The sequence below is a fragment of the Triticum aestivum genome, chromosome 3B, assembly GCF_018294505.1.
Source record: "Triticum aestivum cultivar Chinese Spring chromosome 3B, IWGSC CS RefSeq v2.1, whole genome shotgun sequence".
NCBI classification, from domain to species: domain Eukaryota; kingdom Viridiplantae; phylum Streptophyta; class Magnoliopsida; order Poales; family Poaceae; genus Triticum; species Triticum aestivum.
Genome location: NC_057801.1, coordinates 791149113 through 791221201, shown reverse-complemented (window position 1 = coordinate 791221201; position 72089 = coordinate 791149113). Strand labels below are relative to the sequence as shown.

The window sequence follows — 72089 nt, the reverse complement described above, 5'->3', positions numbered from 1 at the left end:
GCTCTGCTCGCGGGCGAGGGGTAGATATAGGCAACTAATTGGTCCCGGTTCGTGCCACGGACCGAGACTAAAGGGCAGCCTTTGGTCCCGGTTCACACCACCAACCGGGACCAATGGTGGTGGCCCAGGAGCGAGGCGCATTGGTCCCGGTTCGTCCCACCAACCGGAACCAATAGGTCCAGCCGAACCTGGACCAATGGCCCACGTGGCCCGGCCGTCCCCCGGGGCTCATGAACTGGGTCCGATGCCCCCATTGGTCCCGGTTCTGGATTGAACCGGGACTAATGGGCTGACCCGGCCTGGACCATTGCCCCCTTTTCTACTAGTGTATAGGCTCTAGGCACTTGTAGGAGTAGTTGCTATCAATCTTGTTTAGTTTTATTTACTTTTGTTTTGAAGTTACTAAAAATTTCAGAAATATTGTAGAAAAAGAAATATGTTCAGGAAAATGTACCAAGGTGGTTCTTCAAGGAAGAAAGGACCCCGGCTCGCAATACGTGAGCTCGATGAAAAATTTCCAAGGGAAGCTTATGTACGGCCTTGTGAATGTCCATCGGAGCCATTTATGGTTGCAGCGGATATCAAGGATGAATTTGATGCATATGTGCGTAATGTCGACCTTGAGGCGTTCATGCAAGATAAGTGCCCGCAGTACCAGTACTTAACTGATTCATTTGTGAGAAGGTTTACATTTACATCTTCACGCAATTCTCATAGTGTCATGTTTGATATTTATGACAAATCATATACCATGGACCTGGAAGATTTTACTACTGCTTGCAACTCCCCAGTGGGGAAGTGTTAATGATCCCCACAAATCTGAATTTAGAGATTTCCTTGCTAGTATTACTGTGGGAGAATCTAGGGATATTGCACAAGCTACCATGGGGAGCATTCATTTTCCTACTATACATTATTGTGCTCTCTTCATTGGTAGATGCATTAACGGTAAAGATGAAGCATGTCATATGTGTGTGCCTGATCTTTGTGTCCTCAAGAGTGCTGTGTCAGGTTATAAAGATTATAACTTGGGGGCAATAGTTGTACGTAGGTTGTATAATAATAGTAGAGCTGCAAATTTATTTGGAGGAATTTATGCAACCCGTGTGGCAAATTATCTTGGTATAGCCCCACGAGAGGGGGATATAATGTTGCCTCCTGCTTATTTAGATTATGACACTATGGTCCAACACCATTTTCTTAAGGGGAATGAACAATTCCTTCAGTATCGACTAATCTTTGACAGACGTAGCGCTGTCCATGTTACTCTTCCTGCTCCTTCCCTTTTATGATTACCAGGCAAAAGGAAGATATGTTGTTACCAGGGAGGAAGCAGCTGAACACGAGGAGAGAGCGGAGGCGGCTCGCCAACATGCCGCAAACCAGGAGGCATTTGTTGCTGCATCTCAGTACGACCCCAGTTACAACTACGGATATTAGCCAGGCTACCCTTGGCCATAGACCAAGTTAGGCCAAAAGCCTAAGCTTGGGGGAGTACATAATTCTCACCGACTTTACATTCATGTTCACACACTATTCTAGTCGTCGGTGCTCATACTCTTTCATTGTATTATTCATGCTAGTTTAATTTTATTTTTAGTTTTTCTTCTTGTGTGTTTGATAAACCTTAAAGAAAACCAAAAAATTAGTTAGTTTAATTTCCATGCTTGTAGTAGAATTAAAATGAAAACCCAAAAAAATTTCTCGTTCTTCTTTTTACTTATTGGGAGCTTTCCCGTGTAAATAGTTTTATTTTCTTTTCTTTCCTTTGGGGGTCGAGAGTAGAAGACCATATTGAAAATGTTTAGTGGCTCTCATATGCATGATTGTTTATTTAACTTAGAGCCCATATTATTTTGCCTTCTCTCTTGAAATTAATGCTTGCAGATTCAAGCTTAGTCCAATGCACGTACACTCTTATTATTATACACATTGTTTGGTCGTGCAAGTGAAAGGCAATAATGACGATATATGATGGACTGATTGAGATGAGAAAAGCTGGTACGAACTCAACCTCTCTTGTTTTTGTAAATATGATGAGTTCATCTTTCCTGATTTAGCTTATTATGAAGTAAACATATTTGCAATGACATTTAGAAATTATAGTTGCTTGTGCCATGCTTGATTAGCTATGAGTTATAATGGTTTACCTTGCGTGCCAACATGCTATTAGAATGATTATGATGTGGTATGATGGGATGGTATCCTCCTTTGAATGAATAGAGTGACTCGACTTGGCACATGTTCACACATGTAGTTGAAACAAATAAACATAGCCTTCATGATATTTAATATCATGGTGGATTATATCCTACTCATGCTTGTACTGGGTATGAATTAATTTTAATGCATGTCCATGTCTGTTATCGCTCTCTCAGTTGGTCGCTTCCTAGTCTTTTGCTAGCCTTAACCTGTACTAAGCGGGAATACCGCTTGTGGATCCAAACTTCTTAAACCCCAAAGTTATTTCATATGAGTCCACCATACCTTCCTATATGCGGTATCTACCTGCCGTTCCAAGTAAATTTGTATGTGCCAAACTCCAAACCTTCAAATGAAATTCTGTTTTGTATGCTCGAGCAGCTCATGTTTCAGCTAGGGCTGCCTATATCTTCCATGCTAGGTGGGTTATTCTCAAGAGGAGTGGACTCCGCTCCTCATTCACGAGAAAGGGACGGTAACCGGGATGCCCAATCCCATGATCCAAAAAGATCAAAGCAAACCAATATAATTAAACAACACTCCCCCGGGGCTGTTTTTAGTTGGAGGCACTCATTGTTTCGAGCAAGCCATGGATTAATGCTTGTTGGTGGTGAGGGAGTATAAACTTTTACCATTCTGCGTGGGAACTACCTATAATGCATGTAGTATGGAAGATATCGCCATCTCAGAGTTGTTGCGTTGACAGTGAAAGTATGCCGCTCAAAATGTTATTCAATCTCTATTTTAAAATCGAGCTCTGGCACCTCTACAAATCCCTGCTTCCCTCCGCGAAGGGCCTTTCTATTTACTTTTATGTTGAGTCATCACCTGCTTATTAAAAAGCACCCGCTGGAGAGCACACTGTTATTTGCATGTATTACTATTGATTTATATTGGGTATGACTTGACTAGATCTCTTTTACCATGAATTACAATGTTTAGTCAGTCCTTGATCTTTAAAGGTGCCCTGCATTTATGTTTTGCGGTCTCAGAAAGGGCTAGCGAGATATCATTTTGTTATATCATATTATGATTGTTTTGAGAAAGTGTTGTCATCCGAGTTTTATTATTATGGCTCGCAAGCTGATTATGCCATTGATATGAGTAATTGTGAGACCGAGGTGTTATTGTGAGTATGGTTAGTTCATAATATTTGCTGAAACTTGAATGTTGGCTTTACATGTTTACAACAACAAGAGCAAACAGAGTTTGTAAAAGTTTTTCTTTATCACTTTCAGTTTATCAACTGAATTGCTTGAGGACAAGCGAAGGTTTAAGCTTGGGGGAGTTGATACGACTCCAACGTATCTACTTTTCCAAACACTTTTGCCCTTGTTTTGGACTCTAACTTGCATGATTTGAATGAAACTAACCCAGACTGACGCTGTTTTCAGCAGAATTACTATGATGTTGTTTTATGTGTAGAAAACAAAAGTTCTCGAAATGACCTGAAAATCCTCGGAGATAAGTTTCAGAAAATATAAAAAATGCTGGAAAAGATGAAGACCAGGGGGCCCACACCCTGTCCACGAGGGTGGGGGGGCGCCCACCCCTCCTGGGCGCGCCCGCCTGTCTCGTGGGCCCCCTGCAGCTCCACCGACCTCAACTCCAACTCCATATATTCCGTTTCACAGAGAAAAAAATCAGAGAGAAAGTTTCATCGCGTTTCACGATACGGAGCCGCCGCCAAGCCCTAAAACCTCTCGGGAGGGCTGATCTGGAGTCCGTTCGAGGCTCCGGAGAGGGGGATTCGTCGCCATCGTCATCATTAACCATCCTCCATCACCAATTTCATGATGCTCACCGTCGTGCGTGATTAATTCCATCGTAGGCTTGCTAGACGGTGATGGGTTGGATGAGATCTACCATGTAATCAAGTTAGTTTTGTTAGGGTTTGATCCCTAGTATCCACTATGTTCTGAGATTGATGTTGCGATGACTTTGCTATGCTTAATGCTTGTCACTAGGGCCCGAGTGCCATGATTTCAGATCTGAACCTATTATGTTTTCATGAATATATGTGTGTTCTTGATCCTATCTTGCATGTCTATAGTCACCTATTATATGTTATGATCCGACAACCCCGAAGTGACAATAATCGGGATACTTATCGGTGATGACCGTAGTTTGAGAAGTTCATGTATTCACTATGTGTTAGTGCTTTGGTCCGGTTCTCTATTAAAAGGAGGCCTTAATATCCCTTAGTTTCCACTAGGACCCCGCTGCCACGGGAGGGTAGGACAAAAGATGTCATGCAAGTTCTTTTCCATAAGCACGTATGACTATGTTTGGAATACATGCCTATATTACATTGATGAATTGGAGCTAGTTCTATATCACCCTTTGTTATAGCTATTACAAGAGAAATCGCATCCGACATAATTATCCATCACTGATCCATTGCCTACGTGCTTTTCACATCTTGTGCTTCGCTTATTTACTTTACCGTTGCTACTATTACAATCACTACAAAACCCAAAAATATTACTTTTGCTATGATTACTATCTTTACCTTTACCACTGTTACCATTACTATCATAGTACTTTGCTACTAAATACTTTGCTGCAGATACTAAGTTATCCAGGTGTGGTTGAATTGGCAACTCAACTGCTAATACTTAAGAATATTCTTTGGCTCCCCTTGTGTCGAATCAATAAATTTGGGTTGAATACTTTACCCTCGAAAGGTGTTGCGATCCCCTACACTTGTGGGTTATCACAAACTATGCCATGGAAAACGGACAATTACTCTGAAACTTTCGGTGCCCAGGCACTGGTCCGTTTCCGGGCACTGAAGGTTTCATAGTAATCGTCCGTTTTCCATGATGGATGCCGGTGTTTTTTGTTAGTAGTCTGCATCCGTGTACACCCGACACGGCCGTCCCCCCCCCCCCCCCCCTCCAGGTGCCGGCGATGGCGCCGTCCATGAGGGGGGCCACACCGAAGAGACGCGCGCTGTCTCTTCAGACATACCACCACACCACCCTGTATGTATGAGGCCCCGGCGCGAAGCTCCGGTGTCATTGGTACCCCCCCCCCCCGGCCCCCGTCCGGCCAAACCCTAGAGCGGTTGACCACGTGATCTAGCCCTTTGACCAGTGGACCTCTCCACCCGGTTGTGTTAGGTCATCCTAGAGGGACACCTGGGAGCAACATCCGGTCCAAACCCACAGCTACATCACTTTCGTTTAGACCCGATGCGTCTGTTTACCCCTCTAGGTGCCAGCACCGGCGTCGTTCGTGAGGAGGGCCACACATAAGAGGCGTGTGTCGCCTCTTCAGACATGCCACCACGCTACCCCGCATGCATGAGGGCCCGGTGCGACGCTCCGGTGGCATTGCTACCCCAGGGCCCCCGTCCCGCCCAACACTAGGGCGGTTGACCACAAGATCTAGCCCTTTGACTTTCCACGGACAGGATTTGACCAGTGGACCTCTCCACCCGGTTGCGTTAGGTTCGCCCATAGGCACACCTGAGAGCAACATCCGGGCCAAACCCACAGCTACATCACCTCTGTGTACAGCCAACGCGTCCATTTCCCCCTCCAGGTGCCGGCGGCGGCCATCCGTGTGGAGAGCGACACCGAAGAGATGTGTGCCGCCATTTCAGACATGCCACCACACCACCCCGCATGTGTGAGGGCCTTGTACGATGCTCCGGTGGCACTGCTACCCCCCTCCCCTCCCCCCGGGCCCCCGTCCCGCCTAACGCTAGAGCGGTTGACCACGAGGTCTATCCCTTTGACTTCCCACGGACGGGCTTTGACCGATTGTGTTAGGTCAGCTCAGAGGGACACCTGGGAGCAACATCCGGGCTAAAACCCACAGATACATCACCACCGTGTAGACCCGATGCCTCTGTTTTCCCCTCTAGTTGCCGGCGGCGGCACCGTTCGTGAGGGGGGCCATACCGAAGAGACAATTGCCACCTCTTCAGACATGCCACCACACCACCCCGCATGTATGAGTTCCCGGTGCGACACTCCGGTGGCATTGTTACCCCCCCAGGGCCCCCTCCCGCCTAACGCTGGGGCGTCTGATCACGAGATCTAGCCCTTTGACTTTCCACGAACGGGCTTTGACCAGTGGACCTCTCCACCCGGTTGTGTTAGGTCAGCCCATAGGAACACCTGGGAGCAACATCCTGGCCAAACCCACAGCACCATCCGTGAGGGGGGACACACCCCGGAGACGCGTGCCGCCTCTTCAGACATGCCACCGCACCACCCCGCATATATGAGGGCCCGGTGCGACGCTCCGATGGCATTGCTACCCCCTGGGCCCCCGTCCCGCCCAATACTAGAACAGTTGACCATGAGATCTAGCCCTTTGACTTTCCACGGACGGGCTTTGACCAGTGGACCTCTCCACCCGGTTGTGTTAGCTCAGCCTAGAGGGACACCTCAGAGCAACATCCGGGCCAAACCCATAGCTACATCACCTACGTGTAGACCCGAGATGTTTGTTTCCCCCTCCAGGTGCCGGCAGCTGTGCCGTCCGTGAGGGGGGCCACACCGAAGAGACGCATGCCGCCTCTTCAGACATACCACCACACCACCCCGCACGTATGAGGGCCCGGTGCAATGCCTCGGTGGCATTGCTACCCCCTAGGGCCCCCGTCCGGCCTAACGCTAGGGCGGTTGACCACGAGATCTAGCCCTTTGACTTTCCACGGACGGGCTTTGACTAGTGGACCTCTCCACCCGGTTGTGTTAGGTCAGCCCATAGGAATACCTGGGAGCAACATCTAGGCCAAACACACAGCAACATCCCTCCGTGTAGACCCGACGCGTCCGTTTCCCCCCTCCAGGTGCTGGCAGAGGCGCCGTCCGTGATGGGGTTCACACCCCGGAGACGTGTGCCGCCTCTTCACACATGCCACCACACCATCCCGCATGTATGAGGGCCCAGTGCGACGCTCCGGTGGCATTGCTACCCCCTAGGCCCCCGTCCCGCCTAACCCTGGAGTGGTTGACCACGAGATATAGCCCTTTGACTTCCCACGGACGGGTTTTGACTAGTGGACCTGTCCACCCGGTTGTGTTAGGTCATCCCAGAGGGACACCTGGGAGCAACATCCGGGCCAAACCCACAGCTACATCACCTGTGTGTAGACCCGACGCGTCCGTTTCCCCCTTCAGGTGCCGGCGGCGGCGCCGTCCGTGAGGCGGGCCACACCGAAGAGATATGTGCCGCCTCTTCAGACATGCCACAACACCACCCCGCATGTATGAGGCCCGGTGCGACGCTTCGGTGGCATTGCTACCCCCAAGGGCCCTCGTCCCGCCTAACGCCGGGACGGTTGACCACGAGATATAACCCTTTGACTTTCCACGAACGCGCTTTGACCAATGGACCTCTCCACCCGGTTGTGTTAAGTCAGCCCATAGGAACATCTGGGAGCAACATCCGGGCCAAACCCACAGCAACTTTCACTCCGTATAGACCCGACGCGTCCGTTTTCCCCCTCCAGGTGCCGGCGGCGGCGCTGTCCGTGAGGGGGTCACACCCCGTAGATGCGTGCCGCCTCTTCGGACATGCCACCACACCACCCCGCATGTATGAGGGCCCAGTGCGACCCTCCAGTGGCATTGCTACCCCCAGGGCCCCCGTCCCGCCTAACCCTGGAGCGGTTGACCACGAGATCTAGCCTTTTGACTTCCCATGGAAAGGCTTTGACTAGTGGACCTCTCCACCTGGTTGTGTTAGCTCAGCCCAGAGGGACACCTGTACCCTGTTTTTAGAATATCAGTATGCTACAAATGAGTTCACATTAAAAGTACATAGACACAATAGGTTCGCCTGCTTTTAAACGGAGTCTACTAATAGGAGTATGGATGAAATTTGAAACAATTGTTCACCGAAAATGAAAATGAAATTGCTAGCCCTAAAAAGAAATTGCTCTTGCTGACACCATTACTCCCTGTGTAATGCAGTACACTATATTGTTACATCCCTCTAGCTAAATGTGTATTTTCTGCTAGAGGCCTGGCCCTTTAAATAAATGAAGAAGAGAAATACTTCCTCTGTAAAGAAATATAAGAGCATTTAGATCATTAAAGTAGTGATTTAAATTCTCTTATATTTCTTTACATAGGGAATACTATATTGGGAATACGTGAAAACGTCAGACCTCATGAAGGTGATTGGCACTCTCTTCATCGCGTTCATCAACCGTGTCGCTGATCCGTTGACCATGCCCATGCGACATTAGGGTTTTGAGGGTGGGGTAATTAATGTTGGAGATGTGAGAGATTGACATCTTCATGCTCCAAACCGAGAGGAAAAACCGACATAGCTAATGGACGGACGGTGAAGGCGGTGTATCACAAGAGTGCAACAAGGTGGCATTGCCAGCTATAGGACCTATAAGAAGGTTGATGAGCTGATGCATAAAATGAGGAAGCACACACCAAACCGTATCATGTCATCGTGGTAACGAGGTTGACCTGGTGACAGACATTATTAAACGGGATTGCTAAATTTCATCCGGATGAAAACAATTCGCTTTCGTCCGTTTTTCTCGTTCGTTCGATCCCTCTGTTGCGATTCGTGCAGTACTTTCCTTCCCCAGCGCGCGGGTTGTTTTTGTTGTTATCGGGCCCGTACACTGTTCCGGGAGACCCGTTAAGATCGCGGGTCGCGTCTCCTGGTCGACATGTCTCTTTTACTTTGAATTTTTCTTTTTCTCCCCCTGTAGCTGCCTTTGACTGGATCGTTCCCCATTTCTAGCGGCGAGAGCTCGGAGGCAGAGAGGCATGGCGATTTTGGTTGGAGGCCTCACTCGCTGATCTCTCGAGGCACTTTGGTGGTCAGGCCCGCGGTTCTCCCCCCTCCTCTGATGAGAAAATAGGCAGTTTTCCGATTAAATTAATCCATGAATAAATCATGAGCATGACATGGACAGCATTGATAACATACTGATTATGATCTAACAGAGCATGTACTACGCATATAGTAGAGACATCTACGCATACCGCTAGTACTGCTACAACAGAAAGAAACACGAGAGGGATAAGCGATGTATACCCTCCAATCGGCCACGCGGTGGCGGTGGCGGTGACAGCAGCCGCGGCATCCTCGGCGGCCTTCTTGTCGGCCTCGGCTTTCTCAGCAGCGGCACGGTCGGTGTCGGTCGACATGGTGATGATGAAGGTGATGCGGACGTAGATGAACAGAAGCGAGCAGTCGCGTAGTCGCTACCCAAAAACCTAATCGCCCCTCTCCCCGTACAGGATCCGGAGAGGCGTGGTTTCGGAGGCCTGCTCTCCCGTCAACCGTGTACGCGGTGAACGGGACGGAGTCGCCGGCGGCAGCAGCAGCAGAGGAACGACGTGGGCGTGGAGGCGGAGATGCGTTCTGTTTCGTGACGGCTAGGGTTGGCAGCGCCCCACATATATATGTGCGGCCGCGCGTGGAGAGACGTGGGCTGAACCCACGTCCAAGTCGGTAGCCCACGATCCGACGTCTCAGATCGTGGCCCCACCTGTCAAAGACTCTCCGTTCCTGACCGGCAAAAAGAAGCGCATAGGAGTGAGCTCGGCTCGGCTCAATCCCGCAACCCGCGGCGCGTCGTGGCGAGGCGTGGCGTGGCGAGGCGAGCGGAGGAGGAGGAGTGCGCGAGGGCCTCATCTCTTCTCAAGCTCCAATAGCATGAGGGAGAGAGTCCCTTATAAACCACTCCAACTCTCCTTCCACTTCCAAGGTGGGACTAAACTTCCCACACACCTAGTGCCATATAACCCACATGGGCCCTTAGAGATTTTTCAGAAATTGCAATATGGGCCTAGAGCCCATCTCAGATTTCAGCAATCCCCCACCAGATCTCGAGGGCCCATAGTGTCCTCTGTTCCAAATACTGTTTTGATATACTAGTGTTTCAGTGAAGACCTATTAAGGTTGAGCTTCACCTAGAGCAAGTAGCTACATTCCTTCACAACTGAACAATGGACTATGCCTTGAATTGTCAGTTTGGCGTAAAGAAGTTTCACCACATGTCTTACTAGTACTGGGCTGCCGAAGGCTGACCCCTCGGGTGGAGCATATAAGTCACACTCCTGGCCTATTCATGAGTTTACTAGAGATCACCCCAATCTCATAGACTGTGACTAGCAGTCGGGCTCACATAGGTGTGTTCCTCCAAAGATCGCTCTGTAGGATAGCATCTTGCTTATACATATAAGCCTTGGAACACATTAAGACAATAGTCATCCTTCCGTACAGTTTCCGAGAGTATTGCATCTCCAACGGAGTGGGTTAGTAAAGTTACTCTCCTCAGTTCACCACTGGCTTGTTTCCCCAGGTCCTACTTCACGGGATCTCCGATCACATAGGTTGGGTTACCACCATGGTAACTCATGTGGGTCTCATACCCATCTCCCTCGATGCACTATCTATCACTACACGTGATAGCCCTTTCGTAAAGGGATCTGCCAGATTCTTAGCCGTATGGACATAGTCCAACGCTATCACTCCGGAGTTTCTTAATTTTCTGACAGCCTTTAATCTCATTCTTATGTGTTTGTTGGACTTCATGTTGTCCTTTGAACTCTTCACCTTGGTGATAACAGTCTGATTATCACAGTTCATAAGGATAGCCGGAACCGGTTTATCAACCAGTGGCAAGTCCATCAAAAGATCTCGAAGCCATCCTGCTTCAACACCAGAAGTGTCTAATGCTGTTAATTCTGCTTCCATTGTCGATCTCGTTAAGATCGTTTGCTTGCAAGACTTCCAAGAAACAGCGCCACCTCCAAGAGTAAACATATACCCAGTTGTGGCCTTCATCTCATCAGCATCAGAGATCCAATTCGCATCACTATACCCTTCAAGTACCGACGGGTCTCCGGTATAGTGAAGTCCATAATTCATAGTACCTTTGAGATAGCGCATAACTCTTTCTACAGCATGCCAATGTACATCACCCGGTTTGGAAACAAACCGGCTCAGTTTGCTCACAGCAAACGCGATGTCAGGCCTCGTTGCGCTCGCTAGGTACATCAGTGAACCAATGATTTGAGAGTATCTCAATTGATCTTTAGCCATGCCTTTGGACTTTCGAATCAACACGCTAGGATCATATGGTGTTTGAGATGGTGTGCAGTCCGAATATCCAAAGCGACTCAACACCTTCTCAACATAATGGGATTGCAGAAGTGTGATCCCACCCTCATTATCTCTCAGTAGCTTGATATTCAAGATAACATCAGCCACACCAAGATCCTTCATCTCAAAGTTCTGAGACAGAAAGGACTTAACCTCCTCAATGACTTTGAGGTTGGTTCCGAATATCAGTATGTCATCAACATACAAGCACAGTATAACTCCTTCGCCCCCACCATGGCGATAGTATACACATTTGTCAGCTTCATTAACAACGAAGCCAACAGATGTCAGAGTTGTATTAAACTTATCATGCCATTGCTTAGGTGCTTGCTTTAGGCCATATAGAGATTTCAGCAACCTACACACCTTTCTTTCCTGACCATCTATCACAAAGCCATCTGGCTGTTGCATGTAGATTTCCTCATTTAGCTCTCCATTCAGAAAAGCCGTCTTGACATCCATTTGGTGGACGAGAAGACCATGTGAGGCCGCCAACGAGAGTAATACTCGAATGGTGGTCAGTCTAGCCACAGGTGAATAAGTATCGAAGAAATCTTCCTCTTCTTTCTGGTCATAGCCCTTGGCCACAAGTCTAGCCTTGTACTTTTCAATCGTACCATCGGGCCTAAGCTTTTTCTTGAACACCCACTTACATCCCAGTGGTTTGCAACCATAGGGACGGTCGGTGATCTCCCATGTCCCATTAGCCATGATGGAATCCATCTCGCTACGGACCGCATCCTTCCAGTAGTCAGCTTCTGGAGAGGCATACGCTTCTGAAATAGAAGTTGGAGTATCATCCACGAGGTACACGAAGAAATCATCACCAAAGGTCTTTGCAGTCCTTTGTCTCTTGCCCCTACCAAGGGTTTCCTCGTCATCCTCCTCGGGATTTTCATCATGTGTTTGTTCATAATATTCCATAGGGATGGCAGGTTCAGGAGTCTCCTCAGATTCCTGTCTAGAAGTGCTTTGCATATCTCTCATAGGAAAAATATCCTCAAAGAATGTAGCATCCTTAGACTCCATAATTGTACCGATCTTCTGGTCAAGTACCTCAGATTTCACTACTAGAAATCTATAGCCAACGCTGTTCTTAGCGTAGCCCAAATTAATGCAGTCCACGGTCTTATGTCCAAGCTTACGCTTTTTGGGGATCGGCACGTTGACTTTCGCCAAACAGCCCCAAGTGCGCAAGTACGAGAGTGTCGTCCTTCTCTTTGCCCATTTCTCATAGGGAGTGATCTCACTATCCTTTGTCGGAACTTTATTCAGGACATGACATGCCGTCAATATAGCCTCCACCCACCATGCCTTGGATAAACCCGATGTATCTAACATGGCGTTAACCAAATCAGTTAGAGTACGGTTTTTCCGCTCGGCAACCCCGTTTGACTGGGGTGAATAGGGAGGCGTCCTCTCATGAATAATGCCGTGTTCCGCACAGAAGGAATCAAACTCACTCGAGAAGTACTCTCCACCACGATCTGACCGGACTCGTTTAATTTTCTTTTCAAGTTGATTTTCAACTTCTGCCTTATAGATTTTAAAGTAGTGTAGAGCCTCATCTTTAGTATTTAACAGATACACATAGCAATATCTCGTGGAATCATCTATCAATGTCATGAAGTATCTCTTTCCACCTTTAGTCAACACACCATTCATCTCACAAAGATCAGAATGTATGAGTTCTAATGGTGCCAGGTGTCTCTCCTCCGCGGCCTTATGAGGCTTGCGAGGTTGCTTAGCTTGCACACATGAAAGGCACTTAGAACCTTTGGCTAAAGTGAAACTCGGGATTAAATCCAACTTGGCTAGCCGCGTCATAACACCGAAACTTATGTGACAAAGACGTGAGTGCCAAACCTCAGATTCATTAATACTCGAATGAATATGGTTCACGACTTTATTACAGAAATCTGCGAGGGAAAGGCGGAACATCCCTCCGCTCTCATAACCTTTTCCAACAAATAGTCCATACTTAGTAACAACTAATTTATTAGACTCGAATACCAACTTAAACCCTTCTCTACATAGAAGGGAGCCACTAACGAGGTTCTTCTTGATGGCGGGGACATGCTGCACGTTCTTCAGCTGCACGATCCTTCCCGAAGTAAACTTCAGATCGACCGTGCCAACACCATGAACAGAAGCACTCGCGCCATTCCCCATCAATACGGACCCGTGGCCTGTGACCTGGTAAGAAGAGAACAATGAAATGTCAGCACACACATGAACACCTGCACCTGTATCCACCCACCAATCGGTAGGCTGAAACACTGAAAAAACAGTAAATAAATTACCGTACCCAGATGCACCATTCTCATTGTTGCTCACAATCATGTTGACAGACTTGGAGTCCTGTCCTGACTTCTTAAACTTGTTTGGGCACTTGTTGGCCCAATGTTCAGCCGAACCACAAGTAAAGCAGCCCTCATCCTTCTTGTTCTTCTTGAAGGTCTTCTTACCCTTCTTCTTAAAGTCGGCAGTCTGTTGGACACCGTTCTTTCCCCTGGGCTTGTGGGAATTGGAGTTCTTCTGATGCACCATATTGGCCACAGAAGTTCCTTCGACCCCTTTTCCGTGCGAGTCCTTTGCCCTTGAGTTCTGCTCAACACTCAGATGGCCAATGACATCCTCCACAGAGAATTCACGCCTCTGATGTTTCAGAGTGGTGGCAAAGTTCCTCCAGGAATTGGGGAGCTTAGCGATTATGCAGCCCGCGACAAATTTGCCCGGTAACTCGCACTTAAGAAGCTCAAGCTCCTTAACAATGCATATTATCTCATGAGCCTGCTCCAATACAGGACGGTTTTCAACCATCTTGTAATCGTGGAACTGCTCTATAATATACATCTCGCTCCCTGCATCGGCAGCCCCGAACTTAGATTCGAGCGCCTCCCACAAGTCCTTGGCAGACCGCATATGTAAATATGCATCAACCAGCTTATCTCCAATCACGCTCAGAACTGCCCCGAGGAACACCACGGTGGCCTCCTTAAACGCCTTCTCCTGTTCAGGAGCGATCGTTCCTGTAGGAGTCACACCGGCGACCCAGAACACGTTCATGGCCGTGAGCCATAAGGTGGTTTTAGTCTGCCAACGCTTAAAGTACGTCCCCGTAAACGGGGACGGTTTCAGTGCAGCAGCAAAACCAGAATTCGAAAAACTCCTACAGATATTAGGTTTTTGGATTGATGAGAAAATAGGCAGTTTTCCGATTAAATTAATCCATGAATAAATCATGAGCATGACATGGACAGCATTGATAACATACTGATTATGATCTAACAGAGCATGTACTACGCATATAGTAGAGACATCTACGCATACCGCTAGTACTGCTACAACAGAAAGAAACACGAGAGGGATAAGCGATGTATACCCTCCAATCGGCCACGCGGTGGCGGTGGCGGTGACAACAGCCGCGGCATCCTCGGCGGCCTTCTTGTCGGCCTCGGCTTTCTCAGCAGCGGCACGGTCGGTGTCGGTCGACATGGTGATGATGAAGGTGATGCGGACGTAGATGAACAGAAGCGAGCAGTCGCGTAGTCGCTACCCAAAAACCTAATCGCCCCTCTCCCCGTACAGGATCCGGAGAGGCGTGGTTTCGGAGGCCTGCTCTCCCGTCAACCGTGTACGCGGTGAACGGGACGGAGTCGCCGGCGGCAGCAGCAGCAGAGGAACGACGTGGGCGTGGAGGCGGAGATGCGTTCTGTTTCGTGACGGCTAGGGTTGGCAGCGCCCCACATATATATGTGCGGCCGCGCGTGGAGAGACGTGGGCTGAACCCACGTCCAAGTCGGTAGCCCACGATCCGACGTCTCAGATCGTGGCCCCACCTGTCAAAGACTCTCCGTTCCTGACCGGCAAAAAGAATCGCATAGGAGTGAGCTCGGCTCGGCTCAATCCCGCAACCCGCGGCGAGGCGAGCGGAGGAGGAGGAGTGCGCGAGGGCCTCATCTCTTCTCAAGCTCCAATAGCATGAGGGAGAGAGTCCCTTATAAACCACTCCAACTCTCCTTCCACTTCCAAGGTGGGACTAAACTTCCCACACACCTAGTGCCATATAACCCACATGGGCCCTTAGAGATTTTTCAGAAATTGCAATATGGGCCTAGAGCCCATCTCAGATTTCAGCATCCTCTCCTGGCTGCTTATCTCCAAGCTCGTGCTCTGATTTGATTCACCTCTGTTCTTGTCAGGGAGAGAGGGAGAGGCGAAGTCGACGCCATGGCGATTTGGCTGCGGTTTCTTCTCGGGTCGTTTGATTCGTGACGCTCCTTCTTTCGTGGTGGTCGACAAGCCCTGCGTCTCTCCCCCCGTCCCCTACCTGAGGTTGTTGGTTTGCAAGCACACCCCCCCCCCCCCCCCCCCCCCCTTTCATTTTCCCTTCATTTTTCTGTGTGATTTGGTAGATCTGGTTGATTGTCTCGTTGTATTCGTCTACTTGCATTTGTCGTGTGTGGTACTTTTTGTTGCACATGTAAATTTAGCGGTGGATCCCTCTTGTCTATTTTGATTTCTTCTTCCGAATGTAGATGTAGTTTTCCTGTTGAGGCCTTTCAATTAGCGGTGTTGATCCATTGGCGGCTGCTAGTGTGGTAGCTTGATGTTTGTCTGGTCTAGCCTGTTTTTGATGTAGATGTGTGGTTATCTAGTGTAATTTCTGATGTGGATGTATGGTTGCTTCGCTTTTCACCTGTTGTTTGATTCTGAACTGAATTTCTTCAGTTAAGTAATAGGTATTTGGTCTGTACTACTGCAGTGTAATTTTGAGTGGATTTCACTGTAATTAAGTAACAGCTGTTTGGCTACAATAGACTGCAATAGTGAATGGCCATTGTAAATGTAATGTTCGGTTTAATTTTACAGTGATATCTCTACTGTAGTTTTAGTCTATAGTAGTCTATCTTACACTTGTTTTTCACTGTAATTGGCAAGTGTAAATGTATTATTTAGGTTTATTCTGGACTGAATTTCTTCAATTAAGCAACAGTTGTTTGGTCTGTACTATAGTTATATCTCTATTTAAATTTCACTGATATCTCTGTGTAACTTTCAGTGTAGATGGTGGTACATTTAACTGAATTGTGTGCTTTCATTGTTTTATACTTTTGTTTACATGGTGGTACATTAACTGAATTTTCCAGTACATAGAGAAAATAATTTAATGATGATAGATGTAGGCATGCAAATGTTGAATCTCCTAGTCGGTTGAGTCTCCTGATGTGTACGTGTTGGTCTGAAAAAAATTCTGTTTTAGTTTCAGTGTTTCGGACTGTAATTTCTAGTGTAATTTCGAGTGGATTTTCATTATAGTTTCATTTTTTAGTCTAGTGTAATGTATTAGCACAAATGTTGTTTTCAGTTCAAATTTACAGTGATATTTTTTACTGTTGGTTCAGGTATATAGACTTTTCTCTCACTGTAATTTTGTTTCTTGTAACTTCCAATCTGTGTTAAACTGAACAAGGGCTTAACCCCACCATTAATTTACACTATAAATTAGTGTAGCTAACCTGTAATTTTTGTACTTACAGTCTATGTACTGGAATTTTCCGGTCTAACATGCAGTGTAATTACACTGGACTTTCAGTGTAATTAATTTGTTTATTATGTGTAACCAACCTGAATTTTTGTACTTACAGTCTATGCACTGAAATTTTCCAGTCTAATTTGCAATGTATTCAGTGTAATTAACCTATTTTTTAGTTACAGTCTATGTACTAAAATTTTGCAGTCTAAATTGCAGTGTAATTACACTGTAAATTTAGTGTAATTTGCAATGTAATTACACTCAGTGTTTAACCTGTGTGTTAAGTGTAATTAACCTGAATTTTTGTTCTTACTGTCTATGTACTGTATTTTTCCAAGATAAATTGCAGTGTAATTCTACTGTAATTTTTTTATCACATTTATGTCATATAAGGCCTGTGGGCAGGGACCCCTTGTTATTTATCCTAATGGCAGTGTAAATTGTTCAGAGAAGCCACATAGACGAGTTTCCTTTGCAGCACATTGTATATCAGTGTTGAGTTTTCATCAAAAATGGGAGGAGGCTTGTGTATCATGATCATCGACTCCATCTGTCTATGATATACTTGTCAGGTATCCTCTCTATGTTCAATTAGATCATCTCACTCTGAGTATGTGTTAGGATAGGATTCCATCCTCGTGAAATGCGCAGCAGATGCATCATGCATGAGTACTTCTCTTGCATCAAATCTATCTGTACTAGGAACTTTCTTCTTCTTAGTTCTCTCGAATGATAGGTCTCAGCTTGATAAACCATGTAGGGTTTTTCTCTTTTTCAAGCTCAAACACATGCAACCTCGTTGTATCTTCCATTTTCTTTTGGAACTTCCTGAAGATACGAATGTTGTAGAGCTCGTGCACTTGTCTTTCTAAACTGTATTTGGACCAGAACTTCTTGTGGGCATCCTTTTTGTTTCTAGACAAGTGATCACATTCTTGCTCCCTCTCATGAATGACTTCTATTAGCTTGTCATACTCTCTTAGGAAGCTTGTTGCACTGAATTTAGCCCCCACTCCCCCTTTTGAATAGTGCATTTGTCATACTCTCTTCGAGGTACAGTGACTGCCCTTTGATGCTATATTCCATTGCATCTAATTCGATTGCAGGCACCTGCACTCAATGTTTCCAGAAAGTATATGTAATGAAGTGTTGTAGAATAAACAAGAGCATTTCTGCTGTCCCCATGTGTCCCTTTTTGCATGTATGCATGTTTATGCATATGTCGGGTGCAACAAGTATATCAGAAATGCAGTAAAGCATGTTGCAAGTCATTGGCAAGGATTTTTTGTACATTTTGTCTTTGAAACCAGAGTTATTTGTGTCAATTCCAGTAGTCTCTTCATACACAAGTTTTTGATTTCTTCTATTTATGTGTAAATCAGAGCTTGTAATTTACAAGGTAGGATGCAGAGTAATTACATAGAGAAGGTCAGAGTAAATTGATCAAACAAGTCACAATAATTTGATTTCAGTATATAGTTTCTTTTGTTAGTGTCAACTAGTGTCAGTACTTAACCTGATTGTCCTCGGTCCTTTTTGTGATCATTTTACTTTCACTGTTAATTTTCATGGCTGATTAGTCATTGTGAACTAGTATCAGATCATAGTAATTTGAACTATAACTTTGTACAGTACCATAGTTTCTAAAATATAGTCATGTATTCACATCTTTATACTGAAATCTAATCTGCCATGTCTAAAATACAGTCATAGATTCACAGATATAAGTGTCTAAACATGATCAAAAGTATCTGAACAATGTACAGTTTCTCAGCACCAAAGTTTCTGAAGTTACAGCAGTACCACTCTTTTTGTTTGAACAAGTTTTTCCTAAATGGAATTCATAGCTTCCTGAACATGCCCCCTCTCATCCCCAAACTTTTATTTTGCCCCGTGTTGTGGCTATAGCTGCGAATTTCAGAGCACTAATTTTGCAACTAGTTTTCAGAATGTAGTGTTCCAAAGTGTTATTCCTGTGACCATAGACTAGTAGTTTGTGTGTTCATAGTCTAGTTGTTCCTAGGGTTTCTCCTGCTTCATGCTATCTTTTCTGCCTGTGTTCTAATCTTTGTTCTGTTAAGTTGTGATCTTCAACATATGTGAATGATCCTCACAGGGAGCTTGTTTTTCTTTCAGATGTCATGAGGTAGGAGAGAGATCTTGGAGGAGTGAATGCATAAGAGTTCGGTGTTTACCTGTGTTTTTTCTGCATCTCCATCCAGATTTGTGTCCCAGATCATGGAGGAATTACCCTCTCTGCTGGTGTGTTTACATTGCATTTTCTTAGTGGATTTATAGTGTAATTCCTACTGGATTTCGAGTGTAATTCTAAGTGGATTTACAGTGTAATTCTAAGTGAATTTACACTGTAATTCCTACTATATTTAAAGTGTTTTTCTTAGTGATTTCCGCTGTAATTCTAAGTAGATTTACAGTGTAATTCTAGGTGGATTTACACTGCAGTTCCTACTAGATTTACAGTGTTTTTCTTAGTGGATTTCCATTGTAATTCTAAGTAGATTTACACTGCAGTTCCTACTGGATTTACAGTGTTTTTCTTAGTGGATTTTCACTGAGATGCTTAGTGTAATTTAGTACAAATTATTTGGATTGTTAGTATATTTTTAGCGGTATTTACAATGTAAATCTTAGTGTAATTTTAGTGGATTTTACAGTGTAATTTTAGTGGATTTTACACTGTAATTCTTAGTGGACATAAAGATTTTACAGTGCATTTTTCAGTGGATATTAAACTGAAACTCTTTATTGGAATTATTAGTGTAATATTAGTTCTTTTCCAGTGTGTATTTTGTCATTTCATTTTGGTCCTTTCCTCCCTTTGTTAGCTTTAGCTTAGTGGACATAGGAAAGCTTGGCTTCAAAGTTGGGTGTTTTTCTCCTTTTTTCCTGCTTTATGTTGGGGCTGAAAATGCTGGGGTGTGGACCCGTTAAGAACATGTTGCTGGACTGTGTAAAAGCGGGACAAATAAGAACAAACAGGGGACACATGACAGGGGGACACTTGTCGTCTTGTAACTGGTGGAAAAATATGGCTGAAAGTGAATTGGTTTTCATCCGGATGTAAAATAGACAGTCCCTTATTAAAGTCTGAGGAGGAGTTTTAGGATGCCACGGCAACTAGAGATGCGGTAGTAAGGGCCAATTCTTTTAAAGCCTCTAAAAATGCTGGCTAAGGAAACACCCACACCCCCACCAAGCTTATTCTAGAAGGGCAACCTAAAATGTTATTTTTGTAGCATACTAGTTAACCCTTAATTAGTAGGTTTCTACAATAAAGTTATAGATCGGGCTTCTAGAATAGGTTGGGGAGGGGCAACTTATCGCCATAGTTAGCCATAAGCCCCAAAAGAATTGGCACTAAGAAACTGACTATTCAGGAAAAAGGACGCTGTAGATGGTAACATTAGCAGACAACTTAATTACTCCCTCCATTCCTATTTATAGTGCGTATAGGTTTTTGCCTTAGATTCCGAATTGTAGTGCGTATAGACTGTTTTGGACGAAAGTATCCCTTGGCTAGTCACGGGAGTGCAGCAGCAGGCACCCATGTGCTTGACAAACCTAGTAGGTATAGGGGCAATTCTCGTCCAAAAAAAAAACGCCAGCACATGTCTTGTATAAGAGCCACTCCACAAGGCGCACTACAAATAGGAACAGAGGGAGTATATTTTTTCAGTAAACTTTTCATTTTAGTCAGAAACTAAGCAAAGTAAATAAAATCAAGGAAATTATTTGTTTTTGAAAAATGCCACATTATAGAGCTTTTTTGTAAGCGGAAGTTTTTTTATCAGACCCCCATTCATTTTGGCTTGCTGTTACTCTCTCCATTTCTTTTTTTTTTTGCATATAAGATTTGGTCAAACTCAAACTTTGTTTACTTTCATTAAGTTTATAGATAAAAATATCAAGATTCACAATATAAAATCAATATTGTTAGATGCATCATGACATTAGTTTTCATACCATTTAGCTTCGGTATTGTTGATGTTGATTTTTTTCCTATGACATTGGTCAAACTTTACATAGTTTGACTTTGACCAAATCTTATATGCAGACTCAGGTCTCGTTTGATTCAAAGGAATTCTATAGGATTTTTGGAGGATTGAAATCCTTTGAAAATTTTCTACGTTTGTCCTTTGATTCATAAGATTAAATCCCACAGGAATTTTTTCAATGGAATTTTTTGTACTACATTTTATATAGGAAATCTAACATCCACTCCAACCTCTTTTTACAAATTCCTCTGCTTTTTTCATGAAATTAAACACTCCTTGCTAGTCCTATAGGATTCAAATGGGCATGACATTCAATCCTATACGTTTGCTATTCCCGTGTTTCAAAATCCTAGGAATCAAAGAGGCCCTAGAAAGAAACAAAAGAAGTACTCCCTCCGTCTTAAAATTCTTGTCTTAGATTTGTCTAAATACGAATGTATCTAACACTAAAACGTAACTAGATACATCCGTATTTAGACAAATCTAAGACAAGAATTTTGGGATCGGAGGGAGTACTTACCTTCCTACGATTTGGGATGGAAACAAATAGGCCTGGCCCAGAACATTATTTTATCGACCACTCTGTCCGGAGCGAAGCAACATGGAAGCTTCTCGCAAAGACAGCATCATTTGACTTGTGCTCCGGAAACAAAAACAATCTGTTCTTCCCGAAGAAGTTTCAGTACCAAATCGATTAAAATAGCCTCGACATTAAGCCAGTCCAATATCCAAGCGCTGTAAAATACCACAAAGTCACCGGCCATTACGCAGAGACCTCACAACAATCTACATTTGACTTCCAGCAGAGGAAGCGAGCCAAGATGAGCACACCGGCGGCCGTCAGGGTGATCGGCGCCTTCGACAGCCCGTTTAGCCACCGCGCCGAGGTCGCCCTGCGCCTCAAGGGCGTTCCCTACGAGCTCATCCTGGAGGAGCTCCACAACAAGAGCGAGCTGCTGCTTACGAGCAACCCCGTCCACAAGAAGGTGCCCGTGCTCCTCCACGGCGACCGCACCATCTGCGAGTCGCTCATCATCGTCGAGTACGTTGACGAGACCTTCGACGGGCCGGCGCTTCTCCCAACGGACCCCTACGACCGTGCCACTGCCCGCTTGTGGTCCCGCTTCATCGATGACAAGGTACATGACCTGATCTCTCGTCTCACTCTGCTCAAACTTTCTCTAGTAGTTAGCGATCTTGTTTCCGTGTAAACTCCTGGCTACGTACCAGTAATGATTTTGGCTGAGAGTGCGCAGTGCTCGAAGCCGTTCTGGCTGGCGATGTGGACTGATGGGGAAGCGCAGAAGGGGTTCACGAAGGAGATCAAGGAGAACTTCGCGCTCCTGGAGGCGCAGCTCGAGGGTAAGAGGTTCTTCGGCGGCGGCACCATTGGCCTCGTCGACATAGCCGCCTGCGGGTTCGCGCACTGGCTCACCGTCTGCGAGGAGGTTTCTGGCGTGACACTGGTCACGGCCGAGGAGTTCCCTCGCCTGTGCCGCTGGGCCAAAGAGTATGCCTCCGACGAGAAGGTCAGAGCGTGCCTGCCGGACAGGGCGCAGATGCTCGCCCATTTCACGGCCAACAAGGAGATGTTCATGGCCATGGCAAAGTCAATGCTGCCAAAATAATGTGATGTATGTTGATGTGGAAGTGGATGCGTGCATGAAAGATATCGTAGCCCAGAGCGCATGGTCGTCATGTGATGGAATAAAGAAAAATCATTTACTAGTATTAATCAGTCATCTGATTTATTTATTATTTCTCAAAAAATATCTGATTCATCTATTTTGATGCAAATCAATCATATGAATTTATCAACTTTGCAATAGCAAATTACCGTTTGAGCCACCGCCTCATTGTTCATCTATCGCAACACTTGTCACCGCTAGAGCTTAGTTGTAGCACTCCTACGTTTTTTTTAGGAGCATACAGGTCGAAAATCCAATTTTGTGCCCAGGCTTATCTGCACCTGATCAGGAAAAAAAAAAGCAAAAAAAATACTAAAAAATTCAAAAAAATCCAAAAAAAAATTGTGTGATAGCAAATTGTATGCGTGAGGTTCGCTCCAAATTTCAACTTATTTGGACATCTCAGAAGCTCTCAGCAAAAACAACAAATCGGTCAGAACAGTGTGTGAACAGTAAACTTTTTTATAGACCCTGAATTTGTCTTTATTGCTGAGAGCTGCTCAGATGTTCAAATAAGTTGAAATTTGAAGCGCACCTCACGCATAAACTTATCTTACAAGGCCTAATAAGAGAATGGCCGAGGCCGAGGGTCGCCGTAGTTGCCATGCAGACTATTTTTTTCATACACTGGTGGAAAAAGGGCCTTTGGTCGCGGTTCGCAACTGCCATTAGTCGCGGTTGCGCAACCGCGACCGAACGGGCGCGACTAAAGGCCCCACCCTTTAGTCGCGGTTGCTTAAGAACCGCGACTAAAGGCCCGTCCACGTGGGCGCCAGGTGGCCGTCGGGGCGGAGGACCTTTAGTCGCGGTTCTTCTGGCCAACCGCGACTAAAGGCCGCCGCAGGTTTAGGGTTTTAGCCCCCCCCCCCTTAAACCTGTTTTCTGTTTAATATGTATTGTTTTATTTCTTTTGTGCTTTATTTTAATTTTGAAGAAGTTTCACATATTCTACGGTACTACAAACATGCATATGAATGTACAATTTCAAACAAATTTGAAATTAGAACCAAAAAGAATTCAAGAGGAATATACAATATATATTCAATATCATCGGATGACCATATACAATTTTGAACAAGTTTCCATACATAATTTAATGCATATAAAGTTCTACGTCCTCGTAATGGTGTTCTCCTTTAGGATGGAGGACTTCCCTCCTGAACCATCCAGCTAGTTCCTCTTGAAGTGGTCGGAAGCGAGCTTCTGGACTAAGCATCATCCGGAGGTTATTCCTATGAGCATTGGTATCACTCGGAACCCGCTCAGAGGTGTATCTCCGGATCATCTCACAGACATAGTATGCACATAGATTGGTCCCCGCTGGCTGAATATCCTCACCATTCTTAGCCTTTGCCCTTTTGAATTCTAGCTCTTTTTTGAATTCACCGACCTTTGTATCTACGAACCGTCTCCAAACCCTACGAGGCAAAGAAAATTAAATGAACAAGAGAGTTATTAGTTACTTGATATTAGGAAATGAACGAAATAGGCCGATCGATATAGAGCGCAAATGAATGGAAATAATTACTTCTGCAGCATTCTTCTCATGTCGACCCAAAGCTTTGGATCCTTATTCAGAGAGTCGTGGACGAGACATTCTGAGGTGTCAACTTTAATTACTAGCAGAATCCAGTGGAACCTGCGGACACGATACATGCACAGTACGTCATGCATAACTCATCGATTAGCCGGCCACATACCATGCATGGAGTAAACAAAAGAGAATGTGCTCAAGACAGAAACACTCACCCAAAATGGTAAGGAAATAGAATATCACTTTTGAGTTCCTGCTTTGTAAGAAACTGCCACAGGTCTGCCTCCATGTCGGCGGGGTGATGCTCCAACACATATCCATTAACGATGTGTGGGTCAATGAACCCAACATTATGGATGTTCCTTACTCTGCATTCCTTAATCTTTATTCTGCATGTATAATAGCGGACACAACAATATAGTTAGGACATATATATAGTGCAGGCAATATGAACGAGATGGGGTAGAAATAAATCACTTACAGAACGTAGCAACTGATGATAGATTTGTCGAGCTCGCGCAAATTGAAAAGCTGGAACAATTCACTCGGATGAATTTGTACATAGTAATGTTTGAAGTGATGCTCATATCTAACTTCCGCATAAATATATTCTTTGGCGTTTTTATTTTTTATGTAACCCTTGTACCATTTCAGCAGACCTTTCATTTGTGGAGGTAGATCCTGTTCCTGCGCAGGCTCGACGAGAGGCCCATTCTTCACATATGTAATTACTACCTCCTTCACTGGCGCCTCATCAAGGCCTAACAGTTCACGAAGAGTAATACCTAAGTTGGCCGCTTGTTCTCTGGCACTCGTTATAGTCAATCCATGTGCTGCCGCAGCTGCTATGATATCGGGGTCATCCGGACCGGCGGCTTTCACTATAAGCGGGGCAATCGATTGTTTACTTTGTTCCCCGAGCTGGGCAACTCGTTTCCCGCTTTTTTTACTTTCTAATTCCGTTTTCTCGGCCTCCTCCAAGGCTTTGTTCTCCTGGTTCTCCGCCCGCTCTTTCTTCTCCTTCAACATGAGTGCCTGCCTACGAAGTTCACGTGCATAGTCGTCAGGCAGATTCTTCGCGGCTTGGGACGGTGTGCTAAAAAATGACTTAGCCCACTTCTTTTGCTCATCAGAAAATACTGGCTTGGGCTCAGGCTCTCTTTTCTTCTTGCGGTCCGCCTTCCATTTCTCATGATCAGCAGCCGCGGCCGCGGCAGTTTCCTCGGCACTACGTTCCCAAGGCCTTGTGGGGAGAGGCTTCAATGATGGCTCTGGTACCTTTGTGGTCTTAGGTACATAAGGGTCCGGGTCAATAATCCAGGACTGCTTCTGCTTCTTTGCCGGAGGTGGGTTGGGGGGCGGCGTCTGATCACCCGCTGGACGAGGACTGGGGGGCGGCGTCTGATCACCCGCCGGACGTTGTGGACTGGGGGGCGTCGGCTGACGTGACGGAGGTGTAGGTGAACCGCCACCACCGTAGGGGGGTGGACTTGTTGTCCTTGGCGCCTCGCCTGGAAACTTGATAAACTTCTTTTGCCATAGAATGAAATGGCGCTTGACATCTCCAAGTCTTTTCTCCCCTTCAGGTGTAGCAATGTCAATCTCCAGGTCCTCAAACCCTTGGACTATGTCCTCCACCGTGACACGAGCATAGCCATCTTGAATGGGGGTGTTGTGGTGGAGTGCTCCAGGTAAACATGGTAAAGCACTGCCGATGGCTACCTTCACGGACATGTTCCCGATAGGATAATACAGATGACATTCTTTCATCTCCTTTATATCGTCCACGGGGTAGCGAGGAGGCTCCGGTGCAGTAATTTCGACCACCAGAGGCTCCGGTGCAGTAATTTCGACCACCAGAGGCTCCGGTGCAGTAATTTCGATCGTCGGTGCATCTGCACCAGCCGGTGGGGCCTCCGTGGAAGCCACACTGCTTCTCCGCTGCTGGCTTCTGAGATCCGCTGGATGATCTTCATGCTGCGCCCGAGCTGCATCTCGTTCGGCTACTAGTACACTCATGGTTTTCTTCATCACATCCATTTCCGATGCCAACCGCGCCACAACATCTGCTTCCCGATCCATCTTTCTCTTCCGGCTTCTGTAACCGTACGGGTCATCGTTCTGGGGGAACCCTATTTTCCACGGAATGTGCCCCATGCCTCGTACACGTCCTCCGTGTTCAGGATTCCCGAGGGCTTTTGTCAGCGCGTCGTTCTCTCTGTTGAACTTGATCTTCCCCTCTTGAGCATCCCTCATTGCGTCAATAAGGGCTTGGGTGGGTTTAATTATTTTGCCCCGGTAAACACAGTCCCCTGTCTCCGGGTTCAGCGTTCCCCCATGTCCGTACCACCAGCTTTTGGCCCTTGGGTCCCATCCCTCCGTACCTGGACGGATTCCTCGCGCCCTCAGCTCGTTCTCCATCTTCTCCCACCTAGGCTCCCAAAGGCGATACCCTCCTGGCCCCATAATATGATTGTACTCCTTCTTAGCCGCATTTTCCTTATTTTTTTCGATATTTGAATGAACTGCTCCGATTTCTTTTGCTTCAAAAATTCTGGCCAATCATGTTTCAGTTTCTCATATTGTCCTTTGAAATCCGGAGTCTTGTTCTGCTTGACAAAGTCATGGGCTAGATTTTGCTTGAATTTCCGGAATGCGTCGGCCATCTTATGAAGAGCGAACTGTTTGACTAGCCTCCTCCTCTCCTTGTTTTCCTCAATCTTGTTACCCTCCTCATCGAATTTGTTGTATTCCGGAGGTAGAACGAAATGTTCCATAAGCTTTTTGAAGCAATCTTTTTTTGTTCTCTTATCGACGAAAGTGAAACCAGCAATTCGTGCCTTCTTTGGCTTATTCCACTCCTGGACGGTGATCGAGACGTTGTCTCTAACAATGGCTCCGCATTGGTTGACAAACTTGGTGGCGTTCTTGCGGGGCTCCAGCGGCCTGCCGGTTGCACTGTCGACAACCTCGATGGTGCATGTTTCTCCTTGTTTCATCGTCTTGGTTGCGCCACGCTTTGACGACGTACTCGATTGTTTTGACGATCCGGCCGAGGGCTAAAATAAGAAAGAGAGTCGCGCGCGTTAGTCCACACATATTTATTCAAATCAGTTAGTTTGTATCACCAGAGGCTCAATGTATATATATATACCTCGGCGCCGGAGGTGGTTGCTACTTCCATTTGAAGATCGTCGTTTATCGACGTTTGTTCGGCATCATCTTGCTGACGGCGCCCTTCATCTTCACCGTCAAGGTTCAGATAAGAAGAGATATCATCTTCTTCTTGTCCGGTCGGCACATATAGAATATCGCCGTTTATGATGCCGAACATATGTGCTTCACTGTCCGGATCATAGTTGTCCATAATCGGGTCAGCTCTATCGTCCGCCATTATGTCAGTCCTGAAAACATGTAGTAAAAACAAATTAATTAAGTGAAGAAGGGGGGCGGTGGCGGTGGCGGTGGCGAAAGGGCGGTGGCAAAAGGAGGGGGCGAGGAAGGGGTGGGAGAGGGTGTCGCGGTAGAGCGCGAGACGGGGCGGCAGACGACGGCGTCACGGAGAGGGAGGCGAGGACAACACACATTTATAACCCTCGCCGTCCCCTCTCGATCCCTAAAAAAACACCGCGCGCATCGCCGCCCCCCTCGCCGCCCCCTCTCTGTATATACGTTTTTTTGTTAATTATCAAATTTTACGGGTTTTTTTGTTAATTATCAAGTTTTAAGTTATTTACCGTTTTTGTTAAACTAATTAACTAGTTAAAATTAAAAAGAACAAAAAAAAATTCTCTCTCTCTCTCTCTCTCTCTCTCTCTCTGCTCTCTCTCTCTCTCTCTCTCTCTCTCGATCATCGCTCTCTGTAGAGCAGTTGAGGGCGGCGAGGCCGGCGGCCCGAGGATGGATTGGGGGGCGGCGTTGAGGGCGGCGAGGCCGGCCGGCGGCGTTGAGGGCAGCGAGGCCGGCCGGCGGCGTTGAGGGCGGGCGAGAGGCGGCGCGGTGGGCGAGGGAGGCCGGCGGGCGGCGTACGAGGGCGAGGGAGGCCGGCGGGCGGCGTACGAGGGCGAGAGGGGGCGGCGGGCGCCGTACGTGGGCGAGAGGGGGCGGTGGGCGACGGCGGGCGGCGTCGAGGGCGCGGGCGACGGCGGGCGGCGTCGAGGGCGCGGGCGACGGCGGGCGGCGTCGAGGGCGAGGGCGAGGGCGGGCGGCGTCGAGGGCGAGGGCGGCAGGCCTTCGGCGCGGCAGAGAAGACGAGCAGAAATGGAGGCGACGGGGCGGGCCGTTGTATTTATAGCCCCCCCCTTTAGTCGCGGTTGGGGAGGCGACCCGCGACTACAGGGCTTTTTGGCGGGTTTTTCGTTCCCGCGCGCAACGACCTTTAGTCGCGGTTGGGCAGGCCAACCGCGACTAAAGGTATTTTCCAAATACTTTTTCTTTTTCAAAATCTTAAAAATACAAATAATATATCAAAAAATTCAGAAAAAAATAACTAATTCAATTCAATATGTTAAAAACACAAATATTATATCAAAAAATTCAGAAAAAAAAACTAATTCAATTCAAAATTCTAAAAATACAAATAATATATCAAAAAATTAAGAAAAATAAAACTAATTCAATTCAATATGTTAAAAATATAAATAATATATCAAAAAATTCAGAAAAATAGAACTAATTCAATTCAATATGTTAAAAATACAAATAATATATCAAAAAATTAAGAAAAATAAAACTAATTCAATTCAAAATGTTAAAAATACAAATAATATATCAAAAAATTCAGAAAAATAAAACTAATTCAATTCAAAATTCTAAAAAGATGACCTTCTCTTCTTTGGTCAGAGCGTAGCTGGCACGACCTTGAAACCATTCCGGATGCCGGTCATCAGGGTCTTTCAAACGTTGCTGGTCCTGCCGTGCTTCCTTTGTATCATTTGTCTTCCCATACACGCCCAAGAAGCTTAGGAGGTTCATGCAAATATTCTTCGTAACGTGCATCACGTCGATTGCAGAGCGGACTTCTAGGACTTTCCAATATTCTAGCTCCCAGAATATAGATTTCTTCTTCCACATGGCTGCGTGCCCGTCAGCTCCCTTCGGAACTGATTGTCCGCCAGGACCCTTTCCAAAGATGACTTTCAAATCCTTGACCATATCAAATACCTCAGCACCAGTGCGTTCCGCAGGCTTCGGCCGGTGATCTGCCTTGCCGTTGTAATGCTTGCCTTTCTTTCTTACTGGATGAATTTTCGGAAGAAATCGACGATGCCCAAGGTACACGTTCTTCTTACAATTTGGCAAATGTACACTTTCAGTCTCATGTAAGCAGTGCGTGCATGCATTGTATCCCTTATTTGACAGTCCCGAAAGGTTACTAAGAGCAGGCCAATCGTTGATGGTTATGAAAAGCAACGCTCGTAGGTTAAATTCCTCTTTTTTGTGCTCATCCCACACACGGACACCAGGTCTGCCCCACAGCTGTAAAAGTTCATCAACTAATGGCCTTAGGTACACATCGATGTCGTTGCCGGGTTGCTTCGGACCTTGGATGAGCACTGGCATCATAATGAACTTCCGCTTCATGCACAACCAAGGAGGAAGGTTGTAGATGCATAGAGTCACGGGCCAGGTGCTATGGCTGGAGCTCTGCTCGCCAAAAGGATTCATGCCATCTGTACTTAGACCAAATCTTATGTTCCTTGCGTCAGCTGCAAAATCTTTGAACTCTCTGTCGATCTTTCTCCATTGCGTTCCATCTGCGGTGTGTCTCAACTCCCCGTCCGACTTACGGTCCTCTTTGTGCCATCGCAACAACTTGGCATGCTCTTTGTTCCTGAACAGACGTTTCAACCGTGGTATTATAGGAGCATACCACATCACCTTGGCGGGAACCCTCTTCCTGGGTTTCCCGCCCTCAACATCGTCACCAGGGTCATCGCCTCTGATCTTATAACGCAATGCAGTGCATACAGGGCATTCATTCAAATTCTCGTATTCACCGCGGTAGAGGATGCAGTCGTTGATGCATGCATGTATCTTCAGAACCTCTAAACCTAGAGGGCAGACAACCTTCTTTGCTTCGTACGTACTGGCGGGCAACTCGTTATTCTTTGGAAACATATTCTTCAACATTTTCAGCAAGTTTTTAAATGCCGAGTCAGCTACACCTGCCTGTGCCTTCCATTTCAGCAAATCCAGTGTGCAACCCAGCTTTTTCAGACCATCATCGCATCCAGGGTACAACGACTTTCTGTGATCCTCTAACATGCGATCCAAATTCTCCCTCTCCTTTTCAGTTTCGCAGCGTCTCCGTGCATCAGCAATGGTCCGACCAAGATCATCAACGGTCTCATCACGTGCCTCTTCTTCACCTTCACCTTCACCTTCCCCTTCACCTTCCCCTTCACCTGCCCCTTCACCTTCCCCTTCACCTTCAGCATCCTCCATGAAAGTATCACCGAAATGAGCAAGATAGCTTTCATCGATGAAATCATCTCCTTCTTCATCTTCTTCCATTATAACCCCTCTTTCTCCATGCTTGGTCCAACAATTATAGCTTGGCATGAAACCGTGCCGAAGCAGGTGCAGGTGAACTTCTCTTGAGGAAGAGTAACCCTTCTGATTCTTACAGTCAACACATGGACAGATAACAAAACCCTTCTGATTGTTCGCATTAGCCACTACGAGGAAATCTTTCAAACCCGTAGTGAACTCGCGGGAGAGTCGGTTACCGTACATCCATTGCCGATTCATCTGCATTATTATAATATAAAATATATAATTAACCATCATGCATTTGTTAAAGTAACTAGCTATAAACAATAGAAATTAAACAATGAACAACACACATGCATATTTTATCAATGACACACATGCATGAAAGGTTCAAGTTGCTAACCGCGATCGAGGAGGAACCTCAAGTGTGGCTCCAACACTTCATATCATGTTTGTTTCACGCTGTTGGGCATTTCATCAAACACCTTGTGTGCATAAGAGGAACCAAAAGCAAACCTACACCCCCTTGTGAAGAGAAGTGGCACCAAATGGCTAAGTGAGTGCGCTGAACTGGTATATATAGGAGAGGAGCTTTAGTCGCGGTTGGCCAGGCCAACCGCGACTAAAGGCCTGTGGGCACCTTTAGTCGCGGTTGGCCTGGCCAACCGCGGCTAAAGCCCCTCACGTGCACCAGCTGGCCACCGAGCGCCCTGGCCCAAGCCTTTGGTCACGGTTCGTCTGCCGAACCGCGACTAAAGACTTCATTAGTCGCGGTTCCTACAGTTTCGCGACTAATGGGGCTGGACGGAAGCCTCTTTTTCTACTAGTGATAAGAACAGCAAGGCCATGCATACTGGGGAAGTGATGAGCCTCATCCGGGACAAACATCATAAAACATTGATTGGCCTTTAACAGTGCTCAATAGGCAATGGAAATGTACTATGAATATTTACTTTCGTGTATGAACAATTTACTTACACGATGAAACATATGTGAGAAAACCTTTTACATGTGCATCATTTTTTTCTATACACAAATTTTTTACAAGTTGTTTTGACATTTTTATTTTTCATGCATATATATTTAGTTTTGCAAGCATGAACACTTTTGTACACACCAGAATATCTGCAAAAAAATACATTATATTTCTCAATTTTGGTATAAATTTCTTTTTGCAAATGGTTCATTTCTATACTCGAGAATTATTTTTTTTTTTGAATGGGCCTCACCAGTATCCGAAGCATGGAGTGTTGGCTTCTCTCCCGATTAAGTGCGAGGCAAAGCTCCCCTGAGCCCACTAATTGCCATGAGCACTGTTTGTGTACATGGGATTGGAGGGCGGAAATGTTAATCATGGGCATGACAGCTCCATTTTAAGTAGCTCAAACGTGCCCAACATGATAGTTTTGGTAGCACAACATGTATATCCATTGGTGGCAATGTTGTCGATCACTTGTCTTATGGGTAGGAGGAATTGTCTCCCAGCTAACAACGTGATCTAGGAGGCCTATAGAAATTACCACATCAGATTTGTGCTGAGTTCAGTGAGAGACGAAAGACGATAGAAGATAAGTGGTATAAGATCTATAGCCAGATGCAACACATGATCCAGCAAGCTTGGTAAGATAAGAGGAGCAAGTCGCGCTATGTATTAATGTTCAATACAAGGTCGTTTTTATCCATGATGGATTTGTTATGAAGTTCTCATAAACCTTGATAGATTGGCCTAAATCCGTGATGATTCCAAAATTCCAGTCACATACCAAATGGGATCATGAAACCCAATTGGGTGATGCTTTCTAGCTCGACTGTAGATAATAAACTCGAACTACTAGGTTGAATCTAGATAATATGGCCATAAGATAGAGCCAAATATGGATGGGCTAATTACTTGAGTCCTAATAACATGGCAATAAGACAAAACCAATAGTTGGCTATACTGCTAGTCATGCTCGAAGAATGATGGAGGGGTGTCTATCACATCCACGATGATACGTGTTTTTGTCACTGTTATCATCATGGAAGTGTCACTTCCATGACATGAATTTTTTCGAGCCAAAAATGTCATAGATATGTCTTTTTCTTGTACTGCTTCTCAGATACAGTTTCTGGCAGGATGAGTTTTAGAATATTAGCAAGCACCTTAGAAACTAATGTGTAGGTCATGTTATCTATAAATACACTATGCTCCCTAATTTTGGAGTTCTCACATTCATTGAGGTCTCCAATTTGGAATTGGGTCACTTGATTTTGACCGTGTCAGCAATATTTTTCTATCAAGCAACTCTCTCGTTCAATTTTTCAAATCCACTATACTCCCTAATTTTCGAGCTCCCCCATTCGATTGAGGTAATCAATTTTGAATTTGGTTCATGATTTTGAATTGGTAAACGATTGTTGAAATCAATGACAACCAAAACCATTGGCATCCACAATATTAAATAAATAAAACATGGAAATTCATTTAATTATGAATCTAATGATATTGATTTGATATTATGAATGTTGATATATTTTTCTACAAAACTTGATCAAACATAAAGAGGTTTGAATTTTCAAATAACAAATACACCTTATACTTTTAAACAAAGGAGTAGAAAATCTATGAGAACGCAACAACACAAATGGCGCAGCAAAGCGCGCCCAACCCTTCCAATATAGACTAATTGGTCTAAAAATGACAAAGAATCAGGATTTTTCACCTTCATGATTGGAGAAATGATGGAGTTGTTGAAGACCCTTATCACCAAACATATGTCATGCTCTAACAGATCTTTGTGTCGTTTGTAAAAGATGGCCGGAACCATCCGCTCCCAGAGCCTTGTTAGGGCCCATTTGAAAAAAAAGGTAACTTGGTATCCTCAATGGTGTACTCTCGACCAAGAATCACATTCATCTTCCTATTCACTTTGATAGGTATGGCATCTAAGACAATGTCCACAGATGTGCAAGGTTGAGTTGATAAAAGGTTCACATAGTAGTTATGAACCAACCTTTGGATGCCTTTCTGGACTTCACAAACCGTGCCTTAAAATTTTCGTAAAAAAATTAGTTATATTCAATCTTCTCCTTGTCGAGGCTCTTGCATGCAAAAGTAAGTATTTATGTCCCCTTCCTTGAGCAAGTCTATTATTGACGCATGTTGGACCATTATTTCTTTTCTTTCAAACATTTCACATAACTTCTTTACAATATTATTCTCATCTTGAGAAACTTGTGACCCATTATTGCCTCTCCAGATTGGAGTCAATCTTTTCTCCAACTTCTGAATCTCCTTTTTTACAGACCCGAAAGAATTCATACTCCAAGTTCATACTCCAATCATTTTCTTAGTATTCCATGTATTTCTAAGAGATGGTGGGACTTCTTTAAATGTCACCAAATTTTCCAGGACCATAACCAAGTAATCTGGAGCCATCATACATGTCTCCTCAAATTTCAAGCAGCTCCCAACTGGAACAACAAGGTTCAAGGAACAACGTAAAAGAATAAGTCATGATGCCTTCTAAGCCTAGGCAACTGATATATACTCACCACTTCTCGAATGGATAAATGCTGCATATTCATTGTATCTAGAGGATTTGAAATTCAGGAGTAATATGTACAGTTCGGCAATGTGAGTGTAAATGCCCTACCCCCCTTGCCTTTTTATGTGTCACGGTGTTTGCAATGTTATTTAATTTGCACACATGAAGTCATGAACTCATTTCTAGTGTGTGTATATGTATGGGTGGGTGGGTGGGGGTGGCATTATGTTTAACATATAATAAGTAGTGCGACTATTGGGGATGATACCAGACTGGTGGTTGAAACCGTATTCTTTCTGGCGGCTGCCATAATTTATTTGAGTTATTGCATTTTTAAAGGGCACATTTTAATATAGTTTTCAAATTTTATAAATAAAGAAAAGTCTAAACGGCCAACAAAGATGCCAACCCATATATGTGATGTTTGAGGCGGCCCAACAGGACATTATCTATTCAACACCTTGTCCCCCGAATCACATTCCCATAAGGGAATGCTACAAGTCATTTTTCCTTTTTAGTTTGTTTTTAGTGTTCGTTTTCTATTGGTTTTTTTGTTTTATTTTTTCTTGTTCGTTTTTTATTTTTTTCAACGCATGAACTTATTAAAAATCATCTTTTACAATTGATTGAATTTATGTAAAATTAACAAACATTTTGAGAATACATAACTCCTTTTTAATCATGTAAGTATATTTTAAATTCATGACATTTTTAAAATCCATTAATATATTTTATATGCCATGAATGTTTTAAATTTTACTACCAATTCCTAAATTGATGAGCGTTTCTAATTTCCGAATTTTTGTTAACTTCACCACTTTTATAAAATTTTAGTGAAATTAAGTAAAATTTTGAACATTTTAAAAATTTATGAATAATTTTTTTTTTTAAAATTTGTTGACACTTGTGAAAATCCATGTGAATTTTTAGATTTCATAGAACCATCTATGAAACGGTGACCAATCTTTAAAATTTCGAACATTTTAAAATTCTTGAGAAAATTTATGTTTAACTCATTTTGTAAATTCGTTAAGAGCAATTTTAATATACTTCTTAATTCTTGAACACCAAATAAATTAAAATGAAAAACCAACAAAAAATCATATAGGAAATTATTTCCTACATGTAAAAAACTAACACAAAAACAAGATATAAAAGCCTGGCCACTACCGCGGGCGTCTTTGGGTTGTGCATTTTGCTTATGTATTCTCCACTAGGAAATGTACCCGTGCGTTGCAACGGGACAAATAATGGCCATATATGATTAAATCAATTAGTTGTGCCCAACGAAATTGGTTGGATGGTACCCGCGGTACCATGGGAAGGAAGGTGATGGCCTACCAGTGCACATGACTATTGTAGCACTTTCATGATAAGTGAAGTCTCGATCCCACTGGGAGCTAATAAGAAGAAACTACAAACCCTGCATCTACACAATCACTTACGGAGTAACGTATGGACTCAAATCGGAGTTTAGAAATAGCCTACTTTGGTGAGTTGCTAGGAAGGCAAATAAAAAGGGAGTTGTTACTAAACCACAAACGGGAAATAAAAGATAGAAAATTAAAGAGACTAAACTAAGCAGAATGGTGCTTCAGTAGTAAACATTCTCGACGAATTAGAGTCGTCACCAGAAGTATGATACTGACAACACATGATAGACATGGCTCTATATTTGTATCACTATTCCACTTGGGTGGAGCCAATAAAGTACGCAAATAAATCTGTCATTCAAGACTGCCTACCAGAATTCATCACCTATAGTTAGGACAAAAACTCTCAAATAAATCAGATACCTTATGGATATTAGTCCTCATAAATAGCCCACACACCTTCCACAACTCATCTTGTTTTCTGGTATCCCCTGATTATCAGAAAAAAAATCTTGTTTTTCGGTGTGACTGTTGGTTGGTAACCATAGTATATGTATGGATGCATGTATCTGGCAGATACATCATATGATTAGGAGGTATCAGGGAGAAACTATTCCTATGCTTTGCATCTTCACTGTTCCTATTAACAAATCCAGCTCTCATATACATGTGAAATGTAGAGAGGTTAGTGGACTAGGACTACATAATACGACCTGTTTAGAGCTACTTGAGGATGTAGCTTCAGGTGGCTAATAATATTTTAAACATTTTCTTTTGCAGAAGCACTTGTCATAACACTGCATCGGAAGGAGGCTCTCTTGCCAGCACACTGATGCTATGGAAAGCAGAAGATATGCGAGGCTCGGAAAATAGCGAAGGACGCTATCTACAAGTGGGGCAAGCTATGAAGACTCATCATTCTTAAGCTGCAGTGGTGCGACAACAAATTTGTAAACTCGGAACCAATTGAGAACTCTCTTTTCCTCCCGCTCACGAACTCGTCAGCTCATGGATTCTTTCTGATCACAATAAGATTCCTAAGACGCTAGATGACGATATGGGGAGATCTTTTCAAAACTTCTAAAAATTAGTACCATCTAGCGCAAGGAGCTTTCCCGAGATTCATAAGTAATAAAGGATTTGTTCTGCTGCTAATGAACTTAGCATGTGAATCAGAGCGACATCGACATCTTAGTCAGATAACCTAACAAGTTCACATGTCATTAGCTTACGAATTTGGGCAACAAGCCTGTCATTGAATTAAATAGATATGATGGCCAAAAAATTTAGCAGCTTTCTTGTCATGGGATAAATCTTAATTTGAATGGGGAGGATGGATCTGGGGGAGGACTACAGGAAGTACATGAGGAAGCGGTGCATCGGCAAGGACTTCGCCTGCTGCCAGATGATGAAGTTGGTCGCCGCCTCTATCCCCCATCGCTATCGCATGGACGTCATTGAGGGGGAGGAAGGGAGTGACGACGTCGGGGCGGAGGAAGGGGACGAAGCTCCTCGTCAGATAAAAAAGAGAGGAGATGGAAACTATAACGGGGAGAAGGTGGAAGTCGTCGTAGTCGCCGGCGGTGCAACGAATCCGGGATCGCATTGGCATTCTGTCACAACGAATCCGGCATCTGGCGTATCTGTCACAGATGCTTTCTCATATGTGGTGCTTCACAGCCAAGCTTTCTTGTAGAAAAGAGAACAAAATGGTACACCTGCATATGTAGTGATCGTTCAACGTCATAAATTGCAAAAGGTAGTATACCCGTACCAAAGTAGTCCCGTTATAGCTAGCTACCCATAGGCAGGCGGTGAGAAGAGAACCCATAACCACAAACTCATGTGGGGTGACCGTAATCCGTAATATGTCTCCGGAGCAGAGTTTTGTGGAAGTTTTCTCTAGACAAAAGACGGCCAGTTCACAAACAGAAATATGTATGGACAGGGGCAATAACTCTTGAACGACTTCCCTGTACCTGACAACATACCATGTGAGAGATGCTCTTGAACAAATTCCTCCACACTAGCCAGCAAAAACTTAGAAATCTCAACATCACCGTAATGTACAAACCGATCCAATGTGATTGATACTAGTCTATAAACCCCACACCAGAGCATCCAATCGACTCATATGTAATCGCACACTTGTAGGCCTCTTTTGGTTCATAGGATAGGAATGTTACATGAATAAGAAAATCATATGAATGTTGCATGCATCTAAATTCCTACAGATAAAGAGATGTCATTTGATGAATAGGATAGGAATTTTTTTCATTGAGTCTTAGGTAATGTTTTTTTTTCTCAAAATGTGAAGGATTGATTCCTATCCTACATAGGAATAGGAATCCATTCCTCCAAACCAAATGGCTTAAATGGAAATTTTCCTTTGCAAATCCTATCCTTTGCAAATCCTATGAAATTCCTACAAATCAAAGGAGGCCGTAGTTCTGATTTTTTTTATTAACTAAATTAAGATGTTGGGATGATTCAGGCCCTAGGAGCTATCATAACAGATCCCTCCAAACATGGGTAAGGCCTCATTTGGTTCATAGGGTAGGAAAATCGTAGCAATAGGAAAGTCATAGGAAATGATATGACATGTATCTTAAATCCTATGAGTAGGAATAGGAAAAGAGATGCCCTTTGATTCACATTATAGGATTTTTTTTCCATTGAGTCTAGGCTAATGTTTATTTTCCTATGAAATGTGGAGGATAGGAAGAATTCCTCCATAGGAATATGATTCCATTCCTATAAACCAAAGGGCTCTACATAAATTTTTCCTATAGAAATCCTATCCTATGAAATTCCTACAAGATTCCTCTAAACCAAAGGAGGGCTAAGGTGCTTCTAGAACTTCTATCTCTCTCCTAAACAATCAATTCATGACTGTCAATGTTTACTGTTATGAGTACTATCTAGGAACAACAAACATGGTTGGTCTGGAGTATCCGTGTGATATATTCTTTCACATGGGCAGGAGTATGTAACTTTTATGCTTCAACCATTTTGGAGCATTGAACACAGGGATTACCAAATTGGTACCACAAATAGTATTAGGTTTTTAATAGAACAACAATTTCTCTTGGGGGGAGTAAAAGCAGAGACGATGGTTTGAACCTGTGCATGACTAGAGGGCGTACAATGCAAGCCGCCCAAGCAAGCTAGTGAGGAGGTGCGATCATCAGTGTCACCACTCGCAAACCTCAGCCATATCCCAGTTTGGCTTGCCTTTCCATCCTATTGGGTCTGAGGATAACCGAGGAACAACAGCAGTGGATGATGAAAGCACACAAGATCTTGTCAATTTGAACCAAACGTTGGGCATACGAACGCACCTGGCCAACGTGGATCTGGATAATTCAAAGAAAAATGTGGATCGATGTAGCGCTAGCCGCCTCCATCAGGAGTTGTGGCATCGTCTAATGTCGTGGGAATTGGGAGAATGCATGGAACGTGTGATAGGCTAACACAAGGAAAATGTTGGGAGAATCCCTTCGGTGGGCCTGCCTAGGCCTTCTGCCTCTGGTTGGCCCGATGAGGGAGATATTTCGTAGCTCAGCCTGCGGAGCAGCAAGCCGATTCTAGTGGACTGAGCAGATCGAACGTTGTTGACACACGTCTTAACATGTTCTAGTGGGCTGAGCCCGTTTCTAGGTGAAATTGCATGAAAATGGCCCGTGTCCAAAGCTTCAACACAAAATGACCCCAATCTGAAAATATTTCACAAATTAGCCCTTTTGCATGACGCCCAATGCTAGGACGCCATGCTAGATAGCATAACGCCCCGGGCAAGGGCTACATACTATTTGGCATGACGCCCTAACCCGGGGCGCCATGCTACACGTCGTTACCGTGGTGCCCTAGCCCGGGGTGTCATGCAATCTAGCATGGCACCCCAGCCCCGGGCGTCATGGAAAAAGAGGCCAGTTTGTAAAATTTCCAGATTGCGGTCATTTTGTGTTGAAGTATTAAAAAAAGGCCAGTTTCGTCTATTTTCGCCGATTCTAGGACGATGGTGACTTTGATCGGACGCCCGAAATCTCAAACCGATGTGGGAGTGCGGGGCTGGATCAGTTTACTGTTTTGTAATTTCTGACCATTTTTTGGTATACACGCGTCTTAAGATCTGCTTAGTTTCGCGAAAATGAACTCAGCGAACACACATCGTGCTTGTGCATCTATTTGTAAATCGAACTCTAATATCGAAATCCCTAAACTAGAACCATCCTGCTTGGGATCACACACTTCTCTCACTGGCTACAGGGGCCCACGTGTCATATTCATCTTCCCCGACACTATCTACACTTGATCCCTTTCCTATTAAGATCCACTCGGCCGCCACGTCCTTCTCCCAACTTGAAGGCACCCCAACCGATACCATTGAAGTCCATGGACAGGCTCACCGCCGCCACTACATTTGGAGGAAAGAGTGGAAGCCAACAACTGTGTCGTTGGTGGGGACGAACACCCTGATGCTTGTGGTCGTTGCCCTCAAAATCCTCACGCCACTTTGAACCCGCCTCACCATTGGCCTGCCGGCTTGTTGCCCTTACTGCTGACTCACCACACTCACCATACAGCACCTTGAGTGCTTCCCCATGGCTCCGTCCCTGTCATCGGCATGGGGTAAATGGTGCTGCCCAACACAATTCACATCTGCCTCCATGACCTATACACGAGATGATTTTGTGTTTACAAATCCTTCCTCGTCGCTGGCAACACCAAGAGATCTTCCTCATGATGAGAGGGAATAGCAAGTACACATTTATTCGTCTTGTTGTTGATTTATTAAATTAATAGTTCATTGCACATGATTTCGATGGCAGTGCTTGCTGAGAAATAAGAGTAACTCCGCATAACTCACCGACGGACTTGGAAGCATCGTGGGAGAGCAATGCTGAGGTAGTCTAGGGCGTAGAGTGGGGTACTGCCGCGGATGTTGGGGTGCCACAGCTCGCTATTGGATGCGACAGATACACCATCACTTTGCTGGGAGTAGCGCAACCTAATGTGGGTGACACAATCGAGCATGAGGCGTACTTCTGAGTGCTCGCAAGCATGGCCGATGTGCTCGTGCAGTTTATGCATGCGCACCTTGCCGCCAGAGTCACACGTGCTCACTCTACACACTGGTTGCTAATTACTCTATTTATTTTTGTCCTCCATCATCCGCAATTCGCAAAGAGAGAAAGAAAATGTGGGGAAGAAGATGAATATAACGTGTGGGCCCATGTAGTCAGTGAGAAAAGTGTGTGAATCCGGTAGCAATCATCCTTTCACGGGAGTGATAAATAAACATTTAGCAGTAATCAACTAAGATAGACTGGGATTAGGGACTACAAGGTGCCAGTTTAAGGGAATTGGATTTCAGGGTTGAAATGCAGACTGAGAGTACAAATTCAAGGTTTGCTTCATACAATTCTCTCTTAATTTGTGGTACTGTATACCCAAGTAGCCCAGATATAGAAAACACTATGCACACAATGAGAAGATCACACATGGCAGTCGCAGACTCGTGTGGGTTAACTAGACTATTTTCCTCGGAGGAGAGTTTGTACTATAATTTATGTACTTCCTCACGCAAAAAATTCTCTCTACTATCCTTGACTTCTCCGTATTGTGAAATGGAAGTAACATAAATGGCAAGCTTAGATTTCAGTTGGAATGCCCGTCCCCTCTCCCGTGTTGTCCCGCTCGGAACTTCCCTGCCACGTAGCACCCTCACCCTAATCATCGCCTAAGGATGGTGTCATGCAAGCCTGGGGTGCCTCTTGGGATGGCGGCTGCAGAGAGCCCAGGATCTATGGAAAATGACCTTTTTGGCTGGGATCCTGTGGTCGGAGGGCCTCCAATGGACTAGGACCATGGTTTGGCTACGCTAGTGGCTGGAGGTTCCATATGTACTCGTTGCTCGACCTCCCATGCCGGGTGTGCGCCTTCCCTTGGGCCACGTTAGTAGGGCTAGCCGGTCTCCGGGCTGCGGATGGAGCTAGTGGTGGGGATGCAGACCGTGAGGAACCCCTGGTCGGCTCTGGCCAGACACAATGGCGATGCCCCAGGGGCGCCGTCCTTCTTCATGGAGACATCGGTCAAGTCTACTCTACTTGTTCCCTGCCTTCCGCCTCCCTGGTGAAAACCCTAACTGCAGTGAGCGATGGTGGTACTCTTGGTGTCGTTCCGTTCTAGAAGGCACCACCTTGGGAGCTTTGGGGTGTTGCCCACTATTAGGTTTGTGGTGGCGGCGGCACCTAGCGTGCCCTTCATTGTGAAAAGCATGTGCTTTTCCTCTGTCATGATCTGAACTTGAGTTGTGGGGCTTGTGCTTTACTCTCCTAGTGACCCTCCAGCAACATTCAGACATGTTCTCGGGGGACCTTTCCAATCTTCTGAAAGTGCGGCGCCTCTTGATCCAGCCGAGGAAGGTTTTGGCCTTCTCTGGAGATGGAATTGGGCGGATGTGTCATTTCAGGGTACTTATTATGTTTGCTGATGGTATGGACTATCGAGGATTGTCTTCATTCCTCCTCCAGAGCTAGAATACTACATGTTCCAGCTACTTCAGTCACTGGGGAGGATCTCGACATATTGAACTCTTTGTTTCTTTGAATGTCCTTCCTGTGTGAAGCGTTTGAGGCTTTGTTAGCTGATTTCCAGTGCCTCTGTGTCTTCCCGTTTCATGTTGTTCTTGTTAGTTGTTACTTGTTGCAGCTATATCCTGGCCGGTTAATTACTTTGTTAGTTCAAAGTCGGGCAAGTCTTGATCCCTAGTCAGCCTTGGTTGCATCTGTTCTCTAAAAATATTGTGAAATGAAGTAATTAGTTTATTATGATCTCTCGACCTGATGTCTCTATGACATACTATTTCCTGGTTTCTTGCTATCGATTTTCGTGCCTCTCTAGCTTGATGCATTGTCAAGTGGAGTAGTGCGTAAATAATAGAAACCTCTAAATATTGTAATAGGATGATAGCAATGACTACAATAAATATAAGGCTTGTTTAGAATAGTGATGTTGCTGGAAGGGAGTCCTCCTTAAAGGGAGGGTTTTACTACGAAAACATAGTGATAGTGTTGAAGTTCTAAAAAATAAAATCATCCTGGTAATCAAGTTGCTGGAGAAACATAGAGTACTCAGCGTCAGTTACACGTTTACGGCCTATGAGGTCAATTATACAACTTCGTCCTACACGCTGCCCCTTTCTTTTGAATCTGGAAGTGGGTCGTCTAGGTCATAGCGTACCGACTCGTGCTTCGCCCGGAGATATGTCATGTACTGTAGTAACTAGTAAAGCATTGACACAAGTTTTAGCGGGCGATGTGCATCTAGATGCATCCCATTTCCATGCATGTTTCCTACTCCACCTAATTGATCCTACTTTGCTCATTTTCTACTGGTCTATCTCTCCTCAATCATTAGTTGCTTGTTTGGATGCTAACCTTATTTGGGTGAATAGAGCTCAGATGGTTGGGCAGCGTAGTAGAGACTAAGACTAGCTACATGCAAGGAAATGATGCAGCACATGCTTTAAAAGAAGTGATGATGCTCGGATGGTTCTTGAGCTTCAATTAAGTCTGGTAAAATGGTAGATGAGATATTTCTTGTATATGTATTTGATATTCCCCACCGATTGTGTACGTGTTGAGTGGTGACTAGGCGGGCCTCTCGTCGTTGTGTCTAGAAGATGGAGAAAATAGAGAGAGAAAGACATCGCACCGAATTCCCAAATGTTGTTAGAGCAACTACAACGAGTCCCCATGAAGTTGGATGCTAATGAATGTGGCGGACGTTTTTTGTGTTCTGTCCGGTCACTGTCCGCGGACGCACTCGGGGGCGTCGGCGCGCATATGGGGGGCGGATCATGGTGTTTGTGGTTGTAGATGCTATTAGATATCTTATTAAACTACAAGCATATTCAGACTTTAGTCTTCCAAACAGCTCAGATGTTGGGATCTTCAAGGAGAGAAATGAAACAGGTTTCAAACCAAGCAACCCGTCCGGCGCGCATCGTGGTGTGGAGACCGAGCACTGCGCAGGGGCGGGGAGTGGTGCCCTATTGGCACGCGATGGCTGAGAGGAGCGCAGCCAGTAGTGACTCATAGTGCAGTGCAGCAACGTGCATGTGCTGGCAGAAATGGGCAGCACGGCCGGCGGCACGAGGGCCAAGTGGATCGCCATCGCCTTCTGTAGTCCAGCGTTTGTCCCTTGCTGATGCTTAGTCATATTTACTGCTTCATACTGATTCTTTCTCAGAGAAGAGAACAAAAATCTACACGTGCAGTGCCCGGTTAGAGCTAGCCACCCCAGGCACGCAATGAGAAGGGGACCCACAACCACACACTCATGCGGGCTGACCCGTAGAATATCTCCGGAGCAGTGTTTTGCGAGAAGTTTCTCTCTACCAAACACAGTAAGTAGTTCACAAACAGAAAGATGTATGGACTGCCCCATATCTCTAGGATGACTTCCACACTTCACACTAGCCAGCAAAAACATAGATTCACATCACCGTAATGGACAGAACGATGCAATTAATGCGACCGACACTGGTCTTTAAACACACCCACACTATAGCATGCAATCGAGTCGCAGCCTCGCAGGTACTCGCACGCTCATCGCTCTTATTTTTTATTAACCAAATTAAGATGTTGGGACGATCCTGGCCCTACGAGCTATCACAACAAACCCCTCCAACATGAGCGCCGTACTTGTCACACTTCTCACGCGCTTTCATGAGGCAACTTCCCTGGTACCAACTCCCAGGGTAGACCCATCGGCCATCACAGTGCTTTAGCTTGAGCTCAGTCAAGGGGTGTCTGTCCAGATGCCTCCCACTTCTATAGATGCGTCCAACCCCACTTAGCTAATCCTATGTTGCTCATTTGTTACTTCTCTATCTCTCCTGAGCCATCAGTTCATGACCTTGTCCGTCTTTGTTTGGTACTAATACTTTGTAGGGACAGCAAATATGGTTGGACAGAGAGGTAGAGACTAAGGCTAAGACGCATGCAGTGATAGGAGGCATCACATACTTTTATAACAGTGGGTGATGCTTAGAAGACCGATATCAAACCCCCCACCCATAAAAAAGGAGCATATCTTCCAAACAGATATCTTCTTCTAGCATATATACAGTCACATGGTGCATGTGCTTTAGTTTCGTTTGGTAAAACGAGATATGAGATATTTCCCCATGTACTCCCCACAGGCCAGTGGCCATAAATACGCACGTGGTAATTAGGAGTACTAATTGCACATATATACAAGACCTGGAAAATCAATTTGGGGACAAGACTCCATCTGGATCATGGTAGTTGATCTATCCTTTATTTTCTCTATTATGACTTCTGCCTCCTCATCTGATAAGTACGTTGGGGTATGCCGACCTAGGACTACAAAATAGCAATGGTATTGCATTCAGCCACAAACTAAATGGGCATGTCATTCTCCCCTTGGACAACCTTGACAAAGATCTGCATCTCACCATTTAACTCCATCAGTGACTTCTCTTAGGTTGTTGACGGCTCTCCGTTTTCCATTTAAGTACATGTAAGCTGCTGGACGCCAGGGCCAAAAGCGTCTCGAATGGGCGTGACTAGAAACCTGTTTGGGCTCTAAGCGTCTTCAGTCGAAAGAACATGGCCACCATCTTTCACTAAGTGGCAAGTTGATCCTAGAGTCTGATTCTCTACATTGCTTCAACGAGTGCACAATTAATGGATTTCCTTCATCATATTTTAAAGATGTATTGCAAATTTTATAGCTAATTTAGTTGATAAAGTTCTTGTACAAGCACATATATATCCACTTAAACTATGATGATTTAAGGCAAAAATACAAGTAGGCACCAGTATTTTGTCCGTGCTCTGTATATGATGTCAGGTACAGTACATGTGTCCAATTAACCAGTAGCAACTGAAATCTTTATCTACAAATCAATCTGAAAAGAATTTTCTCAGGTCAATGCAAATTTAGTGACCAGACAAATTGAATGACATACGTACATCTACAACACATTGAAAAAACAGTCGGTAACAACACAATTTCAAATAGCATAGGTGTAAAGTTCCACAAATAATTAGAGAAATATGATCTATGCTTTTAATTATAAACTTGAAAACATACACCCTATCAAACTTAAATTTATTCATATACCCAATTAAATTTAGACATGTTCATATAATGACCAGTATGCATTATATAGAATCATTCGCCATGTGGTAGCAGGGCTTAAATTTAGACTCATTCATATATTGACTAGTATGTGTTGTATAGAATTATTCGAAATGTGTAGCAGGGCTGATGACTAGTCTGCTATAATCTTAATGGAAACTCCATCTTTTGACTCCTGAATGGATATGGCAACCTCAAAACAGCCTGGCGTTATTATTATTCGATTTGCCCAATTGTCCAACTAGCTGAACGACCCATCAGCCTTTTGCATGTGGCGGTCGAACGTGACGGAGTTCAAGGTTAACCCTTCCCCCAGTAGGGCGTCATCCAGTTTTCACGCCTACCACGTCTTCGATCAGATCATTCGACTTGCTTAATTAGATCGCAATCTTGGTCTGTGATATGTATGTGTTCTATTATTACCAAGTGATAGTCTCCATTCATTCCTTAAATACTAATTCCACTATTTGCTGATGTCGTCAAGCAGTGTTATAGAGAAATAAGTAAAGTATGCTCAACTAATTTAAAGGCCTTCTGTACATTATTATCAAATATTTGAAGTGAGCAGGATGTCCATTCATACCAAGTTCATATACACATTTGTTGCAAAAGAGTTCCTTGACATATTTTGATATTAACAGACAGAAAACGTAAACTAAGCAATTATAACAAGTTGCTAGGGAGCAAATGCACATTGAGAACTTCTGTATAGTTTTGGTACAGATTTTATTGCATCAACAAATGCTTGGAAGGACCCAAGCCCGTGGTCGTGCTGGGTAGTCGACAACGAGTTCATGAGAAGATCCATCAACCAGAGAATACTTGATACACTGCCCATTGGACTTAATGATGTACAAGCAATTCCCTCGAACTGTGGGATGATCCGGACCAAGGCAACCTGCAAACTGGAGAATATTAAAGAACAAGCTACAGCCACCAAGGGTGGTAGTCCTCACCCACTTCCTATTATCAGATTGCCACTGGAAAACATGGTACCCCACCGGGTAACTCACAGCAGTAACGAGCAATAGCTCACCACGGCACTCTGCTAGTCTCAACATCGAACAATTTTGAACTATTTCTGCACTCGGTTCACCTCCAAGAAACAACAATACCACGGAATTGTTGTCAAGCTCGATGACAGCGAGGCAGTGATTTGGATAGATCAATGCGTACAGGGTGCCTGTCACGAAAATCGGGTCACGAAACCTGTAGCCTTCATCGCACCGCGCCTCTCGACAGTGGCGGCAGTAGTGGACGGTGTTGTGGTAATGGTATCGATTAAAGCTGAGAATGAGGTCGCCGGCAAAGATGATTCCTTCGTAGTAGTATTTCAGAGCATCTGGCAGGCGGACTCGCTCGCCTGTGAGGAGGTGGCAGATGTGGAGCTCGCGGTGGCTGCCCATGGCATCGCTGTCCTCGATGGCGACACGGCAACCGAAGGAATCGAATTCGGCATTGCTGGGGTCATGTTGAGCTAGGGCGGTGCGGGGGAGCCGGAAGCGGAGGATGCGGTGGAGTGGGATGTGGAAGAGGGCTTCCGAGGAAGATACCTTGTGCGGGACGAGGAGGAGCAGAGCCTGGGAGGCGAGGTTGGACGGCGACAGCGGGAGGAGAGCCCGGTAGGTGCGGCAGGTGGCGCGGAGGGCAAAGAAATCCTGTAGGGTCGTCAGTCGGCTCGCGACCAGTGGGATCAGCTCCGGTAGGAAGTACGATGAGGACGAGGCGGTTTCTGCCGGATCTGTCGAGGAACAGGAGGTGGTCGTGGTGCTGGAGGCGACGGCGGTGGCCGACGGCCAGATATGCTTGTCCGGTGCGTCGTTGACGAAGACATTGAGATGCCGATTGCCGAGGAGTGCAGAGGCGAAGGGCGGTGATCATTGTCTTCTGGTGGCAATGGTGGAACCAGCGCAATAATGTGTGCGACGGCTAGCTACCGCTGCAAGCCCCGGAGCTTATACGGCGCATTAGAAGCACTGCTTTGGAGTATGAACATGTGTTTGCGCCGGGAAAACGAAACATGCCCTTGGCAAAATGGGAACCGCCTGAAACTGATACGCTCAAGTTCAACCTAGACGGGGCTTTTACTGCTGGACAGTCCATGATTGGATGGGGTGTTGTGGCTCGAGGTTTTGATGGCCAAGTGGTGGTCGCTCGTGTCGGGCGCCAAGACCAAGCACTACACACCTTTGGGGCTGAAATCAACGCGTTGGCAGCGGCCATTTCAACTGCGACGGAGCTGGGTGCCACGTGAGTCGTCTTTGAAACGGACTCGCAGCTGCTTGTTGATGCCATGAACATGAGAATAGCTGATTCCTCGCAGTATGCTGCGATCATCGAGGATCTGAAGTTCCAACTTAAAATGTGGTTCGCCAAATGTAGTGTGACCCATTGTAGGCGCTCGGCCAACTCTGTAGCTCATGAGTTAGCTCAAATCGGTCGAATGTGCTTACCTAGCGTTTGTATGGAGTGCGACTCCTTTGTACCGCCCACTGTGGCTGTCTGCGTCTCCGGGGATATGCCCTGCTGGAATTTTTGTCTATTTTTGGCCTAGCCCAATAGCAGTTTTAGAAATTCCTAAAAAATCCAAGAGGCCCACGCAACCCATTCGTGCAAGGCAAGAGGTGGAACTAAAGTTTAGTCCCACATTGCTAGTTTAGAGGGAGTTGAACCTCTTTATAAGGGAGGTTCCTTCCCCACTTGTATGAGCATGAGAACAAGAGGGACATCCACGCGCGCTCCTCCTCCGCCGCACGCCGCGCCGCGCCGCGCCGCAGGTTGCGGGAATGAGCCGAGCCGATGTCTAAATTTTTGCCACGCACTAACGGTGCAGCCCTTCGGCTGCTGGCTGTTCGCTTCGTCTTCGTCTCTTCGTTTCACCTTCCGTTGTTGCCCTCTCGCCTCCTTCTCTCTTGCGCCTATAAAAGGGAGGTCGCTCCTCTCAGAGAGACGCACCAGAACTACTCCTTCCTCTCGCCACTAGTTCCAATCTCTGATCTGCTGATGTCTTCCTCATCCCGGCTTGCGGCGTGCACCGCGAGTCGGGACAGTAGGCCTCCGAAACCGCACCTTTTGAGTCCTGTACGGGAGAAGGGTGATAAGGTTTTTGGGGAGCTCTCTGCGCGACTACTGACTTCTTCGTCACGGACGCCCCGGACTCCGAGGACTACTTCCTCGATGACTACTACTTCCCCGATGTCGACAACCTCCTCGACGACATGGAGGACACCGACCCCAAGTCCACTGCCTCTGCTCCAGCTATTGTCCCTTACGTATTTGTCCCCTTTCTATTAGAGGTTCTGCTACAGTTCCTTGTTCTAGTATTTGCCCCACATATGTTAGAGTCTATTTCATATATGCAATCTGCTATACTGTCTGCTCTAGATATGTTTAGTTACGGTTCATATGTGAACATGCTGTTTACCTTCTCTTTGTCAAATCACATGGTTTATTTTATCACTGCTATACTAGCCATGCTTTATCTAGTATTTCTGTTAATAAAATCATTCGGTAAATTGCTCATATTTGCAACAATCCAAAAACCGTATTATAGGCAATTTACCCCAAGTGGTTTTGCTGCTTCCATGAGACCTCCTATGTTTGAGGGTATCCACTATAAGAGGTGGCGTGCTACGTTTTGAGCTTGCGTTGGTTTTCCTTGAAGGGGAAAGGGTAATGCAGCAGAGTAGCGTAAGTATTTGCCTCAGTTTTTGAGAACCAAGGTATCGATCCAGTAGGAGGCTCCTCAAAAGTCCCATGCATCTACACAAACAAACAAAGAACTCGCAACCAACGCAATAAAGGGGTTGTCAATCCCTTCACAGCCACTTGCGAAAGTGAGATCTAATAGAGATAGTATGATAAGATAAATATATTTTTGGTATTTTATAATATAGATGCAAAAAAGTAAAGATGCAAATAAAAGTAGATTGGAAGCAAATATGATGAGAGATAGACCCGGGGGCCATAGGTTTCACTAGAGGCTTCTCTCGAGATAGCATAAATATTACGGTGGCTGAACAAATTACTGTCGAGCAATTGATAGAAAAGCGAATAATTATGAGATTATCTAGGCATGATCATGTATATAGGCATCACATCCGCAACAAGTAGACCGACTCCTGCCTGCATCTACTACCATTCACTAGTAGAAAAGGGGGCAATGGTCCAGGCCAGGTCAGCCCATTAGTCCCGGTTCAATCCAGAACCGGGACCCATGGGGGCATTTGACCCGGTTCGTGAGCCCCGGGGGCCGGCCGGGCCACGTGGGCCATTGGTCCCGGTTCGTCTGGACCTTTTGGTCCCGGTTGGTGGGACGAACCGGGACCAATGTGCCTCGCTCCTGGCCCACCACCATTGGTCCCGGTTGGTGGCCTAAACCGGGACCAAAGGCTGCCCTTTAGTCCCGGTTCGTGCCACAAACCGGGACCAATTAATTGCCTATATATACCCCTCGCCCGCGAGCAGAGCACTCCCGCGGCTTTGTTTTTCCTGGCCGGCGAGGAGAGAGCTTTGTGGTGCTCTAGCTCACCTCCTATGCACATGAGGTGTTCGATGGAATGCCCGAGCCACACTACTTAAGCTTTCTCATCTCCAAGCTCCATTTTCCTCAATATTTGTCTAGGTTTAGCTGTCTGTCACGTCCCGTCCCCGTCTTCACCATCGTCGACGCCCGCGCCGATCTCGTCGCCGACACTACCGTGGTGAGCCTCTTGTTCTTATCTTCTTTCTGAAAGGAAAAAAATTCTTACTTGTATGTTTATATAGATACTTGTATAATTTTCTTACTTTTATTATTGCATCTTATATAGTGCGATGGTTTTGGTATCCGCCCCCGTCGGCCCTCGTCCTGTCTATGATTCAGATGTGGTATATATTATCTTTTCATAACTATTGGTTCATTTATTGTTTATGACAATTATGCCGACCAACGTGACATAGATTTTATTTATCTAGGAGGTTGTTGAACCGGAAATTCCAACCGACCCTATTGTCGAGAGGTTAAATTTAGTTGAAGAAGAAAACAATTTCTTGAAGGAAAAAATAAGAAAAATTGAGGAGGAGAAGATGATATTGGAGTTGCATGTTGCGGATGTCGTCGATGATCACAAGATCAAGATGGATGTAATGCGCTTGAAGATTAGAAAGATTAAAAAATATTCCATTCGTACCGAGGCTTGGTATCATTATGTCGTTGGATCAGTTGTTACATTGGTTGCGATTATGATCACATTTGTTTTTGCATTAAAATATTTTACATAGTTTCAATGTATGGTTTAATTAATTTAGATGCTCTGCAGAGCTTTATGTTGTTAGATGACAACTATGTATGTACTTTGGTTTTAATGTGATGATGAACTTCTATTAATTTGGTCACTTAATTATCTATTCATGATGTTCTGTAATGATTTTTGACACACTTAATTATATATAATGCACGCAGATGAACCGACAATGGATGTACGGTTCAAGTCACACCTCCGAGTACATTAAGGGCGTGCATGATTTTCTTGAAGTGGCTGAGGCAAACAAGCAGAATGGTTTTATGTGTTGTCCATGCCCTATATGTGGGAATACGAAGTCTTACTCTGACCGGAAAATCCTTCACACCCACCTGCTTTACAAGGGTTTCATGCCACACTATAATGTTTGGACGAGGCACGGAGAAATAGGGGTTATGATGGAAGACGGCGAAGAAGAAGAGTACGATGACAACTATGTGCCCCCTGAATACGGTGATGCTACTGAACATCAAGAGGAACCAGACGATGTGCACGATGATGCTGCAACGGGCGAAGCTGCTGAAGATCAAGAGGAACCAGACGATGTGCCCGATGATGATGATCTCCGCCGGGTCATTGTCGATGCAAGGGCGCAATGCGAAAGTCAAAAGGAGAAGCTGAAGTTCGATCGCATGTTAGAGGACCACAAAAAAGGGTTGTACCCCAATTGCGAAGATGGCAACACAAAGCTCGGTACCATACTGGAATTGCTGCAGTGGAAGGCAGAGAATGATGTGCTTGACAAAGGATTTGAGAAGCTACTGAAAGTATTGAAGAAGAAGATTCCAAAGGATAACGAATTGCTCGACAGTACATACGCAGCAAAGAAGGTCATATGCCCTCTAGGATTGGAGGTGCAGAAGATACATGCATGCCCTAATGACTGTATCCTCTACCGCGGTGCGTACAAGGATATGAACGCATGCCCGATATACGATGCATTACAGTATAAGATCAGACGAGATGACCCTGGTGATGTTGACGGCGAGCCCCCCAGGAAGAGGGTTCCTGCGAAGGTGATGTGGTATGCTCCTATAATACCACGGTTGAAACGTCTGTTCATAAACAGAGAGCATGCCAAGTTGATGCGATGGCATAGTGAGGACCGTAAGAAAGACGGGAAGTTGGGAGCACCCGCTGATGGGTCACAGTGGAGAAAAATCGAGAGAAAGTACTGGGATGAGTTTGCAAGTGACCCAAGGAACGTATGGTTTGCTTTAAGCGCGGATGGCATTAATCCTTTCGGGGAGCAGAGCAACAATCACAGCACCTGGCCCGTGACTCTATGTATGTATAACCTTCCTCCTTGGATGTGCATGAAGCGGAAGTTCATTATGATGTCAGTTCTCATCCAAGGCCCTAAGCAACCCGGCAACGACATTGATGTGTACCTAAGGCCATTAGTTGAAGAACTTTTACAGCTGTGGAATGGAAACGGTGTACGTACGTGGGATGAGCACAAACATGAGGAATTTGACCTAAAGGTGTTGCTGTTCGTGACCATCAACGATTGGCCCGCTCTCAGTAACCTTTCAGGACAGACAAACAAGGGATACCATGCATATAGCACTGTTTACTTGACACCGACAGTATATACCTGGGAAACTGCAGGAAGAATGTGTACCTGGGCCATCGTTGATTTCTTCCGACCAACCATCAATGTCGAAAGAAAGGCAAGCATTTCAAAGGCGAGGCAGATCACCGGAAGAAGCCCGCCATGCGTACCAGTGATCACGTACTTGCTATGGTCAATGATTTACACGTAATCTTTGGAAAGGGTCCCGGCAGACTAGCTGTTCCGAGTGACGCTGGGGGACACGCACCCATGTGGAAGAAGAAATCTATATTTTGGGACCTACCCTACTGGAAAGACCTAGAGGTCCGCTCTTTGATCAACGTGATGCACGTGACGAAGAACCTTTGCTTGAACCTGCTAGGCTTCTTGGGCGTGTATGGGAAGATAAAAGATACAGCTGAGGCATGGAAGGACCTGCAACGTTTGCACGAAAAAGACGGCATGCCTCCAAAGCAGTATGAAGGTCCTGCCAGCTATGCTCTTACCAAAGAAGAGAAGGAAATCTTCTTTGAATGCCTTCTTAGTATGAAGGTTCCGACTGGCTTCTCGTCGAATATAAATGGAATAATAAATATGGCAGAGAAAAAGTTTCAGAACCTAAAGTCTCATGACTGCCACATGATTATGACGCAACTGCTTCCGGTTGCATTGAGGGGACTTCTACCAGAAAATGTCCGATTAGCCATTGTGAAGCTATGTGCATTCCTCAATCCAATCTCTTAGAAGGTGATCGGTCCAGAAATCATACCAAGGCTAAGGAGTGATGTGGTGCAATGTCTTGTCAGTTTTGAGCTGGTGTTCCCACCATCCTTCTTCAATATCATGACGCACGTCCTAGTTCATCTAGTTGACGAGATTGTCATTCTGGGGCCCGTATTTCTACACAATATGTACCCCTTTGAGAGGTTCATGGGAGTCCTAAAGAAATATGTCTGTAACCGCGCTAGGCCAGAAGGAAGCATCTCCATGGGCCATCAAACAAAAGATGCCATCGGGTTTTGTGTTGACTTCATTCCTGGCCTTAAGAAGATAGGTCTCCCTAAATCGCGGTATGAGGGGAGACTGATTGGAAAAAGCATGCTTGGAAGGGACTCAATAATATGTAGGGACGGATATTCTTGGTCTCAAGCACACTACACAGTTCTACAGAACTCTACCTTGGTGACCCCGTATGTCGATGAACACAAGAACAGTCTGCGCTCCAAACACCCGGAGCAGTGCGACGACTGGATTACATGTGAACACATCAGGACTTTCAGCAGTTGGTTGGAAACACGTCTCAGAGGTGACACCACTGTTTGTGATGAGCTGTACTTGTTGTCCAGGGGACCATCTTCGACTGTTACGATTCGGAAAGGATACGAGATAAATGGGAATACATTTTACACGATTGAACAAGATCAAAAGAGCACCAACCAAAACAGTGGTGTCCGCTTTGATGCAACAACCGAGAGGGGAAAGGACACATATTATGGTTACATACTGGACATATGGGAACTTGACTACGGACATGATTTTAAGGTCCCTTTGTTTAAGTGCAAATTGGTCAATCTGTCAGGAGGCAGGGTACCACTACTAGGAAAAGGCATGCTCGTGGCGCACCAGTTTTGCCTACTAATGGCGCACTACTAGTGCGCCACTAGCATCACGCCATTAGAATTAAATTCTAATGGCGCACAACTGGTGCACCATTAGTATCTGGTGTTCTAATGGCGCACCAAGCAGTGCGCCATTAGAATTTCCTACGGTGCGCCATTAGAATTCCTCCCAGGGGGCCACATGTACCCATGTGCTTTGGCTTTCTAATAGCGCACCAGTGGATGATGCTCCATTAGTGTGCTTATTACAGTGCGCCATTAGTGTCTTGTGTGGTGCGTCATTAGTATTAATATTAGTTTTTTTCTGATTTTCTCACAGGTTACAAAATATATTATTTGACAGAATATAGACAGCACAACACAACAACAGTAGATTCATCGAATACAATAGAAGGTAAGTCTCTGAATACAATTCATCATATTAGTCTTCGAATACAAAAGACCGAACGAAGATAGAACATTACAAGTCTCGGAGACCGCGAGTAGCGAGTTTGTCTTCACATTACAAGTCGATATCGATCATCTAAACTACCATCACATAGAAGAGAGCTGAGGTCATCACGATGAGCATCATCGCGATGAAACTGGTCTTCACCCGGTTCCTCCAACGCTCCCTCCTCTCTCCCGCTAGATAGCGGGCGTATCTAGATTCCGCCTCCGCCCTAGTGATGTACCCTTTGTAACTGTTACCGCTGAAATGATGAACCTGTCTCCGACACTCCTCCCAGTCGTCGTAGACTCCGGGAACCTTACCCTTGTACACGACATACGACGGCATGTCTATGCACAAGCCAAACAATAGACAATACATAAGCAATATATAAGTATGCAACAAAGGATCGGAAGAGAAAAGCAAGACATTAATAGCACGATTCATGGTCCTACTAATAAATAGCATCTATTACATCTAAGTTGAACGACTGTCCAAACCAACGAGACATACAAGTTCATTAAAGTTTAATTACAACATGAGCTAATTGATGTTTCAGAACTACAAATAGCATCACTACTTTCGACTCGACTCATGGGACCGGAGCGTGGATGAAGCCGCCGTCTTTCGTGATGGTCATGAAGTCACGGGCGTTGTCAGCCTGCATTTGAAGTGTTGTGTCTATCTCACTATTGGACGGTTGCTCTCTGGGGTAGAACTGCCCCGAGGTACGAAGGACATCTTGATGGATGATTTCTGCAAACTCCGACTGGATGCAAAAGAATTCTTGTCGGAGGTCCGCGTCCTGGATTGCCGCCAAGCTTGCGGCCCAATCTTTGACATTATTTGGTAGCAGAAGGTGATTATGGTCCCGTACGATCGCCCTCATGTGATGGAGGGCGTAGTAGGCATCCTTCTGACCGCCAGGCGGCTTCTTGACGCAGGGGAACGTCGTATTGTGGGTGAACACGTGCCTGCCGTACCTACGAACTGGCCTCTTAAAGGTGCCTCCAGATGTGGCGTAGCCGGGGAGAGCATCATCAAGAACTTTCTTGATATTTGTGTAGTCTATCTTGGAGTCACGGTCCGGGTCGAAATACGTGGCCGTGGAATATTTCGGGCTTAAGAAGATGAGTGTTCAATGTGTGTCACTGCACAGAACACGGAATGTTAGAAAAAAAAGAACGATCGAAATCTAAGAAATCATATGTTACGGGGCGGTGAGGGGATGACTTACTTGGGAAAGTAAGGCACGAGGAAGTTATCCTTATCTGGGTTTGCCAGAATGACGCCTTCGAGGTGTGAACTTGCGACTTGCCGGTCCCCAGCGCTGCCCAAGATCTTGGCACGCATGTAGAAGGGGTCGACTATCACGATGTCAGGGGTCTTGTCTCGAATGATCCGCATCTCCATACTCAGCAAAAACAGCCGAACGAAGATGTAGTGCAGCGGATGAAGATTAAACATAGCAAAGATGTCATCAAACCGCAGGACGATCGTACACCCGATGGCGCCATCCACAAAGCCCTTGCCCTTTGGCACCTTGGCCACGAAAACCGGGTATGCCACATCTTTCTGGGAGAGACACCGCTTCTCCAAAGATAGAACACTGTCATGCAAACTCCGCATATCACCGGTTGCAGCATTGAGCATATTTGTCGGTAGCATCGCCCTACCCGCCACATGCACCCTCCTTGAGATATCCTGAGGTGAAGCCGGCCCGTCCTGAGCACAGTTTGTACTCGGTGCCGGCTGGCTCGCACCGGCGCCCTTGGCAGTCTTTCGTTTCCGTCCCTTCTTCTTGATCTGCTATAATGGGACCGAGTTCTGCTCATAGACCGCCTTCTTGAGCGTGTTGGGGCAGATAATATTTCGCACCTCAGCTATCTGAGGCTCGGTGAAGGCGGGAGCTGGAGGCGTCTCCTGAGAACTGAACGCCAGACGACGCCTGTTGCAGTTTGATTTCTCCGCCATACCAGCTAGATCACGGTCGTCTTGGTTGGGTTCTTGAGAAGGAGGCCCGCCGAACTCGTCACCGTACCCATGTTCGGCAAAGTACTTATCGGCGTTGGTAAATGTACCATCGTCATTGTCGTCGTCGTCCGGATCCTGTGCCATATGCATGTCCGGATGCTGTGCCATAGGGATGTCCAGCATGTCCGGTAGCATTGCTGCGTTCTTGCCATGGCGCGGCGCCGGCATGACTAGCGGTCTTGTCTGTGGGGTGGTTTCCCCCGCCCCCAAACGAATCTGGCTCTTCGGCCAAAGCAGGGGCCAGCTTAGGCAGGTGCTGAGGGTCATCAGATATTCTTCGTCGGCCCCGGCGGGTTGAAAGGGAGGTAACAACTTGTCGCAGCCTGGCAGCACCCGAACCAGTTGAACCCTATACATGGTGGGTGGCATCGGTTTATCGTGGAACATGGGGTTGCCCGGTTGAACGATATTTCCCTTGGCGACATCGACCAACTCGTCGTTCACGAAGTGCAGGAGAGTGCACGGAACATCGGCGGCGCCCTGCGAAAACATGTAGGGCGTCAGGGATGCCCAGTCAAAGGCAAAAGGAGATGAAGTCCTCGGCCGAGAGGCTTAATTATTTACCGTCATGATGGCGTCGAGCTCGGCTAAGGTCGAGGCACCGCCAACGGCGGGCATGCAACTGACGGAGGGGCCACTTGCTGGCGAGGTGCCGGCCGGCGTACACCCGGGTGCATTAAGCTCCAATGCCCGTGCCGGCGTCGGAGACACCAATACCGCCGCCGCCGATGACACCAATGGCGCCGCCGGAGACACGAATGGCGCCGCCTGCGCGTTGTGTGAGTTGCTAGCCGTGAAGCTGGGAATCGGGAGCGGCCCCTGTTGGCCACCCGCAATCCACGTCGTCAGCCCATGAATCAAGGTAGGCATAATGCCGGTGAGCGTCGTCCCCAGTTGTACTTGCACTTGCTCTTGGATAATCTCAGGAATCCGCATCACTTGTGCTTTGAGTTCTTCAACCTCGCGCAACTGGCTTTCCGAGCTTGTCTTTTTCTCCTTTCGCCCACCAGCGGTATAGTATGACGACCATTTTGTGGACAAGCCTTTGCTGGCCACATGACCTGCTGACGTCGGCTTACTAAGCTTATCCTTGTTTTTCATTACGTTCAACGCCCTATTTAGAGTGTTGTCCCAAGCAGGGGTACTCTGAGATGACCCCGGGCTACTGCTTTCAGTCTCCTTCGCCAGAACAAGCTCAAGCGCCCTGGTCTTCGGATCTGTGGTAAGCTCCTTTGTTATCGGGTCCTCCTTGTATCGGGCCTTGACAAAGTTCCTGGTCTGCTTGTCACCGCTGTATTTCGCGAAGCGGGGTGGTAGGCCTTGCTCGGCACGCTCCGCGTCCTCCTTGTCCCATATAGGCTCCGCCACTCTGTAACCGCCGGGACCGAGTTTGTGTTCCCCTAATTTCAACTCCCGCATTTCTTTCCCCCACTGACTTGATTCGGAGGTTGCACTGCTCTCGCACTTGATCTTGAACTCCTTGTAGTCATCTTTGCTGATCGAAGGATTTTTCGCGTTGATCTTCTCATAACTATCACCTTTATCAATCATTCTCTTCACCGCGCTTCTCCAAGTAGACAGGGCCGTGCTCATCCTCGTGAGGGTGGCACTGTTCACTTTATTCCCTGAGAGGCGTGTGTTTTCAAATTCGGCGAGGAACTTGTATCGTTCATGCAGCTTCGTGAAGAGGAGGTTGCGCAAATTCCCTCGGTCCTTATGCCTAAGGTTCTCGGTGTTGATCGAGATGGTGCTCCAGAAAATGCACCCGAGCTGAACCGAGTACCCCTTGACTATATGTTTGGGCTCCGTTGGATGTCCGTCGGAGTCCATCGAGTAAATTCCTCCTTGAGGGTGCGGAGCGCATTCGGGCGCCGGTCCTTCCTTTGCTTCTTCGGTTGGCTGCCATCTGTGCGTGCGCCGCCATCATCAGTGGTGGCATCCTCGGCGGCACCATCAGTGGTGTCATCCCCGACGCCACTAGGGGTTGTGTAGTCAGGATCGGTGTCTTCCGCGGCGTCCTCATAGCGGTGAGGTTGTTCCTCCATCTCCTGGGACAGCTCCTAGAATTGCTTGCCGCCTGAACCGCCGGCCTCATTGTTGTTGGCCATGTTTCGCTGTAAATAGGAAAAAAGTTTGGTCAAAAAGTTGGTTATTGTCAAGGAACAAGATCATGGTCTCATCATTTAGGGTTTGTCGACACCGAGGCATCCTAAAAGCTAAGCTTTTATCATTTAGGGTTTGTCGACGCCGAGGCACCCTAAAAGCCTAAGCGTACATCATTTAGGTTCTCATCGACACCGAGGCACCCTATAGAAGCCAAGGTTTCATCATTTAGGGTTTGTCGACACCGAGGCACCCTAAATGCTAAGTTAAGTTTTCATCATTTAGGGTTTATCGATGCCGAGGCACCCTAGGTTGGGCCTAATCACTTGACACTAATCACTTGGCTCTATTGCCACCTATGTTGGGTTTATCATCTAGGGTTTATCGATGCTAAGGAGATTTCTAAGTTGGGCCTAATCACTTGGCTCTATTGCCACCTATGGTTTAATGCAACAAGAATGGGGGGGTTGTTGATCCTACTTAACTAAGTACTAAGATACCCCGGCCCATGCATTAGTCGCAAGTACCCCATATGTCCTATTTTTAGCAAAGTTATGCTAAAATTCACGGAAAATTTCAGCATGACATTTACTGAAAATAGGACATATGGAGTACCCGGATTTGCCGGAATGGAAGTTAATCGACATTCCGGCTAACTCAAGGGCCTCTCGGGGTACCTGCAAAATCATTATCCCCGCGTAATGAAGTCGCCAATGGGTCATTTCAGAAGATCACAAGTAGCATCATCACAAGTACAACATCATCACAAGTACAGCAGCAGCAGCAGTGAATACAGGCATAACAGCAGCAGCAGCAGGTTTATTCTTCTTCTTCATAAACATTAATTGGTGTAGGTGACTCTATCTGCCCTCTAATGATTCACTCAACTTAACAGGACAACCCACAAGCATTGTTTTGATTCCAACAGCTGCTGTAAAATACATCCAACAAAGGTGCTCTAAAATCAGAAATACTACCCCCAAATCTTTAGCTCAATTCTGAAAATGCATGGTCTTCTAGTTACAATACTACCCCCCAACAGTCAAAATTTCAAACCACACACTTACTTTCAACTATAAACAAAACTGACTTGATGTTAATGAACAATGGCTAAAGATATATAAAACTCCATTGCAAATGTGCCATGTCAATAAAACAACTCATGGAAGTAAACTACTAGCAGGCTCAAAAGTCAAGTAAACTGAGGATTATGACAGCTTGCAAACACAGGACCATGTCATTATCATGGCAGTCCACTATATATTTTTATGACAAAATACATCATTATCAGGGCACATTATGGCCATTTTGTTACATGATGCTAACTGTACCTAACTGAACATATTTCTCACCTTGGAGGTGTTGCTGCTGCTGCATTGTCTGAACTTCACTTCCTTTACCTCCTTGGAAACCTGAAATATGCAGATGTTAGAAAGGTTCTAATTTGCATATGATGATTCTAAGAAACTGTCTAGAACATCACAACATGCACAGTAATAAGAATAATGTAAACATTTGCCTTAGTTATAAGCATAGTATACTTCTTATAAACTGAAAGTGGAACTACTCACAATGAAGAAGTATTAGCAGATAGTTTGTCAACTCATGAAATAACATTTTTTCAGCCCGAAATGGATGCCATTTTATAGCATTGCATAGCATTAGTCGGACAGAGCTGGGCCTTTCATCACTATATAATATTGCCATATAAAATTACAAATTTATGTAACCTGAATATTTTTTGTATGAAACCTAGCCAATGTGACAATATATAAACTACTGATCTACTAGTTATCAAGTTGAGAAATTGACCACATATAAGCAAAAGCAATATCCTACTGATCCTACTTAACTAACTACTGATCTACTGATCTACTAGTTACTAGCTTGTAGCATTATGTCCTCTGGCGCCCAGTTTCTGACGCAAACCACTCTCTCATTATGGTTTTCTGCACAAGAATGACATTGCTTAAGAATAACACTCAGAATATAAGCAACTACAGCCACGAGTCCATGAAAAATAACAAGGATGACGCATTAACCCTGTCTTGCTGACATGTGGGCGGGTCCTGTCAGTGAGATTCGAATCTCCAGGGTGTGCATTTATGAAAAATCTCCTAATAACAAACACAAAGCAACAAAAAAACAGAATCTAGATGGGTGTTTGGTTTGAGGAGCAACCTGCTCCTGCAATCATCAGATGCAATAAGATCAGTGTGGTTAGTGCAATGAAATGGAATTATCCTTTGGCTATTTGGACTGTTGAGTGTGTCAAATTCATCAGTCACCTTGGACTGTTGAGTGTGTCAAATTCATCACAAGTATTTAAACACTTATGAACCCTAGAACACTTATGAACCCTAAAACACTTGCTGTTCAAAACTGAACAACAGCAAAAACAGTTGAAGGGAGGCTCACGTAGGAGGGCGTAGGAGGGCGCCGGCGTCGAGGAGGAGGCGGGCGGCGGCGCGTCGAGGAGGAGGCGGCGCGTCGAGCAGGAGGCGGCACGTCGAGGAGGAGGTGCGTCGAGGAGGAGGCGGCATCTCGACGGACGTGCAGGCGCGGCGGACGGAGGGGACAGAGGGGACGGAGGGGGCGGCACTCGCGGGGGAGGCGGGGCTCGGGGGGGAGGCGGCGCTCGAGGGGGAGGAAGGGGAGAGGGAGGCGGCGAGGGCGCGTGGGCAGCTGCGGCGGACAGAGGCGGAGGACGGCGGGGGCACGTGGGCGGCTGTGGCGGCGGCGTACGGTTGGGGTCGATCGAGGGGATTCTGGCGAGGGAGGGAGGGAGGCCACAGTGCGAGGGCAGTAGATGGAGGGGGGAGGGTTCTAATGGCGCACCTACCACTAGTGCGCCATAAGTACGACTATTCTAATGGCGCACCTCCCCTCGGTGCGCCATTAGAATTTTGTTTTAATCTAGCCCGACAGGTCAGGTTATATTCCACATAACCCCCACTCCATCACAACCAGCCCACTAGCCTGACTGGTCAGCACGTAGCACACACACGAGGAGGTCCTGGGTTCGATTCCCAGGCTTCCCATGTTTTGTATTTATGCATTTAAAATGTTGTTTGATATTTATTTGTGTTTAAATATGTTCAAACTTGTTTAAATCATAATAGTAATATTTTTTTTATAAAAATAGTAATAATTTTTTTAAAAATATCATCAAATTTGTTATTTGAAATTTTTTATGAATATGAAATAATATCATCAAATTTATTATTTCAAAATATCATCGGCGGCGGTGGAGTGGGGGAGGGTGCGGGTCGGGGATCGGCGGCGGCAGCCGGTGGAGCGGGGGAGGGTGCGGTGGACGTCGACGGCGGTGGAGTGGGGGGAGGGTGCGGGGGGTCGGCGGCGGCGGTGGAGTGGGGGAGTGTGCGGGCCGGGGGTCGGCGGCGGCCGGTGGAGCGGGGGAGGGTGCGGTGGGACGTTGGCGGTGGTGGAGTGGGGAAGGGTGTGGGGGGTCGGCGGCGGCGCTGGAGTGCGGGAGGGTGCGGGCCAGGGGTCGGCGGCGGCGCTGGAGTGGGGAAGGGTGCGGGCCTGGGGTCGGTGGCGGCAGCCGGTGGAGCGGCCCGGGGGTCGACCCTGGTTACTAATGGCGCACCTGCTTCTGGTGCGCCATTAGAAGTTTTGCAAAAAAATAAAAAAAAGTATATATTCTAATGGCGCACCGTGGAACAGTGCGCCATTACTAGTTTACACTAGTAATGGCGCACTGTGCGACGGTGCGCCATTAGAATGTTTGGAAAAATTAAAAAAATTACTAGTGGTGCACCTTGTACCTAGTGCGTCATTTGTGTCTTCCGTTGTGGTGCGCCATTAGTATATACTAATGGCGCACCACCTGACAGGTGCGCCATTAGTGTTCATCCCATATATAGCCCTTTTCCTAGTAGTGTACAGGTAGACCCACAGTACAGAATGACAACAGTGGATCTGAAAAATCTTGGGTACACTGATGAACCGTTCGTCCTAGCCAATGATGTGACACAGGTTATCTATGTGAAGGACATGTCTACCAGACCGAGAAAAAGAAAAGATAAGGAAGCGAATACATCATACGATGAGCCAAAGCGCCACATAGTTCTTTCAGGAAAAAGGAACTTCGTGGGAGAGGAGGGCAAGACAGACATGTCTGAAGATTATGAAAAGTTTCATGAAATTCCTCCCTTCAAAGTCGAGGCTGACCCCAGCATCCTGATAAACGATGAAGGTTATCCATGGTTACGACGCAATAAGCAAATGACACAAGCGAAAAAAAAAGTGAAGACTTTCTCCCGCAACTATTATGATGATACCATGCCAACTTTGTAACAGACGAGTATGATACCATTGTCCGTTTTGTACATGCACATGCTATGTGGGTGAATTTATGATACCATGCCAACTTTCAACTTTTTCAGAGTTCATTTGAAAACTAATGGCACTAACAGAAAGTTTATAATTTTTCTAAAACTAAAGCAAACAAGAATTAAAAAATAGAGCAAAAAACAAAAGAAAATAAATAATGCAGAAAACAAAACAAAAAACAAGAAAAAAATAAAAATAGCAACAATAAGTATTTTGTTGTAAGTAGAAACAAAATAAAATAAATAAAGCAAGAAAGAAAACAAAAAAGTGTTTTAAAATTTGAAAACTAATGGCACTAACAGAAAGTTTATAATTTTTCTAAAACTAAAAGCAAAAAAAGAATTAAAAAATAAAGCAAAAATAAAAGAAAATAAATATTGCAGAAAACAAAACAAAAAAACTGGAAAAAAATATAAAAATAGCAACAATAAGTATTTTATTGTAAGAAGGAACAAAATAAAATAAATAAATCAAGAAAGAAAACAAAAAAAAAAGTGTTTTCAAATTTGAAAACTAATGGCACTAACAGAAAGTTCATAATTTTTCTAAAACTAAAAGCAAAAAAGAATTAAAAAATAAAGCAAAAAAACAAAAGAAAATAAATAATGCAGAAAACAAAACAAAAAACCTGGAAAAAAATAAAAATAGCAACAATAAGTATTTTGTTGTAAGTAGAAACAAAATAAAATAAATAAAGCAAGAAAGAAAACAAAAAAAGTGTTTTCAAATTTGAAAACTAATGGCACTAACAGAAAGTTTATAATTTTTCTAAAACTAAAATCAAAAAGAATTAAAAGTAAAGCAAAAAACAAAAGAAAATAAATAATGCAAAAAACAAAAAAACTAGAAAAAAACAAAAAAAACTGCCACCTATTGGGCCACCACGGCCTGAATACGACTAGAAACCCAACATGGGCCAGGATTCAGGCCCACAGAAGGCCCAATAGGCCCACCGCAGCATATTGTGAGATTAGGCCCGAAAGCCTGCAGTTGAGAGGAGCTCGAGAGGGTGGGCGCAACAGCGCTTATAAACCACTCTCGAGCCCTCTCAACTAGCAAGGTGGGACTAAACTTTCGCCGCGCTGCGGGCGGCACAGGGGTCTTTGGTCCCGGTTGGTGGCACCAACCGGGACTAAAGGGGGGCATTGGTACCGGTTCGTGGCATGAACCGGGACCAATGCCCCCCCTTTAGTCCCGGTTCGTGCCACCAACCGGGATCAAAGGCCGCCGTTTCCCGCCCTTTGGGCTGCTGAAAAGAGGCCTTTGGTCCCGGTTGGTGGCACGAACCGGGACTAAAGGCTTTGCTATATAAGTAGCACTTAGCAGTTTTTGACCAAATCACCCACTTCTCCCCCGACGCCCCCTGCTCCTCCTCGTCGCCGTCGCCGCCCGACGCCCCTGCTCCACCTTGCCGTCGCCGCCGCCACCGACGCCGTCAGGCTGCTCGCCTTCGCCGTCGCGGCCGCCACCGACGCCGTCAGGCTACTCGCCTTCGTTGTTGCCGCCGCCCCCTGTGAGCACAGCCCCTCCCGTCCCGCACCCATGCGACCCTGTCCTGCACGGCCGTCGCGCCGCCGCCCCTGTCCTGCGCGGCCGCCATGCCGCCGCCCCTGCCCTGCGCTGGCGCCGCGCGCCGCCCAGCCGGCGCCGCCCCCCGCCCTCTCCTCTGTTTTTTCAGATTATATGTATATATGATGTTTTTTTCAGATTATATGTATATGTGTGAGTATATGTATGTGTGTATATCTATGTATATGTCCTTTTTTAGATTTTTTTTGCATTTTTATAAAAATGTATATATGTATGTATATATGTTCTCTGTGTATATATATGTTCATGTATATATGCAAAAGATAGATTTTTAGAAAAAATAGTATTTTTTTGGTGATATTAATTATTGTAAATATGCAAATGTTTGTATATTCATATGAACATTGAATTAGGCAAAACCTTTACTTTTTTTTGAAATTTCTATTTGAACATTATTTAAAAAAACAAGCAATACTACTTCATGTATTTTTAAGAAGGAAGAAGAAGAAAAAGAATGAGAAGAAAAAGGAAATAAGAAGAGGAAGAAGAGGAGAAATAAATAAGAAGAAGAAAAAGGAAGAAAAGGAAGAGGAGAAGAAGAAAGGAATAGAGGAGAAGAAGAAAAAATAGAAAATTCTTCTCTTTTTTCTTCTTCTTTTTTTTCTTCGATCTTCTCCTCTATTCCTTTCTTCTTTTCCTCTTTTTATTTCTTCTTCATTTTCTTATGTTTTATCGGGTCTGCCGTCGTCCATATACCCCTCCCAATAACTTCAACACGAGGGGGGGGTTGATATACCCCCTCCCCGATAATATTATTTTCCCATGTATATGTATGTCGCGTCGTTGTCGATATAACCCCCTCCCGGATAACTTCAACATGAGGGGCGGTCGATATATATACCCCCTCTCGACCGTGATTACTTATACCACGGCAGCACCCCCCTCGGCCCTCTCGCTCGACCAAAACTCTCAAGGACACCCAAACCCTAGAGAAAAAATGATGTTGGTCTCCTACACCCTCCCGCCGCGCCCCTACCCGACAAACTCTCTCGAGGCCACCCAAATTTACCATGTTAAAAGAGCGTTGTCGTCGAGGCCACCCCAAACCCTTGAAGCGTTGTGTCGAGGCCACCCCAAACCCTTGAAGCGTTGTGTCGAGGCCACCCCAAACCCTAGAGAAGCAGCGTCGAGGCCACTAACATGATTCCTTATTGTGATTAGCTAGCTAGTTCTATGTTTGCCACTAATATATATCCATCTGTACCATGTTTTAATAATAATTGACATGTTGTAAATATTTGCAGAAACTATGGAGCACTCCCGAGACGAAGCAACATAAGCGATGTTGGGGGACATAATCGCACAAGGAAGTGATGAAGTTGCGTCATTTCTCAACGACACCGATGGTCAGCTGGAAGGACTGGGTGAAGAAGAGGGCTATGTTCATGATGGCTCCGGCCCATTAATGCCGATACATGAAGAGGGCTATGTTCATGATGGCTCCGGTGACACAATGGAGGTACAAGAAGGAGACCGTGCTGACTGCTCCGGTGACCGAACCGAGTCCGGCCAGGTATATATATATTAGTTAAGCCTGTGCTGACTAGTTAATTGATGCATCCATTGTTTTGGTATATGTACATATATTAATTAACTCTCGTCTTTCTTCCTTTTTCTAGCCCTACGGATCGAGCACAACTTCGGTAAGGAGATGAGGCCCGAAGAAAAAGTTGATCTCGGATGAAAAGTTTGAGATCACAGCAATCGCGCCCGACGGCGAACCGATTAAACCCATCCGGACAAAGAACGCATTTTCTGATCAGTGCGGGGTTCTTGTTAGGGACAAGATCCCGATCAGCATCCAGCAATGGTATAAGCCTAAGGAGGAAGACCCTGAGGTGTCTTATGTCAATGATATGCAGAAAAATGATCTTTGGACTCAACTAAAGGCAAATTTCACCCTACCGCCAGAGGAGGATCCGGAGAAGCCAGTTAAAGAGCAATTAATCAAGTCTTGTGCTCTTAAGAAGATAGCAACCCTATTCAGGAGGTGGAGGAAAGAGCTGAACAAGTTTGTCGACAAAGAAGAGACACCAGAATTCATCGGCAAATATGAGAAGATCAAAGATCGCTGGCCTGCATTTGTGGCCCACAAGACATCGGAAAAGAGTAAGAAGATGGCAGCGACAAACAAGAAAAATGCTACGAAGAAGCAGTTTCACCATCACACGGGGTCAGGTGGCTACCTCAAAGCTCGGCCTAAGTGGTCCAATGCTGAGAATGATTTGCTTGATAAAGGGATCGAACCAGAGACAATGAACTGGCCAAACCATTGCCGGACTTGGTTCTTCGGGGCTGGCGGAACCTTGGACCCTGTATCAGGGAAGTGTCGTTGGACGGACGAGCAACTGAAAATACAAGTCAAGAGGCTTTGGCACTATATCAATGCAGCGCAGCAAGGGACGTTCGTTCCAGATAGGGAAAAGGACGAGCTCACAATGGCCCTCGGGAATCCTGAGCACCCTGGACAGACGCGAGGCACACCAGGCTCCATTCCGTAGAAGGTTGGTTTTCCGGACGCAGGGGGTTACAAAACCCACGATAGGAGGAAGAAACTGGAGCAGGGCCAACTACAGGCGCTGCACGACAGGGTAATGGGGCTAGAGGAACGAGAAGCAGCTGATCGCATCAAACGACCTGCCGAAGCTTCCCCCGAAGCTACCCCGCCATCTCAGCGGAGAAGCAGCATGGCTTCCACCGAGCTACTTCAGCCGGAGAATGTCTTGACGGCTCCTGCCAGCTATCCCGTGGATGTTATCACGGAGTCTCAAAATTGCCACATTATGACGCGATGGATGAATTTGAAGGTTAAGGCGGCTGTTGGCTCTGTTTATCCTACTGAACCCGGCGCAACTTTTCACTGCCGGCCGATTCCAGAAGGATATGCTAGGGTGATGGTGGATGAAATAACGGAGAGATTTGAGGACCTCCTGCTTGACCACCCTACTGGTGAAGGGGAGACTAGGCTGGGTTCTGCTCTGAAGACTCCATGCCTATGGCGGAAGGAGCTCATCAACCTTCCGAACTGGACGCCTCCGCCTCCTCCTCCTCCTCCGGCGAGTCAGGGCACTCCGCCTCCTCCACCGCCTCCTCCTCCGGCGAGTGACGATCAGAGCACTGGGCCTCCTTCTCCGGCGCATGGCGGCACTCCGCCTCCTTCTCCGCCCGCGCCGCCGCGCTCGAGCAGCCAGCAGCCTCCTCCTTCTCTGCCTCGCCAGCAAGGGCGGAAGAGACCCGCCGCCGCCCCGGCTACTCTGGCGCGTCATAGTCCTTCTCCTCCGCCTCGTAAGCAAGCATGAAATAATAAGACGCCACAGCCGCTCCGTCTGCTCCGGAGTCTAGCAGCACAACCAGAGGCGGGAGGCAATATAGATACGGTCCACCTCTCAAGCCTCTAGAGAAGTTACCGTACGAGAGGACCGAGGAGGAAAATGCGACGATCGTGCGGACCCACGTGAAGGACTTCTTTGAAGGGGTGAAAGCAAAGAGACATCCACCTCCGGAGGAGAAGGTAGATCCGGTGAAAGCAAAGCGCACTCTCGATGCCCTGAGGAAACCGGCAAAGTCTCCGCCGAGAACAAACTATGAGCACATTACTGAACAGACATATCTCCAAGCGGAGCGGTCGGGAAGTACCGTCAGACATCAAAGGTCAAGAGAACGAGCAGTTGCAAAAAAAATTGACCAGCTCGGCGAACAAGCAAACAAATCGTGCCCCCCACTCAATGTGTCTAGCGGCAACATCGTCGCTAATGCTCCGAGGATGGTGGCCGGTTATGGCAATCTAAAAGATTACCTGCCTGACGATCAACTTCCTGATTTCATGGAGGTGGACGAACACAGATACGAGTACGGGAAGCCTCTCGTCAAAGATGAAAAATCTCTAACAACGATGATGCGAAGATTCCATAATTGGTACATGAGAACCTGCAGAGAGTCTGGGGGGACGAATAGTTTGTATCTGAACATTAAAGAGGAGCACGACCTCGTTGGAACTGATCTGTTGTGTGTTCCATTTGAGGAGTTCTTCGCGTTCTTCAATCAAAAGGCCCTCGATAAATTAACGGTCTTTTGCTACGGCCTGTGAGTACTATTTCTGTTATTAAGTCTCTATATATAGCTCGGCTCTTTCATTGCATGTATTTATAATTAATTATCCTCAATATATTATGCAGATTGAAGATCGTCGAGTGTAGAAAACAAGAAATTTATGATATTGGGTTCATTAACACAAATATTATAGATGAATTTCTGGTTAAAAAGCACGCTGAAGAGGCCGAGGCCAACTTGCTACAATCGTTGATCAAAAATCAAAACAAAGATACCATACTCTTTCCTTACAACTTCGAGTGAGTGTTACTGTTGTGTGCATATTCGATTTCCCTTATTACTCGAGCGAGGTTATAGTAATGTAATTGATGAGTTATGCATGCGTGCGCAGATTCCACTATGTTCTTCTGGAGATTAAGCTTGAGCGGGGACTAGTAACCGTCTTAGACTCGAGACGAAAAGATCCCGAAACCTATGCGGACATGACTAAATTGCTCAACAAGTAAGTTCAATCGATCATTATCGCACCATATCGGCAACTTTTTGTTCATTTCCTGATATCTCAAGTAATAATAATTATATTTTGTCTTGCAGGGTTTGGAAACAGTTCACCGCAGAAGCTCCGGGACTGCCGAAGGAGCTGCAATATACATACCCGAAAGTAAGTACTACTGGCTAGCTAGTTGCGCGCATCTCCCGTTGATTCTATAGCTATACTTTCATAAATTCCATTTATAATGCTTCATTATCAGTTTGGTTGACCTCTATTTCTCGTAAAGTGCTTGTGGCAGGAACAAGGGAATGATTTCTGTGGATACTACGTGTGCGAGTTCATGTACAACGCGACTTTGAAAAATAAGTGGGGCTACTCTAAAAGACAATATGAAGTGTGTAAGAAATAATATTCACAATTTCATTTTATTACACCATCATTTCTGTTGAGTTTCATTCATATATATGTATTAATTAACCCCCTTCTTCAAATTAGACATGGCAGATGCGGAATGAACTCCTAGAACCAGATCCCATGAAAGCAATTCAAAAGGAATTGGCGGGATTCTTTCTTGACCACGTCATCAATAAAGCCGGAGAATACCATGTGGAAGTTGCTTTCAATTGCTAGGGGATTGTAATTAAGAGATCTTACATATTGAATATGTATGTAGCCAGTAGCGTCGGATAGATAATACGAAAAGTTGTTGTTCGACCAATTTCTCGGAGAAGGAGAGGTCGATCGATCACTTCTCTCGGTATGCATGACGAACTTCTGTACTTAATGGTTCCCTTCATTTTCTTACTAGCTAGCGTGTCGAGGGCCTCTCTATGGATAGTACGTAGCGTCAACCAAGCACGGACATAAGAGAGGACACTTCTCTCTATTAATTAGCTAGCTAACACAATATATGAAACACCTAAATTAACCCCACATAACCCCCAACCCCCCCCCCTTTAAAAAAACAAAAAACCCAGCCACTGGAATGCTGGCGCGTGGATGCCTTTTGGTCCCGGTTGGTGCCACCAACCGGGACCAAAGGCCCCCCTGCCTGGGCTGGGCGCACCAGCCACGTGGAGGCCCATCTATCCCGGTTCATGTTAGAACCGGTACTAAAGGGGGGAGGTATTAGTAACGACCCATTAGTCCCGGTTCATGAACCGGGACTAAAGGCCCTTACGAACCGGGACAAATCTCCCCTTTTCTACTAGTGATTACTCCACACATCGACCGACTCCTGCCTGCATCTAGAGTCTTAAGTTCACAAAGAACAGAGTAACGCCTTAAGCAAGATGACATGATGTAGAGGGATAAACTCATGCAATATGATATAAACCCCATCTTTTTATCCTTGATGGCAACAATACAATACGTGCCTTGCAACCCTTTCTGTCACTGGGTAAGGACACCGCAAGATTTAACCCAAAGCTAAGCACTTATCCCATGGCAAGAAAGATCAATCTAGTAGGCCAAACCAAACTGATAATTCGAAGAGACTTGCAAAGATAACTCAATCATACATAAAAAAATTCAGAGAAGATTCAAATATTATTCATAGATAAACTTGATCATAAACCCACAATTCATTGGATCTCGACAAACACACCGCAAAAAGAGATTACATCGAATAGATCTCCACAAGAGAGGGGGAGAACATTGTATTGAGATCCAAAAAGAGAGAAGAAGCCATCTAGCTAATAACTATGGACCTATAGGTCTATGGTAAACTACTCACAACTCATTGGAAGGGCTATGGTGTTGATGTAGAAGCCCTCCGTGGTCGATTCCCCCTCCGGCGGAACGCCGGCGAAGGCTCCAAGATGGGATCTCACGGGTACAGAAGGTTACGGCGGTGGAAATTGTGTTTCGGGTGCTCCCTGGATGTTTTGGGGGTACGTAGGCATATATAGGAGGAGGAAGTACGTCGGTGGCCGCCCGAGGGGCCCACGAGACAGGGGGCGCACCCTACAGGGGGGCCCTCCTATATCATGGCCGCCTCGGCTGCTTCTTGACTTGCACTCCAAGTCCTCTAGATCACGTTCGTTCCAAAAATCACGCCTCCGAAGGTTTCCGTTTGGACTCCGTTTGATATTTTTTTTCTTTGAAATACTGAAATAGGCAAAAAAAACAACAATACGGGCTGGGCCTCCGGTTAGTAGGTTAGTCCCAAAAATGATATAAATGTGTAAAATAAATCCCATAAACATCCAAAAGGGGTAATATAATAGCATGGAACAATCAAAAATTATAGATACGTTGGAGACGTATCATGGCGCGTGAGAGCAGTCTTATGGTTTCAAACTATGAGTTGCTATGACGCCACTCTTGGCAAACCTGAAGGAGAGCAAGATGCTCAACAGGCACAAGCTTTTCAGAAAATGGATACCTTGTTTAAGGCTGCTCTCTTGAGTGTTCTTGGTGAGAATATAGTTGATGCTTATGCGTCAATTGATAATGGGAAAGATATGTGGGACGCACTCGAGGCCATGTTTGGGGTCTCGGAAGCTGGCACTGAGCTGTACATCATGGAGCAATTCTATGACTACAGGATGACTGAAGAGCGCTCTGTGGTTGAGCAAGCTCATGAGATATAGTCATTTGCTAGAGAACCACTTCAATTGTATCCTACCAAACGAGTTTATAGCCGGAGGTATCATCACTAAGCTTCCTCCCACGTGGAGGAACTTTGCTACCTCACTGAAGCATAAGAGGCAGGAGTTTTCCGTTCCGGATCTCATTGGTACTCTTGATGTGGAAGAAAAGGCGAGATCAAAGGACAACCGTGCTCGAGGTATTGAGGGAGGTTCTAGTGCCAATCTGGTACAGAAGAAGAACTTCCAGCCCCACAAGTTCAAGAACAAGGGCAAGTTTGATGGTAAAGCAAAGTTTGATGGAAAGAACAAGGTTGTGCAGAACACGAAC

General features: G+C 45.7%; 2 protein-coding genes and 1 long non-coding RNA gene across 4 annotated transcripts; 2 read left to right on the top strand and 1 right to left on the bottom strand.

Moving 5' to 3' along the window:
• Positions 1 to 15449: 15449 nt before the first annotated feature.
• On the top strand, positions 15450 to 19247 carry LOC123072463 (uncharacterized). Of its 2 annotated transcripts, XR_006435160.1 has the most exons (3): positions 15450 to 15645; positions 17295 to 17418; positions 18983 to 19247. It is a non-coding gene; the product is annotated as an uncharacterized lncRNA (long non-coding RNA). The 2 variants fall into 2 exon arrangements; XR_006435159.1 differs by lacking the exon at positions 15450 to 15645 and having other exon boundaries at positions 15652 to 17418.
• Positions 19248 to 21481: 2234 nt separating this feature from the next.
• On the top strand, positions 21482 to 22710 carry LOC123072462 (probable glutathione S-transferase). Its single transcript, XM_044496013.1, has 2 exons — positions 21482 to 22001; positions 22119 to 22710. Exons 1-2 carry the CDS (start codon positions 21684 to 21686, stop codon positions 22488 to 22490), a joined length of 690 nt encoding a protein of 229 aa, XP_044351948.1. The 5' UTR covers positions 21482 to 21683; the 3' UTR covers positions 22491 to 22710.
• A 23679-nt stretch (positions 22711 to 46389) lies between these two features.
• On the bottom strand, positions 46390 to 47517 carry LOC123067922 (uncharacterized; the record flags this gene model as incomplete). The annotated part of the gene is made up of 1 exon (XM_044490499.1): positions 46390 to 47517. A coding segment is annotated over one exon (1128 nt), but the record flags the coding sequence as incomplete, so codon positions are not given.
• Positions 47518 to 72089: the final 24572 nt, after the last annotated feature.

What these genes read in the sequence shown, in the direction of transcription:
- LOC123072462 (XM_044496013.1), top strand. Translation starts at nt 21,684, where the DNA reads ATGAGCACACCGGCGGCCGTCAGGGTGATCGGCGCCTTCGACAGCCCG. An exon ending in CCCGCTTCATCGATGACAAG is followed by an intron (nt 22,002 to 22,118) that starts GTACATGACCTG and finishes GAGAGTGCGCAG; the next exon opens with TGCTCGAAGCCGTTCTGGCT.